We start from the raw sequence: 72,089 nt of genomic DNA, 5'->3' as shown, positions 1-72,089 counted from the left end.
GAGATATACTCTTAGGCACTGTCTCTGTTATTGGAAACTGGCTCCATCAAAGGGAAGGCATGGGGCTTCAGTATACACTGCCTGAAAACACCAGGGGAGACGGTGGATTAAGTGCAGACACTGGCTTGACTAATGAACTCGTCTCATGAAGATTTTAAAGAAAGGCAATCTCTATCTGAGATTTACCTTGAGATAGTGTGAGAAACTTTCTGCTATCCTTTAAGTTCCCCACCTAAGAACTAATTATTCTAATTTATCAACCCTCTGATATTATTAGCAGTCCCTTTTTCTAACTAATTGCTAAAGACATCTGTTTTCTTTTTTTTTTATATTTATTTATTTATTATGTATACAACATTCCTTCCATGCCTGCCTGCATGCCAGAAGAGGGCACCAGATCTCATTATAGATGGTTGTGAGTCACCATGTGGTTGCTGGGAATTGAACTCAGGACCTTTGGAAGAGCAGGCAATGCTCTTAACCTCTGAGCCATCTCTCCAGCCCAAGACATCTGTTTTCTTGAAATTAGTGACTTTCACTGTAGTCTCCTCTGAAACATTTCATGATAGCTGCCTAGTTACCTATTGATGTTAGAACCTACTCCCCACCTTAGTGTCTCCAGTGATCCACTGGTCAGGGCTAGATCACAAAAATTCCTTTGTTCAGACCTAATGCTTGGTGACCCTGCTATAAAAATATGGGTTCAGAAATCTGCCTTTTGCCACCTCCTAACAAACACCATCTCTGCCTCTGGCCTCAGCTGGCTGATAAGCTTCTGTGCCCTGTGGTTTTTTTTTAATGTTTGCTTCTGGTTTTCCTGGCATCTAGTTTCTGGAATAAAGTTTGCTTCAGGTCTGTCCCCATGTTTGCATGTCCCTGTGGACTCAACAATAATCATTCTTTGCGTAATAGCAGAACAAGTTTATACCCCATTGAGACTGTCTCCTGAGAAGGTAAAGAAAAGCAATTATATATCAGACTCAATAACCAGAATATTTAGAGGTAAATATTGAGTTTAGGGAGTCAGTCAGGGCTGCAGCCAGGACACACTGAGCATGGCTAACTTATAAATTTGGAAATAAGCAGTTAGTGGCCATGCTTATGCATTTAAAACAGACAAAACTTTTTTTTACTATTTCCAGCTGAATTTTAGGTGGGGGAGGGGCTGCAGGCCAGTTGCACTTTCCTGGTGGGTCTGCTCCTGTAGCTCCACTGCTCCGGTCTTTCCTGCTCTGCTGCTTTGGAACAGGTGTCATTTTGTGAGACCTAAACCAATTATCTTCCAGAAGTGACTGACAGTGGCCATCCTCGGCACCTGGCCTTGCAGTCATCTCTGCTTGCCTCTGTCCTCCTGGCTCCTCCTGGGTATTTGGTTCGAGACTGACCACAGTACCTGTGGGGGAGGGGCGGTCCTCTCCCTGGCTGCCAGAGGTGCAGGCACAGACAGGAGCCTGCTGTAGCCTGGACTCCTGAGGCAGAGAGGGGCAGGGAAGGCTGGCAAAATCTACTGCTAGATTCCTGAAATCCTAAAAGTGAGTGAATAGAATCTGACAGGGCCTGAAGCTCAGAGGAACCTCCAGCTATAGGGACTGATAATCCTTTAAGTCTCATTGTAAGGCTTTATCAGAGATGGTTGAGAAATTTTTGAATCCTTGTGGCAGGCAAGTCCAGGTGAGCTTACCACTGAAGCCCTGGTGTTATTCTTGTTTCTGCCTTTCTTGTCTGCGGGGGTTAGACAGACAAGAGTGGAGACCTTACGCGAGAAACACGGCGGTGTGGGGTTAGGAAGGAGACACAGACACACGGCGGTCCCACGTGGGTGCACTTTAATGGGGGAGGGGTAACAACACGTAGGGTATGGGTGTGCAGAGACTAAAGGAAGGGGGGGAGAGAGAGGGGGCTCGTGGCGACCCCCGTCTTTTAATGAGGGATGCAAGGGCATCTGGGAGAAGTGTCCTGTGCCTTTGCGGCTTCCAGTCCAGGGGAATGCTGGGAGCTGTAGTTTGCAAAAGGAACAACACCTGGTCTTGGTGATGTCACTCGAAAGCAAAAGGCAGCTGACTCTTGGATTCAAGAGTTAAACTGAAGAGGCATTTTTAAGATCTAGAACTGAATACACTTGAAGCTCCTGGGAGAGGGTGCTCAGGAGAGTGTAGGGGTTGGGAATTGTAACATGATTATCTTTAACCTGTTAATTAATCTTCCTAAGATTTTGCATGGGTTGAAAGTCACTGGTCCCTAGCTTTTTAACTGGCAGAAGCAGAGTGTTTTGTGGAGACTGGCAAGACATTAGGATTCCATGCTCCAGGAACTGAATGATATATTTAGTAATGCTCAACTTGGCCTCTGGGGTCATGGGGAACTGTCTCACCCTCATCTCTTGGGCATTGGCTTTTAAGGTGACTACAACTGGGGGCTCCTGAATCACTAGTCCAGGTGAATTAGTTTCCACACTCCTGGGATGGAGCACTAGAGTTTAGCCATTAGAGAAGAGGCCTCTAAAGTGAGTGCCTGTTAGAAGAGCCTGTATTCTTTCAGATCTAGAAATAAGGCACAGACTTCAGGCCATGGGGAGATCGTCACCCCTTTCCCAATGAAATAAATTTGGGCTTTCATTTTAGCCAATAAGTCTCTTTCCAGGAGGGGGTAAGGGCATTCAGGGGTAACTATAAAGGAATGCATGAATTTCTTTCTTCCTAATCCCATACCTTGAACCCACATTTTTTTGTCTGACAGAGGCCCCAATAGAGTTTTTAACACTGAATTGTGAGCAACTGTGTCCACTAGGAAATCAACAGATTAACCCTCCACTTTTAGGGTTACCCAAGGCTCAAGGGGAGGCTTCAAACCTTTCAGCTCTTTCAGGCTTCTGGATTTGGCAATTTTAGGACTTTTTGTCCCGTTTCTTCTTTGTGGGCATTATTGCCTGTTGGCTATTTGGGACAGTCTGTGTTCCCTCTGCCCATCGGGTCTCCTGCTCTTATCTGCCAGTAAGACTTTTGTCAGTCCCTGAACTTGTTTATCCTTAGGTGTTTTTCTGTTGTTATAAACCTTAGTGGCTAAAGCAATCAATTTAGTCTGAGTTTTACCTTCAAGTTTTTAAGTGGCTGAAGCTTCCTCTTACTATCTGGGACTGCTTGGTTGATGAAAGCCGGGTTGACTGCCATTTGGTTCTCAGGAGCCTTAGACAGATTGGTGGGCTGTCTACCAAGTGCTCTAAGATCACCTCCTTAATGAATGCCCCATCATTAGTGGTTCAACTATCTCATCTCATACTGGAACCTGCTTATAGCATTTTTGCTGAATTCTATCTCTTCTATTTAGGGAGCAATCCACCCCCACATCTGGGAATGTGTAAACAGGACAGTATCTAGGAGATATTTTATTTAGCACTTGGGGTTTCTCAGTAAAGGAAGGAGTCTGAAGTTTCCAGTTATACAGATCACTACTTGAAAGAGGACATAAAACAGGTGAGAGCTGCCATCCCCATCAGGAAGTCCCAAAGTGCAGAGAGAGAGAGAGAGAGAGAGAGAGAGAGAGAGAGAGAGAAAGAGAGCAGGAGATACCTTCTCCCTCCACCCACCACCCGTGGCTTCCCTAAACACAGGTGAAGTGGGCTCAGCACCTAAGTAGCAAGTTGGGGGCAGGAGGAGGGGAGGGAGTGTTTCTCTGCAAGAAAGTAAAAGGTTTTTCTTTAGTAGCTCCAGCTTCGCAGGGGCAACAGAGACTGCAGTGGCCTCCTTGAAATCCTGAAAATGAGAAAGGACAAGGTCCAGGGGAGCTTGAGGTTTGGAAGAAGCTTTTCCCATAATGAAAATTACTTCACACATGATCACAACGAGAAGACTGACAACAAATAGAATAACAAGAAAATAAAATGGGAAGACAAGAAGCCAGCAGACTCAGAAGAGGGAATGCTGCATGTTGGGCCATGTCATCCCGTTCCAGTTCTAACCAGAGGAGAAATGAAACCATCCCACATTTTCCTTCAGCTCTGAGGTTAAAAGCATGTCCACAGGGGCTGGAGAGATGGCTCAGAGGTTAAGAGCATTGCCTGCTCTTCCAAAAGTCCTGAGTTCAATTCCCAGCAACCACACGGTGGCTCACAACCATCTGTAATGGGGTCTGGTGCCCTCTTCTGGCCTGCAGGCATACACATAGACAGAATATTGTATACATAATTAATAAATAAATGTTTTTTCTAAAAAAGCATGTCCACTATATCTAATTGAGCATCCAGACTGTCCAGACACCAGTCACCAGACCCAGAAACTTACCAATGAGCAAAAACAGAATAATAAAGTTCGCCAAAAACCGGAAACTGGGATGTCCCCTTAGAAAGAGGTTTGAACATCCTCATACAAACCACCAAAATGTTGGGTCCAGGGGGGTCATGCAAATATGGGGACAGACCCCCAAAGTCTCATAAACCAGAAGCATAACTTATTCCAGAAACCAGATTCTAGGGAAATCAGACGCAAACTTAAAAATAAAAATTGAAAAAAAAAATTAACAAAAATTAAAAAAAAGATCATGGGGCACAAAAGCTTATCCATCTTGTCCCTTGATCCTAACCAGTGGGTGTGTTTCTCCCTGGAGGCCAGGGGGGAAGGGCTGGAACATCTGATACTCACCATTCTGCTCAGTCCCAGGGAGAACTGGGCAGGCCTGCCTCTGCTACTGCTCTTCCTGCCAGAGAACCTGGCAGTTCATGGTTGTGTGTGTGTGTAAGATAGAAGCCAACCTCTGGTGTCAGTTCTCCAAGTTTTATTTTATTTCTTTTGAGATAGAGTCTCTGATTGCTCTGTAACTTTTCAAAAACACTAGTCTAGCTAACTAACAAGACAAGGTACCCATTTGTCTACATGTCCCAGTCCCATTGCTTGTGACCATACCTTTTTTTCTTTTTCTTCTCAAAATGAATTTTGGGGCTCAAATTGAGATCCTTAAGCTCACAAGACTAGCTTACCTGTCTTCTTAGCCCTTCACAACTTCTGTTTTGTTGTTGTTGTCACTGTGTGGTTTTGGTTTAGTTTTTGACACAATTTTGTGTAATCTCAAGACTGGCCCACCAAGTGCTGTGTAGCATTTGTGTCTGAAGGCCAAATGTTGATATGAAAGGTCTTCCTCAATCTCTATTCCCTATTTATTTATTTGTCTAAATGAGACAATTCTCTGGCATATAATTTTGGTTCTGAGAAACTGTTATAAATGTCTAGTCATCAAAATGAACAAATTTTACTGTTGTAATATTTCTTCAAGTTGAAGTTGAGCACCAGTGAGATGGATCAGTGGAAAAAGACTGTTTTGTGCAAGACAATAAAACTAACCTAAATCCCTATAGAACATCAAACTTTGGTATTAGATACACAGTTGATGGCTGACTATCATACTTTACTACATCTATATCAGATAAATGAAAATATTTCTTTGAATACATACATGAGATATTTAATGTTTCTTATAATTTCTTTTATCAGTCTTTTTAACATTAACATTGTTAAATCTCTTGAAGAAACAGCACACATTGGGAGTTCATCACCTACCCTTGGATTTGTTGTACTCAAGAGGAAAACACATAAGCATCATGAGTTCAAATGTATACCTAAATCATTGCTGACATCCAAGCTAAGACAAATAACAAACAACAAATCTCAAGGAAATTTTTGAAAAGATGAGACTCAACTAGGAGCAACTAACCACCACCCTTACTTGAAAAGTATGATCAAACATGGTCTGACATTTCAATAACCAATGGGACAATTATATGATGGGGGCTCCATTATATACGTTACAGCAGAAAAATACCTATCACTAGGTACAGGCACAACAGAAGCTGAACAAAAGTCACAGAAGGAATATAAGGACTACAAAATAAACTTCACTAAATGGATTTGCCACAAACAGAGCACACTTTAGTGACTATCTCATGTTTCAAAATAGAAACCACACTGCCATGATCTCCTCCACCAGTCTGGAGTAAACATGGTACATAATTTGCTTACTTTAAGGCTATGAAGAGAAACAATTATTCTTGAATCTAAAGACAACTGTGAAATCTAAATTCATTAACAAACTGTTTTCATGAATAGGGATTTCTTCTTTATGAGTTTGTGCCTATTTCAGACTCCAAACTGATATAAATAGACTTTAAAATATTTCCAGCACTAGATTTTGAGCTCTGGGATTGGTTTTGTGTTCAGTTGGACAAGAGTAGAGTGTGTTTCTTTGACTCTGGTTTAAGATTCAAAGTATATTTCCTATTTTTAACATTTGGCTCTGTTTTGGGGGTGATGTTGTTTCTTTCTTTTTTTTTTTTTTTTTCCGAGACAGGGTTTCTCTGTGGCTTTGAAGCCTGTACTGGAACTAGCTCTGTAGACCAGGCTGGTCTGGAACTCACAGAGATCTGCCTGCCTCTGCCTCCCGAGTGCTGGGATTAAAGACATGCGCCACCATCACCTGGCATGATGTTTCTTTAACTAGCTCTAGATTCAGGGCCAAAGTATGTTTCCTTTCCTTTGTTTTTTTTTTTAGTTTTTCGAGACAGGGTTTCTCTGTAGCTTTGGAGCCTGTCCTGGCACGAGCTCTTGTAGACCAGACTGGCCTCGAACTCACAGAGATCTGCCTGCCTCTGCCTCCCGAGTGCTGGGATTAAAGGCGTGCGCCACCACAGCCCGGCAAAGTGTTTCCTTTGGATTTCATTTCAGGACCAGGGTATGTTTCTTTGAAAGGACCTTTCTCCTACCCATAAGACTTCATATATTCATAAATTAGGTTTTGGCCATCAGTTTGCTGGTGCAAAAAAAATAAGGAGGTATCATAATGCTTGAACAGATCATTGACACTATCAATTTTTCTCTACAGAATAAATGTTGATTAACTGACTTTAAGTGTATTGGCTTAATGTCTTAAAAAATAATTTAGAGGGCTGGAGAGATGGCTCAGAGGTTAAGAGCATTGCCTGCTCTTCCAAAGGTCCTGAGTTCAATTCCCAGCAACCACATGGTGGCTCACAACCATCTGTAATGGGGTCTGGTGCCCTCTTCTGGCCATACACACAGACAGAATATTGTATACATAATAAATAAATTTAAAAAAATAATTTAGAATAAACCCTCAATTTCTTCTTCAGGTACCCAAAGACTACTGTAATATGAAAAAGCATTATCAGACTGATTACCAAAAAGTTTTACTCCAGTATAAAGTAGAAAACTTTAGCACACTGAATTAATTTAAGAGTTTCACTACAATATGATTTTTCTCATGATTTTGAAAACTACACTCATTAAATTCATAGTTTCTCTCCAGAAGGGTTTATTTCATGTAGTTGGAGATTATTGTGACAAAGGATTTACCACACAAATTATACTCACAGTTTCTTTCCTGAATATGTACTTTTGTACATTTGAAGATGAATAAGACATGAAAAGGCTTTATCACACTGATTTCATTCGTACTGTTTCTCACCAGCATGTGTTTTTGTATGCCTGTAAATATTACTGTGATCTGCAAAGGTCTTAGCACACTGAATAAAATCAAAGGGTTTCTCTCTACTGTGTGTTATTTTATGCCTTTGAAAATGACAGTGATGTGCAAAGGCCTTACCACACTGATTATGATAATAGGGTTTCTCTCCAGTATGTTTTATGCACTTGATGAATACAATGGCCAGGAAAGGTCTTATCACTCTGATTACATTCATAGGGTTTCTACCTAGAGTGAGATCTTGTAAGCCTCTTAAGATTACTGTGAGCTGCAAAGACCTTACCACACTGATTACATTCATAGGGTTTCTTTCCAGTGTGATCTTTTATGCAATTGCAAAGCACTCTGCAAAGGCCTTACCACATTGATTATATTCATAAGGTTTCTCTCCAATATGTGTTTTTTTATGACTTTGAAGACCACTGTGCTGTGCAAAGGCCTTCCCACACTGATTACATTCATAGGGCTTCTCTCCAGTGTGTCTTCTTTGATGCAATTGAAGAGTACGGTGCACTGCAAAGGCCTTACCACACTCATTACATTCATAGGGCTTCTCTCCGGTATGTGTTCTTTTATGATTTTGTAGACCACTCAGCTCTGCAAAGGCCTTTCCACACTGATTACATCCATAAGGCTTCTCTCCAGTATGTGTTCTTTTATGACTTTGAAGACCACTGTGCTGTGCAAAGGCCTTCCCACACTGATTACATTCATAGGGTTTCTCTCCAGTATGTGTTCTTTGATGCAATTGAAGAGTACGGTGGACTGCAAAGGCCTTCCCACACTCATTACATTTATAGGGTTTCTCCCCAGTATGTGTCCTTTTATGACTTTGAAGATTACTGTGAGCTGCAAAGGCCTTCCCACACTCATTACATTTATAGGGTTTCTCTCCAGTATGTGTTCTTTGATGCTTTTGAAGACCACTTTGCTGTGCAAAGGCCTTTCCACACTGATTACATTCATAAGGTTTCTCTCCAGTGTGTGTTCTTTCATGCCTTTGAAGATCACTGTGACAATCAAAAGCCTTATCACACTGATAACATCCATAGGGTTTTTCTCTAGTACGTGTCCTTTTATGCTTTTGTAGATTACTGTGACCTGAAGAGACCTTACCACACTGATTACATTCATAGGGTTTCTCTCCAGTCTTTGTTCTTTCATTCCATTTAAGGTGACTGTCATATGTCAAGGGTTTACCACACTGAAGATATACTGAAAGTTTCTCTCCAGTTTGAATTCTTTTAATCCTGCAAGGATAATTGGCACATGTAAAAGCTTTACCACAGTCAACTAGTTGTGCCTAAACATTTGTATGAATTAATTTTATAATATGTTCCAATTGTAAAAAGGAATCAGATGCTAAGTTTTAAAAACTGTGTCTAAACTCATGTGTTAGTCTTTAATTAGGCACTGTTTTGCAACTTTGAAGATATCTCCAATGATAAATTCCTTTCTTTTATGGCTTACCTTTTCACCTTCGCAGAAACTTTTTTCTATATGATATTTTATACATATGTGAAGAGAACTGGATAAACTCAGAGCTTTAACATACATGAATTCTCCTATACTGTGAATCATAATGCATTTGCTATGTGAACGAGGACACCAGGAAGTATTTACACAGTGCTAGAACTCATAGGGATTTTTTGCAGTGTGCGTTTGTTCATGTATTAAAAATGATGGTGGAAAACTGATTACTTGCATAGTGGAATAAAATTCAACAAGTATACTCTGCATGGGGGCTATGTCTTATCATCTAATTGTTTTTAGAGAGAGGTATGCTACAACTCACTATATCCCTATGTTCATACGCTTGTATCTAGAGTAACATAGGGTATACTTAGTAAAGAAGAATAACAAATAGAAGATTTCCACATTGAATTCTCAGGGTTTGACTTGCTGTTCCTCACAGATTTGTGGTATAGATATCAAGGTTTCTCCACAACAACTTGACTCGACTCTAACTGTTCCTCTGACTAAACTTAGCACGGTCACAAGAAGTGTATGAGTAATACAAGATTTACTATGGGCTATTGGTTTTAGTAGGAAGTTTTGCAGATATACTTATTATCTCTTCAGTGTGTATACCTTTTGTATTATGAGTAGCAAGCTAGAAATGTATTTGCAGATCTACAACAAAGTTCTCATGTTGTTATGCTTCAAAAGGTGATATCTGTTTTAGGCATCGCTTTCTTGACTCCTTTCTTAAGAGAATGTCATTCAAATACAATTCACATATATGATATATGGATTCATGAAAAATTAATAACCATCAGTGCACTTAAAGTTGTGCTTATTTACACTGTTGCTCCTATTTAAAACTTACAGGACACATGACAATTTTATCAGAGGCACATTGTTATCAGATTTGCACATGAAAATTACCTTTCATGTCTTCTAGAACATTGACAATGTTCTTCACTATTATGGTCATCCCAAATGCATCCTAAAACATAATACCAGAAAATGTATATTATTGAAAATTGTGTAATATTTAAGCTGTTATCTTAAGAGAACCTTAGAACTATGACTGCTTTATTCAACTCATTCTTATTCTTTCTAAATCAATTTACAAAAGAACATGATTAACCAAGAAAAAGTTGTCCCCTTATTTTGAAACATGAAGGAAATTCATTTTTACCTATAGTAGTGAGGTTCCTGTAGGTCTCCAGCATCACATCTTTGTAGAGATTCTTCTGGGAAGGATCCAGCAAATCCCACTCTTCCTTAGTGAAGTTGATATGCACATCATCATAGGTCACTGTCCTCTAAAATATTTCATTCATGTGTTTAATAGGAAGTATGATGGTGACAACATTGTAAATGTATACTTCTTTGACAGTATAGTCATAAAATTCCCCACTCTTATTCCATGAGACAGTCACTTTAGAAGGAAATTGAATAGGAGAGTCACCTCTGTCATTTCTATACACTTTGAATGGGATACCACCTTACAAAAGAACTGTCTATTACTAGGGAGAGCTAAGGAAACAGATCAACAGGATATAGTATACATGAGAAAATTGTATGGAAAAATACTAATTACAAAAAAGAAAAATACAGTGGACAAACTGGCTATATTGACTCATGGCCTTTAAGCACAGGACTCAGAAAGCAGAGGTATGTATATTTGTCTCTGAGTTGAATGCCAGCCAAGTCTATGGAATCATGTCCAGGACAGGTGGAAGTACACATTAAGACCCTGTCTCCATTGCAAAAATCAGTGAATAAAAATCAGATATAAAGAATTTAGAGATGTTTACTGAAGCTCCTACAAAGAATTATGCATTCACTCCAGTTCTGTATTCATATTCCAGACATCAGAAGTGTCTTATTTTAATCTGTAATACCAATAACATTTTATGAAAAGGAGCTACATTTTTAAAATAATTACAAATGGACAGATGAAAACATTAGCAATATAAATATTGGACACAACTAATTAGCACAGGTCTGGAAATATGGTTGAGTACTACTGAGCTCTTCCTGGTCACAAACTCCAGTACTTATATGGGGATTGCAACTATTTATTATTTCAAATTCGGGATTCTGAGATGCTTTGATCATTCTGATGACCAGGTATCCATATGGTGCATATCCATGCAGACACATAAAATAGTCATATTAAGTAAAAAAATTAAAAGCAAGCATAACAAGCAGGAAAACATTCATGCACCTGCATTTCAATGACTCAGAATGCTCAGGCAGTATTAATGTCATGAATACATGGCATCCTGGGGATCGGAATGAAACCCTCTGTCAAATTGAAAATTCAAGATATGTATGAAGCTGAGCACAGCAACATATGCTTGACATGTAAAGAGCCTACATTCCAGGGTCATCACCCAATAACATCAAAACAAAAAGCCATGAATTGTTGTAGTTGGAGTGGCGGGCTGTGTCCCCGGCACCCAGCCGCCCCCACTGCTAGCTTTACTCAAAATAATTACAGGGAAACTGTATTCTTTTAAACACCACTTGGCCCATTATATCTAGCCTTTTCTCAGCTAACTCTCGCACCTGGACTAGCCCATTTCTTATAACCTGTGTAGCCCACGAGCTGGCTTACCAGGAATGATCTTAACCTGCATCTGTCTGGAGTGGGAGAATCATGGCGACTCCTGACTTAGCTTCTTTCTCCCAGCCTTCTGTTCTATTTACTCCGCCTACCTATGTTTTAACCTATGAGGGCCATCCAAGCAGTTTCTTTATTGCTTAACCAATGAAATCAAAAGATTGATATATGACACCCCCACATCACTTCCCCTTTTTCTGTTTAAACAAAAAGAAAGGCTTTAACTTTAACATAGTAAAATTACATATAGCAAAACAGTTATTAAGCAAGAATCACAGTTACAATATTTGTATCTATTTTATCTTCTATCATAACAATGGAAAATTATAACTACCTATCCATTCTTCAACTCCATCAAAGACTCCAGAAGGATATAATACTACCTAAGTAAACAAGAAATAAGAAAACTCTAGAAATGACAGAGATATCTCGCTGCCTGTACAGTCACCCAAAGTTCTTTTGTACTGTTGGGGCATCCATCTTCAGCCTTCAGGCCCATAGTATCCAGCAGACATTTTCATCAAGCAGGCAATTTCAAAGACAGTTAAGTCCCTATCTGCTGTGTCCTGCAGAATGTCTCGCAGACTCTTTTATGAGTCATGAACCCCAAAAGACCGTCTCACCTTTAGGCAAGTTCAGCAGTCCTCTCTCTGCGGGTTCTCTGTGTCCATTTTATGCAACAGTCCAGGCAAGAGCAGTTTCTTGCCCAAATGGCTATCAAACTCCATAAGGATCCTCTTCGATGCCCATCTTCCTCTCGAAGATTGGTGCCTCCAGGAGCAGATATGTCTCATTGTCATGAAAAGTCCTAAGTTACTAAAACATTAAATGCCATATTCTGCAGTCTTTGAAAGATATGAAGAATGTCTATCTAACTGAAATATATCTCTATATATCTAGAAAATCTAACTAACATGACTACAAGCTTGACTATTATTTATGATTATCTATCAACAACCTACATTTCTTAATTATACATTACATTTTTTAATGAACTACACAATCACAATACCTTAATCAAGATCAGAAATACATATACATATAACAAAATTGACTGTAAAATCCATACCAATGCAAATTATTCATACCTATATCAATGAATGAAGCCCCCCTCCCTTTACTTTCAGGAATTTGGAGCCACACAGCAAAGGTTACTCAGACAAGCAAACCAAACAACTAAAACTGCAGGCTATCAAATTCCTTAGCACTGAACAGCAACTGTTTCTTCTATATTTTATGTGATTTTACAGATCAGCCCTATAATGATGGTAAAAGCATTTCAGTATGAGTGGGAAGCTGACTGATTAATATCAACCACAACACAGTAGATATAAAGGTCAGAAAATTAGTTAAGGATATTGTTACTCATCACATACACTGAGGAATTTCATCTAGAAAGGCCTTTTCTACTAAATGTTCATAGGAAATTGAAAGAAAGGCCACCAAGGAGAGAAACTTGTTCAAGTACATGATCTTCTCTGGGAGGTTGTTCATTCAGTGAAGTACACTCTGACCCCGGTCACTATTGGTTCATAGTCAACAATGAAAAAGTGTATTCAGTCTCTGCAATGATTCTCATGCAATGATCCACATCTGCTACTATCTAAAAGTACAAAGACTCCTCTGGCACCGAAGACAATCTGTTGACAGTAACATTTTATAAATTCAGAGACTGTAACATCTTCTACATTCTGAGAGCAAGTTACATACTCCCAACATACAGTGGCACAAAATCCCATTAACATTCCAGGAGAGAAAGATGGAGACACAGTGAGGGAAGACTGGACCAAGGCAAGACTGAAGCTGAGCAGGATAAACATCAAATCCTGTAGCTCCCTTGTCAGATGCATGGCTTCAGTTTCAAATAGCTTAAACGGCCCTGTCCTTGCGACTTCTCATGCATTTCTCTCTTTGGTTACTTCCACTCACTATGAGCAGCTAGGTCTCCATGGAAGTAGTGTCATAACTTAGGTATCTTAACATGTTTGGGCTCAAAATGCAACCCAGTGTGTTGCAAAATAGCATTTTTAATTGTGTTATACTTGTTTATGCTGTAGAACTTTTGATTAAATGATGCAAAGAAGTGCTGTAGTCTTTTATGCTGCATTGGTTTAGCTCTGTGAAGTTGTGATATTTTGCCTATCTTAAATGAAAAAGAGTTGAATGACCAATAGAATGGCAAGAAAGCATAGGGAGGGCTGGCTGCCAAAAAAGAATAAATGGGAGGACAACTCTGGGAGGAAAAAGAGAAGAGGCAAGAAAAGGGGAGGACAACGAGAGACATTCACCTAGCTACACAGAAGCCATGGAGTAGAAATAAAGAAGAGAATACAGAATAGAGAAAGATGAAGGCCAGAGTGAAAAGATAGAGAGAACAATTGAGTTAAAAACAACCTGCCTTGAAGGCTGGAGAGATGGCTCAGAGGTTAGGAGCACTGCCTGTTCTTCTGAAGGTCCTGAGTTCAATTCCCAGCAACCACATGGTGGCTCACAACCATCTGTAATGAGATCTGGTGCAGAATATAGTATATATAATAAATAAATAAATCTTAAAAAAAAAAAAAAACCTGCCTTGAAAGAAGCCAAAGCAAGCCATGGTCAGATGTTTATAAAAAAAAAAAAAGCCTCCGTGTGTATGATTTATTTAATAACTGTGTTCAGGCCCTCAAAAGAGAAAAGAGTAAAAGAAACAACCAACAACGCCAGGCTTCAATCCTCAGAGCTCCATGCAATGAACTCTCACTGTCTCCTCACTGGGCTTCTGACTCTGCCTAACATAGATGCCTGCAACAATGATAAACTGTAACCATAAACTAAAAATTCGTGATCTTAAATTTTGATTCTTTCTTGTTTCCAAGAGCAACACATGGGGTGATGCTGAAAAGTGTGATTTCTTATTTGTGAAGGACACTAACAAGCTTGGACCACAGGTGCAGAAGGTTTTGAAAGAAGTAGCTTCCTGCCAGTCGGTGGTGGCGCATGCCTTTAATCCCAGCACTTGGGAGGCAGAGGAAGGCAGATCTCTGTGAGTTCGATACCAGCCTGGTTTACAAGAGCTAGTTCCAGGACAGGCTCCATAACCACAGAGAAACCCTGTCTCCAAAAACAAAAACAAACAAAAAAAAGAAGTAGCTTCCTGAGACTATGAATCACTTTGCTCACACCTTCCCTAAATTGAAGGTTTCTGTGGCCAGAGTCTTACTTATACTTAGGGCACCTTGATAAGCTTCCATTCCATAGCATGGACCTTCTCTATAATGGTGATAAACTCCTTAAAAATTCCTGCCTGTTTCAACACATGACTGCTGTCTGAAACTACCTTTTCATTTTCATTAATTTTTGTTCCACTTGTTTTTTTCCACTGTGCACCTGGATGAGCCATAAGTGATAGCCACTGAATAGATTCAATATGGCCTTTAAGATACTAGCCCATTATTTTTTAATTCTGTCTTACTAAATTTCCAGAGCATAGGCAGGAGAAGAAAGATTTGAGCCAAAATATCACACAAATGACCTCAGGATTAATTGCTTTTTTTCTGGAGCTTATCTATTTCCAACTGAAATCTTATGATCTCAGTACCCAATTTCTGCCATTACTCCTAACATATATTTCCATTTTCTTGGTCCTAGACTAACAGCTAATTATGTTCAGGATTCTATACTTATGTACCCTTTGAATAAGATATCACCTTATGAGAGAAATGTCTATTAACAGAGAGAGACAAGGAAGCAGAGCAGCAGTACATAGTAAACATAAGAAAATAGAATTAAGAAATACTAACTACTAAAAGGAAAAATAAGATAGAGAAACTGGGTGTATTGACTCATTGTATATTATGAAAGAAAAATAAATAAAAAAAACAAAGGAAGGAATATGAGCATAGTTAGGGAAGATTTGACCAAGGTAAGACTAAAACTAATCAGGGCAAACAAAAAAATCATGTAGGTCTGTCTCAGGCTGTTAGGACTTCATTCCCAAAGGGTCTACATAGTTCTATTCCTGTAAACTTTTATAGATGTCCCTCTTTTGCTGGTTGCCCTCCCTGTATGCAGCTCTCCAGGGCATATGTCTCACAGCTTGGTTATCTCAACATCCTATCATCTCAACATACAACTGTGGCTTCATCTTCACAGATTCATACAGTGAAATCTCACAGAATCTGCAACAAGTTTCTGACTCTGCAAAACAGATTGGTGCAACAGTGCTGAACTGAAACCACAGAAGATTCTTTGACTTATAGTTTTTGCATCTTTTTTGTTTCCACTACAAGCACACATGAGTTATCACCCCAAATTTGGCTTCTAACTTGTAATGGACACTACTACACTTGAACCAATGCTGATAGCAATGGCTTTATCAGACTTACAGCAGATGGCAATTATGGTTTGGAAGTCACCCACCAGGTGAATAATTCTCTGATGGAGGAACCTTGTTTCAAGGAAGGATTATGATGCCATAGACTCAACACACTGTTTGCTTCTCTCTGGAATTTACATGTGTAAAACATCTGTGGAATCTCCCCATTACCATGGATTTTTATATAAACTGCACATGTAATCTCAAGGTTACATCTCGATCATGTGGGCATTTACTCTATGAACAATCAAAAGATGAATCCTCACTAAATTATCTACTTTCCATCAATAGAAAATATACTGGATATGCTTCATAACTAGATCTAGTCTTCCACAAAGACTGCAATGCACCTAGGTCCTGATTTCTATCAATGACTCAGGATAACATAGGAGAATGGCGATGTCTACCAATTCCAGGCTGCTACAAACAATTCACATATTTTAGACCTCAATGCAAAATCACAGTAGACTAACTGTCACTACAATGAAATGTACAAGGACAAAACCCACAGGTGTGATTGTCAAGCCAAGACCCAGCATAAAGCAAGTTTGGTGCCAGGTCATCACTTGCAAAAAGTCAGGCTGATAACATAAAGACATAACTCCCCACACCAAGGCACCTACCTGCACAGCACCAGAGCCTGGCTCACAGCAGCGTGTTGCCATGGTTACTCACTCACAGTCTATCTGGCCATGCAGTGTAAATAAGAGCTTTCTGTTGGGAATATGTATAACTGTATGGAAAATGAGGACAGAGAGTTCATGATGCAGGAATGAGAAAGCTACCAATAGAACATGTGTGCTCCTTTCCTACCCAGCAGATAGAAATGTTTAGTTCTAACCAACATTCATGGATTTTAATAATAATAACTATTATTATTATTTTCAAACCCTAGTACAGTCTTGGAGCTTGTTCCCCAAAGACCACAATAGAACAGAATTACAGAAGGTTCTGTACGGAGTTGCTTCTTTGAATTAGGAATCAGGTTGCCTATGCCTACACAAATTGAAGGCTTAGATGGATGGAGTCTTACCCTTAGGATACCTTCCTAGGCTTCAAATGCTAAGAAAGGCCTTCTCTTTAATGGTGCTAAACTTCACGAAATGTTCTCCCTCTTCTTCATCACAGGACTGCCCTTTAAACTGCCTCATGCTGGTTTTCTCTATTAAACTGGATCTTCATTTCTTTCTGCCCCACTCGTTTCTTTTTTACTGCTTGCCTAAATGAGTCAACAGGGATAATCACCCAATATAATAAATCCTTTACCATGAAATCAGCCAATTATTTTTTAATTGTGCCTTACTCAAATTCTCAGAGAATAGAAAAAATAGGAATGATATGGTGACAAAATACTATACAAATGATCTCTAACTAATTTTTTCATGGATTCTATTCCCAACTTACATCCCATGAGCTCATTGCTTTCAATCCTCCCAGATTCCTACTCTTACAACAATAGCTAATGAAGCTCTGGCTGCACCTTCTATGGCTTTTGCCATCTAAAGTCCTAATATCGTTCACATTTCTCCAAAAGACAACGTTCCCATGTTCTACCCAGCAACAATAAACACTTGTATATCACCTGTTGTTCTGACTTGCCTGTTTCCTGCTGTTATTAAATTCTCTCTAACCAAAATCATCTCAGGTAATGAGCAGTTTTACTTTACTGATATTGAAAGGCCATAACCCACAATTGTGAGAGCTTAGGTTTGAAACTCAAGCTACCAATAGAAGTCAAAAACCACATAGAAACATCGTTTACTGACTTTTGCTCTTGCTTAGTCACCGGTCCTAAGCTAGACGGTTTTATTTTCTTTATTGGGGGGTTAAGTGTTTTATTTTCTTTGTGATTCTTTTTTTTTAAATTTTATTTCTGGATTAGTTGTTTATTTTTTTTTTTAAAGAAAACAGGATCTCTTTTTTCTATACATACCAATCCAAGTTTTTACTCCTTCCTCTGCTCCCATTGCCTCCATATAACCTCCTACCCCACCCCCATCCAATCCTCAGAGAAGGTGAGGTCAAAGGCCCTCTCTACTATATCTAGGCTGAGCAAGGTATCCATCCAAAGAGAAGAGTTTTCCAAAAAAACAGTACATGCAGTAGGGATAAAACCTGGTGCCACTGTCAGTGGCCCATCACTCTGCCCCACTCATACAACTGTCACCCACATTCAGAGGGACTAGTTTGGTCCTATGCTTGTTCCTTCCCAGTCCAGCTGGAGTTGGAGAGCTCCCATTAGCTCAGGTACACTGTTTCTGTGGGTGAACCCATCATGGTCTTAACCTCTTTGTTCACATTCTCACTCCTCCCACTCTTCAACTGGACTTTGGCAGCTCAATCCAGTGCTCCAATGTGCGTCTCTGCCTCTGTTTCCATCAGTTGCTGGATAAAGGTTCTTTTTTTCTTATCCTTCTCAGGCCCACTTGATTAGTGTAATCAGAGACTCTGTTTTCATTTCTCAACTGCCAAGACCCAATGAATCACACAGAAACGATATTAATTATATTACTCTATAACTAATGGCTCAGGCATATTCCTCATTAGCCCTTACATCTTATGTAAACCCATTTCTATTAATGTATGTATTGTCACAAGGCTGTGACTTACTGGTAATATTCTGGCCTCTTCTCCTTTAGTGGCTGTATGGTATCTCTTTGACTTCACCAATTTTCTCTATTACTGTTCAGATTTCCCACCTGACTTTAATTGCCTAAGCCATTGGCAAAAATAGTTTTATTCATCTCCCAATGAAGCAAGATACATACAGATGGCATCCACATCATCTCCCCTTTTCTGTCTAACTTAAAAGGAAGGTTTTAGTTTTAACATAGAAAATATTACAAATGCAAAACAGTTATCAAACCACAATTATAGTTACAATAGTCAATTTACATTTTGCAAAGTAAGGTAAATAATCCATCATCTTTCCTATCTTCATGAGTCTAAACTTTTATATCAAATATATATTACCATAACTAAGGAAGATTATAATTATAACTATTTAGTTCTCAACTCCATCAAAAAACCCAGAAGGATATATCATTAGCCTGGAATGTCTGTGAAAACAAAAGCAGAACCTGTTTCCGAAAGTAACATATTCTTAGACTCAAATTTTGAAGTCAACATACCTTTAAAATTTATATTGGGCTAGCATAGCAGCTTCCAGAATCAAATGTCTCTCTGCAGTCAAAAATTCAAAGAAAACAAAATAATATACACAACCCAGACTCTTTGTATATTTTCCATGTATTTAATGCTCCTTGATTGATTTATTCAATTTTTTTCTTTAAGAACCCCTGTGTAACATCCTTATATTATTTTTTAATCTATGACTCTGTCCGCTGGAAATGATGTGGAAGTTGAGAAGAATTCAGCATGGTGATGGAATGAGACAGGTATGACAGCAAAGACAGGAAATAAATTGAAAGTTTGTAAGCTTTCTTCAAATGTAGTACCAGTGCAGAAACTATCCCTGGTTTCTTGTGATTCATATAGAAGTTTTAGAGAACACACTAATTCTGATCCATGTAAAATTACATCTGAAAACTCAATCAGTAAAATCCACTGTCCTTTAATTCAGAATGAATTACTTTGAATCACTAGTACTACTTTGAGCCCATTTTTTTCCTGTAGGTAGGCAGCTGTAAATATGGTTTCTATGATAAGAAATCACAATAAAATATTTCCATTTTTAAAAAGAAGGATATAAAGAAATCAAATTCTTAAATTACAGTCTCTTTAAAAATTCTATCATTTAAAAAGTAAACAATGTCTAAAATGTGTATTACTTGTAAAAGATGAGTAAAAGTTCACTGCTTACAAAAAAAGGAAGAATAGGGGCATAGCAAATAATCAAAGGTATTTGAGGAAACCCAAACAGAAAGCTACGCTTCAGGTTTTTTTTAAATATTTATTTATTATGTATACAATATTCTGTCTGTGTGTATATCTGCAGGCCAGAAGAGGGCACCAGACCTCATTACACATGGTTGTGAGCCACCATGTGGTTGCTGGGAATTGAACTCAGAACCTTTGGAAGAGCAGGCAATGCTCTTAACCACTGAGCCATCTCTCCAGCTCCCTATGCTTCAGTTCTTAATGATATTCTGGACTCTCACAGCCTAGAGAAGTTCAATGTTTCAGGCTTTGCTATCCCTAGCACAACAACTTTTCTATCACAATAGTTGTATTCCGCACAGGGAACTGTCCTTGGCTATCCTATGGTTCTAGAATCTATCACACCTTCAGGTGTTCACTGTAATTAATGTCCTCTCTGCAGGTGTTTCAAGTCTGTTAAAAGGTCATAAGTGGTCATCAGCGCTCCATGAGCCCTTCAACCTTGGATTGTCCATGAAAACACCAAGGCAGAAGAATCCCCAGCAAACTCTCAAAAAGTGTGTGCTCTAACCAGATAGCAAGCAAGGGTAGTTTCTATTTCTTCAACATAGTTGTTGTTGATTCTACTATTAACATAATTAAGTGTATCCACAGTCAGGAGGCAGAGAATGATAAATCTTGGCCCTTATTATAAAATCCAGTACCACGACCATGTAATGCAATAGTGCTATCAATTCTGGAAGGGAGAAGGGACTTCTCATCTCAAGGAACTTAATATACAAGATATTCTCTCATAACAACACCACAGAGAATAACATGATCTAGGTAAGCCCTCAAAGGTTGGCCTGAAATAGTCTTCCTTTCCTGAATCTAGGTCTTATCTAGCTGAAAATCAATATCAACCATCAAACAAAATTAATAAAATTTTCTGTGCAGACAGAAAAAAAAAACTTGCTTTTTTAGTGATATATCAAATATCAATGAGCCATGTTTGAGGTCAAAGTATATAAAATGTTTAGAGTATGGGCTTACTCCTTTCCCTGATGTAAGCACCAGCACATGGAAAGAGGCAGGCATCTAAGATTAAAAAAAAAAAACAGTCTGTTTATAAAACTTTTCAAAAACCTAAAACTGAAACTAATGATGTAAGAAATTTTCTGAATATAATTGGTGAAGGTCCACAATTTTCAAGAAAATGAATCATAGCCGGGCGGTGGTGGCGCACGCCTTTAATCCCAGCACTCGGGAGGCAGAGGTAGGCAGATCTCTGTGAGTTCGAGACCAGCCTGGTCTACAAGAGCTAGTTCCAGGACAGGCTCCAAAGCCACAGAGAAACCCTGTCTCGAAAAACCAAAAAAAAAAAAAAAAGAAAGAAAATGAATCATATAATTAGATTACAGTAAAAATAGCATACAGATTCACATAACATGCTTTCTATATTTTCCACAAAGATCCATCAAGCAAGAATGTGTACAATGTTTGTGAAAAGAAAGGTGTTGAAGAAAAAAAGTCAAAAACAAAAGCAGGAATAGTCAACTTTTAATCAAAGACCACAGAAAACTTAGCAAGAGAAAATGTGATCTTGATCAAAGTTACCCAGCTACCTTTGATTATATGTGAACAGAAATTAAATAAACACAAACTGCACAACTTTCACAAAGTTATCTCAAAGCGATACTTAAAGTGTTGTTCCTGACCCCCAGTTACTGATAAATCTTCAAAGACAGAAGCCTCATGGTATAAATGTTCTCTTTGAAAATAGAGAAGATCTCTTTTGATGGATCTGCATCACCTTGTGCTTTCTTCTGGTTTCAGATAAATGTAGTCCCACAGATGCCCAATCCCAAAACAGCCTAGAAAAATGATTTAAACTCTGCTTCCTGCTACATGGATTATGGCAGAAGATGTGGACTGTGCCTTATCTACCTGTCTAACACATTGCACACCTGAGAAATCTCTGCACATCAGAAACTCCTTTTGTCCCCTGGAACTAAGCTTCACTGGATCCCACCATTGCAGCTAGTGGTAACACCATGTTAAAAGCACTCTACTCTACTATTGCTCTACCAGGTCCTAAACTATTTATAATCTTTATAACACAAACCTGAAATTGGAATGCAATATTCAGAACGTCTAGAAACTAAACCTTCAGTTTTCTAATCTCTCTTCCCACTGCACAACAAAAGCAGTGCCCATGTGTATACTCTGGACAGAGATACAACCAGCATCATTTCCTTCCATTCCATGGCTGCAGTATGCACATGGCCTCTATGCACAAAGAGGCTCCAAGAACAAGGGCCACTGCCACCATGAACCACATGGACCAACATAACTACAGTCTGTCTCATGGTCCATCCAAGTCACAGCAGAAATGTCAGCTCAACAGACCTGCTCTGAACACCCAACACTCACTATGGGATAGCTTGTGGTCTTCCTTCCCATTCCCTACTGCAGAAACAGAAGAAAATCATGGAAAGAACCAACACTACCTGCCACTAGTACTCCTGATTGCTAACCCTTCCCAGAATCCCTCATTGGCTAGGGCCTCCCAGTTGGGTCTCATAATATTAACAGCTCCTCTACTGGAGGATCAGAGATCAAATGACTCAGACAGCACAGTCCTCCAGTTCTGCCCTCACAGCCCAGCAGACAGGGCCCCAGTTTAGAAAGCTTGTATTTAGTACACATTATTCCACTCTCCTGGAGCACATCCTGTTCCTCATCCAAAGCACAGGGTCCTTTGTGTGCACATTCCATTACACACTCACTTTCTAGGGCATCCATCCCATTGCCTCAGAGGTGCAAAGTCCTGCAGACAAACACAAGACACATTTATAAAGTAACTACTGTTACTGTGTAATTGTGGTTACTTTGTAACTGTTGTTAAAGAAAAGCAGACCAGTGTTGGAGAGATGACTCAGAGGTTAAGAGCACTGACTGCTCTTCCAGAGGTCCTGAGTTCAATTCCCGTAAACACATGGTGGCTCACAGCCATCTGTAATGAGATCTGGTGCCCTCTTCTGGTCTGCAAGAATACATGGAAGGAATGTTGTATACTAAATAAATAAATCTTAAAAAAAATGACCATAATTAGAAAATAATTGGGATCATGTTAGGGCTTGGAGGCATCAAAAAGAATATAAATATGATGTAGTTTTCATCTCAAAAATCTTAGAAAAGTTGAAACAGACTTTTTACCATGTGCTCCATAGACTAGGTATCTGTATTAGAGCACATAAAAGATTTATCATATATTTCTCTAATAATAAACATCTTAATCCAGAAAAGTAACAGTCCTGTGAAGCAGGGCCACAGCATTTTACCCAGATCTTCTATACAGTTTGGATGAACTACTGTAAATATAGCAACTAGGTTGAAAGATAAGGTCAGTCCCTTACCCAGATTCTTGATAGCCGTGGTCTGTGTACTCAAACAATGATCATTCAGGACATTCACAGAGCATCTACAATTGACTACCTGATTCCACAGAGCTAACCTCAATGACTGTTGGAGGGAGAAAACTCTCACCCTCTGCCCAGCCTCTCCCTTTCTGCACTGTGTCTCCACCAGCTTCAAACTTGGTCAATGAGCTCAACTCTTGCTCAGGTCCCTCTTCTTTTAGTCCCCAATAAAACCCAGAAAGATCAGCAGACACTCATTAACTGTTCTACTTTTCTTTCTCATTGATAAGTCAAGGTCAAACCTGGAAGGAGTTGTAGGACTGTCTTCCCAGCACTGGGCAGCAGAGGCAGGATTAGGTGTTCAAAATGATTCTCAATTACACAGCATGAGGCAAGCCTAAACTATAGGAGACATTGCTCTACACAGAAATCAATAATCGACATCACTTGAGAGAAATGAAATGCAATTACTAATGGCTTAGTAACATTAGAGAACAGAAACAAATAGAGATAACAGCAGCAATACACTGAAAGTATTTGAAAATGACAGCAGTTAGTGATTTTTAAAATAATAAAAATACTGCACTTTTAAGATTAAATAAAACTTTTGATATTGACTTTGAAAAAGATAAGGCCCTTGTATAGGAGACAGGATGTCATTAATAAGATAGATTGATGTTGCCCACATACATATGTTGGCTGCTGAGATCTGTAACCGACACTAAGAGTTAGTCAATGGCCTGTTTCTCAAATCTCTGAGCTGACATAACTGTGTCAAGCAACATCAATCATATCTGCATAGGATAGTTGCCTAATTGCAAATTTTATGTTCCTGTCTCAAGATAACCTTCCCAATCTGTACACCTCCACATAATGGTCTGTGATCATTCACATGATGTTAATTAAAATAAAACATGCTGGGAAATTACAAATTCACTCCCACTACCACAATCAAGCCCTTTTTCATAATGGTGACTCCAACAGCTGATTGGTTGTCTATGCTGTTTCCCCTGCAGTGTACACGGTAAACTATTCCTCCTATTGTGGTCTGAAGACAGAAGGAATGCTCCATATGCAAATCCTTATCCTGCAACTGCAATGCATAGTCAACTACATGACTCAAATGCATAATTTAAAACTGTGAGGTGGTACAGTCATTTTTAAAAGAATTTTGAAAGTCTAATGTAGAGGACAGCAAGGTCATTGCCCTGGACAGCAAGGTCATTGCCCTGGACAGCAGCAGGTAAGGGCCAAGGCCACCTGAGTCAACATAAGAGGACTTGTCTGAAAAACAATTTTTCTATCAGGATGGAAATGCAGCTGTTCTAGAAGTAATATGCCTTTCCATTGAGAAACCATTTCCCACACCTAGGAGATTAATAAAGAAAATCCTCTTTAATGATGGTAGACATCAATCTCTGGCTAAAGCTCAAACAGGAGCCAGCTACACAGATTTTGCATTCCACATATGCTATTATTCTTGAGTGTCCTTTAGGTTCAGGCCCCAGGTTACACCTTGAACAATTGAAATAGAAACAGGCAATTTGCCAGGCTAGAAATTTAGGCAGATGGGAGAGTTAGAAAGCAAAGCTCTTCCCAGGATACGTTTTGAAGTGCACTGGTGACTTGAATCAGCAGATCATTCTTCAGGGACAGCCTTCTGAGATGAAGGTCACAGAGGGTGAGAAAGACAGGACAAGTAAAATGTAAAAAAGCTAAAATGTTAAGGTGGGTAGGTCCTGCAGATGCCTAGTAAGCTAAGGAAAATAGCATTTTGCCTGGTGATGGTGGTACAGGCCTTTAATCTCAGGATTTAGGAGTCTGGGCCCTGTGATCTCTGTGAGTTTGAGGACAGCCTGGTCTACAGAGTGAGTTCCAGGATAGTCACGACAGTCCTACAGATATAAAAGAGTTGCCAATGCCTCCTAGAGAAGTTTGTTAGAGGATTGTTGGCAACTTCTTTATATCGCTAATTCTACTCTTCTACTTTGCAGCTTAGAAGTGCAGTGCTACCCAATGGGTGAGCTGCCTTGATACCCTCCACATAGTTAAATATAAATGGAGATAGTATGTAAAGGTTAAATGCAAAGTGCTCAATATCGAGAAGATGCTAGAGTTACTATGCCTCTCTGAATGTGGCAAATTGTTTCCATGAATGCATCAAGCCTGTTGAAGTTGACAAGAAAGATGTTTGTACACACAACACCCTGCTCCCAATTCTCTAAGCAGATTAAGCCCACAGCACAGTTATTCAGAGGCCTGTCCCTAGGTCTATGAATTAACAAGGACCGCCTGAGACTTTAAAACACAGGGAATCTGGCGGCAGGTTCCCACACAGATCCAGGGAGGACGCACCATGCTGTCACCCGCCCCTCACCCTCTGCTCCTCCCCATCTGGAGACAGCATTCCCCCGCTCACCATGTTGTGGTTTTCCAGATTGCCAAAGCTCTCAGTTCATCATCTCCCAGCAGCAGCAACTTCATCGCAGCACACAAAAACACTGTCGCCAGCGCCTAGGCAAAGCCGAATCTGAAGGCGGCTGCCCGGAAGAGCTCGACTCCGGTTCTGACTGGCAGGTCAGAAGGACCTGATTGGCTAGTGCGGCCTGAGCGACAAGAACACCTCCTTTGGGGCAATAGTGTGCTTAAAGACACAGCACAGTAGTTCCTGCCAATTCCAGTCAAAGATCTTTTCTAGATCGGCCAAGATTTGCATTTCAATTGCACTCGCCCCTGGCTCCAAAAGCAGCCACTGCCATCTTCTTGCACTCCATAGGAACTTTCCGTTTTTCCTCCAGGACACACTGTGGCTAGCTAGCCTGTACTGTGCACTGTGCTAGGTGGGTGCAGGGATTTCCTGTCCCACAAGGGGAAAGATGCCCAGAATATTCACAGTTAAAGAGAGTTTTAAGGTCAAAAGGAGATGTTTGTTCTGTGGCCTCATGCTGAGGTCGGATAAATTGAAGGTACTTTTTACATGGTTTTCACAGGGATTTCACACAATAGAAAAGAGAAAAGCAGGAATGAGATCTTAAACAAAGTGACAGGTCTTTCCCCCATCAGAAAGCTGGATGATGGCTCCATTGCTTTGTGAGTTTTATTCCTGAAATTCAAAGCAAGCTCCAGGTAAATGTATAATAATCAAAAGAGTAGTGTTCATGGAAATTTGAATTTGTAGAGAATAATGGAGCTAGGAAGAATGTCTTCATGAGCACTATTGTTAGCCAGCACGTCTCCCTCCATGGTCAGGTGAATAAAATATACAACTGCAGTATTCAAGATTCTCTACATGGCCGGGTGGTGGTAGCGCATGCCTTTAATCCCAGCACTTGGGAGGCAGAGGCAGGTGGGGCTTTGTGAGTTTGAGGCCAGCCTGGTCTACAAGTGTTAGCTGCAGAGAAACCCTGTTTTGAAAAACCAAAAAAAAAAAAAAAAAAAAAAAGAAGAAGATTCACTACAAAAACAGAACAGGGAGAATGAATTTCACTATGTATGTAGAAAGTGGGCTTATTAGAATGTCTCACAAGTTGCGGTTCAGGTCATCTAAAAATAGTTGCCTACCAATGGCAATGAAGAATGCAGGAGATTGGTTCTCTGCCTTTTGTCTAAGATCAAGTGAAGAATCCAATAGTTGTTCAGCCCATGATGTACAATGTCTCAGCTGGTTTTAAGTATACACCAAAATTACAAGAAAGTAGGCTCTAAAGCTAGTAAAAAAAAAATGAGCTTGGTAGCCAGAGCTAGAGCAAGAAGGCAAAACCAGAGACTTTTCTTCTTCAATATACTTTATATGTGACTGCTGCTGCCAGGATGGGAGATGCTGGTTAAAGTTGGGTCATAGACTTTGTTTGAATCAAATTTTTTTTTGAGATTTCAAGACAGGATTTTTCTGTGTAGTTTTGAATCTCAATCTGTAGGCCAGACTAGTCTCAAACTCAGAAAATCCCACTGCCTCTGCCTCTTAAGTGATGGTGTTAAAAGTGTGCACTGACACCAAGCAGCTAAAGGTGGGTCCTATTATCTCAAATTATACAGATTAATGGAGAATTTTCCCACTTCAAAACCTTTAAGTAAAATCTCTATCAGGTATAATCAATTCTTTATGTATTAGTTAATCCCAGAGGTAATCAGTTTGACATATGAAAAATAGCCATTTCAACAGCCAAGACAGCAGAAATGAGAAAAAAATCTTGCCTGTAGGAGGCACAAAATGCATGGGAGTTATTTTCAAAACAGTGTTTTTCCTCAACAAAGGAAGCATGGGGATTTTACTTAGGAAGTCTGAACATAAAAGATAGAGAATACAAAACTAGAAAACTTCAAGGAAAAGTCACCTAACTGCCCTCTATACAGTGTTCCTGGATGAACAGTTATGATGGTCTCTATTACTCTCAGAGAAAGCAACTTTTGCTCTGAGCAGGGTGACTAGGCAGAAGGCCAGAGCTGCTTCCATGCAAGTCAAGGAGTCCATTTTAACTAGCCCTGGCTTGTTGTCTGTCTCAAGCTTGTAACATCACTGTAGAGAATTTCATTCTTTCTTTTTTCTAACAATTGCCCTATAGCTAATCACCAGGTGAGGCAGAGGGAGCACAGGAACAAGCAGGATGTTTTAGCTGGTTGGCCAGAAACTATCCTCAGAATGAACCACAGGATCAGGGGTAGACCCATGGGCCCTACATGGTTTATGAAATTTATTTACATATCACTATAGCACAAAGTCTAATTGATCTAAATTATAAAAAGACAGAGTCATATATTGAGGTAAATGCTAAAAGATTAGAGAAATAAAGGAGTCAAACATTATAAAGATATTTTATGTCTACTGAATACTTAGACCAAAGTGAGCAAGATCCTGTCTCCAGGAACACCCAGATTGAATGCCGTGGGTTCCTGTCCCCTCCCACAATATATTCCTCTCTATTCCAAGCCAATTTGAGGACTATAGGTGTTAACTCTTCTATAGAGTTCTAGTAGGATTCTGCTCTGGAATTGTCCACCGTGGGATTTTTTTTGGGGGGGAGGCCATGGAGTTAGGCTTTTGAGGTCTTCTTCAGTTTTCTTGAAGGTTATAGGTCTATTTAAATTGTTCACATGGTCTTGATTTAATTTTGATACGTGGCACCTATCCAGAAATCTGTCCATTTACTTTACATGTTCCAATTTTGTGGAGTATAGTTTTTTTGTAGTATGACCTAAAGTTTCTCTGGATTTCCTCAGTGTCTGTTGTTATGTCTGCCTTTTTTGTTTGTGCCTTTGTTAATTTGGATGTTCTCTCTCTGCCTTTTCATTAATTTGGATAAGGGTGTGTCTATCTTCTTGATTTTTTTTCAAAGAATCAGCTCTTTGTTACATTGATTTTTTTTTGTATTGTTTTCCTTCTTTCTATTTTATTGACTTCACCCCTACATTTGATTATTTCCTGTCATCTACTCATCCAGGGTGAGTCTGCTTCTTTTGTTGTGGAGCTTTCAGGTGTGCTGTTAACTCACTAGTGTGAGATTTCCCCACTTTCTTTATGCAGGCACTTAGTGCTATGAACTTTCTTCACAGCACTGCTTTCACAGTGTCCCGTATGTTTGGGTATGTTGTGCCTTCATTTTCATTGAATTCTAGAAAGTCTTTAAATTTTTTTCTTGATTTCTTCCTTGAAGCAGTTGTGATTCAATTGGGCACTGTTCACTTTCCAAGAGTTCGCAGACTTTCTAAGATTAGTATTGTTGTCAAATACTAACTTTAAAGTGTGGCGAGCTGGAAACCAGCGCAGGGCATGCTGGGAACTGTAGTTTCCACCCACCGCCCCAAGTCACGGGTGGCAGGAAAAGCTGCTAGGTCTGGCTCCATTTCTAGCACTTGACTAGTGGCGGTGGGGAGGCCCTTCGGTGGGATGAGGGCAGGGTCACCGCGACAGCCAGCAGCCCAGTACCCCCGGCCTCTCCCGACAAGTGCTGATCCTCAGCACCGTCCCGGCGCCGCGGCCACCTCGCGCTCCGGGTGTCACGGAGCTCGGGTTCCTCCCCCTCTGTCCCCTCCCTCTCGTCTCGCCGCCTCTGCCGCCGAAGGAGCAGCCGCCACTGGAGACTCTTGCAGCCGCGTTCCAGAGCCCCGGCTTGGAGAACCACCGCATCGAGAGCGTCAAAAGCAAAAGCCGCGATGTGGCGACAATGCAAAGACACAGAAATGAAGTGACAGTTGAACTGGGGAAGAACAAAAGAGATGAACACTTACTGAAAAAGAGAAATGTGTTCCCCAGGAAGAAAGCTTGGAACATTCAGATGTCGATGCTGATTTTAAAGCACAAAACGTAACGCCAAAAGCTATATTGCAGAATGCTACAAGTGATAACCCTGTAGTCCAGTCTAGCGCCGTCCAGGCAGCAAGGAAACTATTATCGCGTGACAGAAATCCACCAATTGATGCCCTAATAAAATCTGGAATTTTACAAATTCTAGTGAAATGTCTAGTTAGGGACATTACAGTTTGAAGCTGCTTGGGCACTAACTGACATAGCATCAGGAACCTCTGCACAGACTCAAGCTGCTGTACAATGTAATACAGTGCCCCTTTTTCCGAGACTCCTCCATTCCCCACATCAGAATGTCTGTGAACAAGCGATGTGGGCTTTGGGAAACATTTTAGGTGATGGTCTTCAATGTAGAGATTATGTCATGTCACTGGGAGCTGTGAAACCTCTTCTGTCCTTCATCAGTCCCTTCATTCCCATCACCTTCCTTCGGAACGTCACATGGGTCATTGTCAATCTCTGCAGGAATAAGGACCCCCCCACCGCCTATGGAGACAGGAGATTTTGCCAGTTTTATGTGTTCTCATATACCACACAGACATAAATATTATTGTAGACACTGGTTGGGCTCTGTCATACCTGACAGATGGAGGAAATGAGCAGATACAGATGGTCATTGATTCGGGCGTTGTACCATTCCTCGTGCCCCCTCTGAGCCATCGGGAAGTGATTCAAACAGCAGCAGTCAGAGCAACTGGGAACATGTTGACCGGCATAGACGAGCAGACCCAGGTGGTTTTAACTGCCACTTCCTGTCCTACTTCCCAAACCTCTTATCACACCCGAAAGAGAAAATAAATAAGGAAGCAGTGTCGTTCTTTTCCAATATAACAGCAGGCAATCAGCGGCAAGTTCAAGCAGTAATAGATTCCGGGTTAATCCCCATAATCATTCACCAGCTTGCTAAGGGGGACTTCGCAACACAAAAGGAAGGTGCTTGGGCAATTACCAACTTAACAATAAGTGGCAGAAAAGATGAAGTGGAGTACCTTGTACAACAGAATGTAATACCACCACAGTCAGTTCAAGACTCTCAGGGGGTTCAGGGGGTTCTGGATGGTCTTAAAGACATCCAGGTAATGGCTGGTGATGAAGCAAGCACAATAGCCGAAATAACAGAAGAAGGTGGAGGTTTGGAGAAAATTGAAGTTTTGCAGCAACATGAAAATGAAGACATATATAAATTAGCATTTAAAATCATAGATCAATATTTCTCTGGTGATGATATTGATGAAGAGTCCAGCCTCATTCTTGAAGCAACAGAAGGACATACTTACAACTTTGACCAACCTCCAAACAAAGGAATTGAGTTTCTAAGGTCCATGAAGCACAGCATCTCTCATTCAATACAAAACACCACCAGATGGCCACCAAGCGATAAGACAGCAAGCAACAGAAGGCTCGCAGCACTCTTGCCTTTGTTTTGATGCTTCTGAAGCAAGCCATGGCTCAGTCACTTTGCAGTTGCCAAAGGTCACTCTCACATGGACTGTAAATGCATATGCACGATTTCCTGAACTGTTTTAGAATCCTCCTTAACAATCTCAACTACCCTACTTTTCCATGTTCCCTGGTGCCACATGCTGGCAACTGCAGTTGCCAGTTAGAATACTCCATAGTGGTGGCGTATCAGCTGCCCGCTGGTACTCCTTTAGAAAACAGTGCACTGTGGATCAGGACACTTTGGTATGATGTATATTCGGGTTGGAAGATTACAGAGGTGCAGTGTGATCTGAGCCTCCATCATTGTCCTCCTCAAACATATTTTCATATGGAAGAATTAAAGTACAAGCCAAATGACTTTCACTGGTGGAACTTACACACAAAAGATAATAACATAAAATCAAGACACTTGGTTATTGATTTTAAAAGATGTTTTTTTTAAAACTGCACTTCAGCTACCATTAATTGATGTGTTTATTATCTGCCTCAGAAGCCAGAGTTGGAGCAAGAGCTTTAGATATCAGTGCTAATGCTTTCACCATTATACCTAATTTTTGAGGACAGAAAACCCTACTTGACCACTCACTCAGCCTGTTTTTTCCTGATGTTTTTAATAAGCAACTGATGTGCATGGTCTCTACCTGAGCTGCAGCCTCTTACAGACTTGAACTTCTGTGAAGTTGAAAACAAGAGTCCCTGACTATAAAAAACATATGTCAATAAGTAAATAAGTCAAAACAGGAATGGAAAAGGTCTAAATTACGCATTGGTAATGTTTGAAGATAGTCTTGCTTTCAGCTTCCAGGAGTTATTTTTCTTTTGGCTTTTATTTGATAATTGGATATGGTTGACTTTCATTGGGTTTAAACTGTGGAGCTTTCATGTTTACTGTAATTTAGACTGAAAACAGTTTTTACTCAGTAACCAGTACTTTTGATAAAGTGGTGGCAACCAACCAGCAACTCTTTAGAAGTGTTCCAAGACTTCATTCTTGAGTATTGGGGAGCTCATTCCCATCCCACTCAGAGCATCCGCACGCTAAAGAGAAAGCCAGGATCTGTGTAGAGGAATGATGTGCAGTTATTTTACTCAGCCTGATTTGCAGAAACATTTCATCTGTAAAATCTGGTTTACTATGTAAAGTCGTTGCTTTTGGAAAATTGTCTGACCCAGTTATTGATGCATGAATATGGATTTGCAGTTTTTTAAACTAAATAATTTGTGCTGTCACAGAAATGGTTTTGTTGCTCTTGTTCACTGGGTATAATTTCCCAATGCGCTGATGTGAAGGGATTGAAATCTAAACTAAGTTAGTTTTCAGATGGGGGCGTGTCTACTGTGACAAGAGGAGCCGGATGCCAACAGAGCTTTGTGAACCAGCCTGGGTGTTTTTGCTGAGAGACAGCACAGCAGGTGTGCTTCATTACAGAAGTGTGTATCTGCCAAGGTGGAGCCACTTTAAAGAGTGAGCTTTGTCTTGTATCTAAAATGGATACAAGCATATGTTTAAACTGCAAGATTTTTCCTTGCTAGAGAATCTGTTTTAATATAGTGGTTTGGCCTCTGATTATTTATAGATTTTATAAATTTTAGAATCACTTTCTCTTTAAGGTGGCTCAGATTTTTCAACTCTTGTGCACATAAAATTGAGTTGAAGTTAAAAAAAACCATAGTGATCTGATAAGACACCGATGATGATTCCAATTTTTTTGTGTCTGCTGAGGTTTGCTTTATTACCGTGTATGAGGTCAATCTTAGAGAAGGTCCATGAGGTGCTGAGAACATATATTCTTTTTTTTTTTTTTTGAATTTTCGAGACAGGGTTTCTCTGTAGCTTTTTTTGGTTCCTGTCCTGGAACTAGCTCTTCTAGACCAGGCTGGCCTCGAACTCACAGAGATCTGCCTGCTTCTGCCTCCCAAGTGCTGGGATTAAAGGCGTGCGCCACCACCGCCTGGCTCAAGAACATATATTCTTTTGTGTTTGGGAGTAATGTCTGTAGATGTCTGTCATGTCCATTTGAATCATGACATCTGTTAGTTGTCTTATTTCTCTGTTAAGTTCCTGTCTGGATGACTTGCCCATTGGGGGAGAGTGGCGAATTGAAATCTCCTAATATTTCTGTGTGATGTTTTATGACGGACACAGTACTGACTGTGACAGTCTTTTATGAGTGCATAAGTTTTGGCCATTGATAATTGTCTTCATTTATTTCCTGGCACAGTGGCCTCATGAGGCACACCACTTTTCATCTATAAGTGAACACTTAGGTTGTTTTTATATTTAGGCCACAATGAATATACCTGTCATAAGCATGAGAATCCAATACATCTTGATTCTAATTTCAATAATATGGAAACTATATTAAGGAGATTGCTGGGAAACTATAGGAATTTTATGTCATTTTATGAGTACTCCGTATATTGTGGACACACATAAACACGTGGATATAAAAAGAATACCTGGGCATGACAGTTTACTGTGTCCCCTGTGGTAATGGTTCTGTCCCATGTGTGTAATATATCCAAAATGCATCAGGATACATACACTAAATATGTGTGATTTTACATCAACTCTAACAATGCAACATGCTGTTATTTAATTGTAATTGACACCTGTGGGAAATCTCAAACTACTGCTATCAGTTTATTTCCTATGATACTACACAATCTTGTGCCACATTGAGATTCATTTTTAAATTCTGCATGTGCGTTATTTTCACTGTTTTCCCATTTAAATCATACCACATGTAGAAATTTTAGGTGAAAGTAACAATGTATTCTTTGTCACTACTATACTATACCATATACCATACCATACTATACTATACTGCAGTCTTCTTTCTATGTCTCTGTACATTATTTTCCAGATGTGCATTCAAAGATGTTTAGAGTCCTGGGTGCATGGCCTAGGTCAAAACATGAATGAACAGAACCACAGGCTGTCTCATGATCCATCAAACTCCCAGAAGCTCTGACAGCTCAGCCAACCTGCTCCTCCTTTTCAGAAGGCAATACACCTCCACTTACCATGGCATGGCTTTTGACTGCCCTCACATTTCCCCCAGAGCATCATAGGAGGAGAAAACAAGAAAAATTCCCAAATCTACCTCCCAATGGTGTCCCTTAGAACCACCCTGCTGGGCCTCAGGACAATAACAGCTCCTCTACTAGATGAGCAGAGATAAAAGGTTAGACTGCACAGGCCTTCCCAGCTATGGCCTTCCCGTCCTAGGGGAAGACAAGACTCTCATCAAAGAAATTCATATTTTAATTGAAACTCTTCCAGTCTTTCAAGGCACTTCCGGTTCCTCCTCCAAGATGCAGTGTCCCTTGTGTGCATATTCTATTACACACTCAATGTCCAGAGCAGCCAACCCTCTGCATCACAACTCATAAATTCTGCTGCCCAACAAAAGTCACAGTTAAACAGTAACTGCTGTTCAAGCAAAAGGAGGCCATGAATTAGAAAATGATGAAGAGTCATTGGAAAGGCTTAGAAAAAGAATAAAGAAGATGGAAATTAAGCAATTGTTATCCCCAAAAATTATTTTAAAAAGTTGAAATAGGTTTTATGGCTATATGCTCCAGAGTCGAAAGATTTATATTAGATCACAACAAGTTTTATTTGTTTTGTTTTTTGTTTTTCGAGACAGGGTTTCTCTGTGGTTTTGGAGCCTGTCCTGGAACTAGCTCTGTAGACCAGGCAGGTCTCGAACTCACAGAGATCCACCTGCCTCTGCCTCCCGAGTGCTGGGATTAAAGGCGTGAGCCACCACTGCCCGGCTCACACCAAGTTTTAGTCTGTCATTTTCTCTCAGGATATTCATCATAAACCTGTAAAATAATGGTTATTTTAGGCAGGGCCATACCATTTTGTCCTGTTATATTTTGGTATCTTCTGGAATTTGGCTCGATAATAAGTTCCATTCTTTATCCAGATTCTCGATTCCCTGGTCTGTGGATGCTAGAAATGACAAGTCAGAACATTTATCAATTGATATATGGTATTTTGTGTTTGTCCCAATGAGTAAAGCTTGCCTGGAGATTGGAGGCTGGGGGGTCTATTTTTCCTTCTCACTGCCCAGTTAAGGCCCAACCTTGAAGCAGTTGCAAGACTTTCTTTCCATCACTGGGCAGCTGAAGCAGGATTATGTGTTCAATGGAATTATCAACTGCATTGTTTAAGGCAAGCCTAATCTACAGGAGCCATTCCTTTAAAGAGAAATAAATAATCAACATAACTTGAGAAAAGAAGAATGAAAAATTTAATGACTTGGAAACAATGGGAAACAGATTAAGATGTTTGAGCTGGGATAAATTTAAAGGAATTCAAATTTAAAAATTGAAACTCATAATTTTTTTTTTTTTTTTTTTTTTTTTGGTTTTTCGAGACAGGGTTTCTCTGTGGTTTTGGAGCCTGTTCTGGAACTAGCTCTTGTAGACCAGGCTGGTCTCGAACTCACAGAGATCCGCCTGCCTCTGCCTCCCGAGTGCTGGGAATAAAGGCGTGCGCCACCACCGCCCGGCCCTCATAATTGTTTTTATAAAGAAAAGCAAGTATAACCGAAAAAAACACAAAGCTACACTGACTTTGCCAAAGGTAAAGTCATTCCCTGGCAGAGGGAATGGCATTAATAAGCTATTACTTCAGCCTGTGCTCATGTGTAACGTCAGCTGCTGAGACCTGTCAGCTGACACATGCAGTTACAGCGAATGGATGGAACAATGACAGCAAGGTTGAACACATCTGTATGAGAGTTCCTTCTTGCAAATTCCATATTCTTTGGCTCAATAAATCTTCTCACATTGTATACAGAAATCTGGTCTGACTTCATTGACATGCCGTGGATCAATACATGCTGGAAAATAACAAAATCACATATCCATCTACAATCATGTCTTATTTCATAATGTTGACTCCTCAACTGTTGTCTATAGTGTTTTCCCTATAGTCTACAGAGTAAACTATTCCACCTATTATGGTATGAAGGCAGAAACCTCACTCCACACATAAATCCTTTTTCTATTACTGAAATGGACAGTTGACTCAATGACTGAAATTTGTAATTTTATAACTGAGTGGTAATTGAGTTGCTTAACCTAATAATTTGTTTGGTTTAATCATGAGAACAAGGTTATTTCCCTGGGGAACAATGGAGTGGGATCAAGGCTGCATGATCCAACCTAAGAAATTTGGATTCAGAATCATTTTTCTACAAACTGAAGATACTGATGTTCTAGAATTATGCCTTCCTATGCATAAATCATTCCACAAACTTAAGTTTAATAAACAAAATCTCTGTAATAACACCATGCATCGGGGGTAGTTAATTTTCAAAAGAGGAATCAGCCTGGAAAAGATCTGCATTCCACATAAGCTGTCATCTTGAAGTCCCTTTTGGGTTTAGGCCCAAGGATATACTATGAACATTTTTTTAAAAAATGGGAGAACCCATGCAGTGGTGGTGCAAGTCTTTAATCCCAGAACTCAGGAGGCAGAGGCAGGGGGATCTCTGTGACTCCATGGCCAGGCTGGTCTACAAGAACTAGTCTCAGGACAGGATCCAAAACTACAGAGAAATCCTGTCATGAAAACCAAACCAAACCAAAACAAAACAAAACAAAAACTAGCAAACAAAAAAAATGGGACAGGAGAAGGCATGTCTAACCTCTTAGGCAGATGGAGATTTACAAAGCAAAACTATATTTTTGATCATGCATGATGTTCAGAAATTCTAAAAGAATCAAATCTAAGTTAGGTTCTGGTCCTATCTATCTTTTATTTCTTCTGGGTCATCAAGGCTGACCCAGATGAATTTATTATATCAGCCTTTCACACCTCACTATTATTAATGACGTTTTCATAAGGATGAATAGAAGACTGAGCACTTAGAACACTTAAGACTCATCCACAGGGCCTAACATTGATACCCAGCACCCACAACTGTCTGTATCTCCAGTCACAGGGGATTAGACACCATCTTCTGGTCACCACTGGTACCTGGGATACCCTTGGTATATCCACTGGTCAAATGTCAACATCTAAATGAAATTCACTGTGTGTGAAGATAACAGGCACAGGAAGAATACCTATTTAAAACATGGAGTCAAATACATACCTGTCTTTTCAACATTTGCATATCTGTTTTCCTAGAAGATCAGAAGAATGCACCAGATTTTCAGGGCCTTCAATGACAGGAAGTTCTGACTAATCATATGTGGTGCTATGAAACAAATTTGGGCACCCAAAAGGATCAGTCCTCCTGAGACAACTCTCCAGGTCCCACCTATGTCGTATAATGCTGAAGGTGAAGGTACCACACTATTTCTTCTGTCTCCTAGCACTTAAAGGATATAAATGTCCTCTAGATGGTGGTCCAAAGATTCAATGGACTGAACAGAAATGGAATTTCTATATTGCTTATTTTTCTTTCAACTTGAGGAGTTTATTTCTTCTTACAACTTCTAGTCCATTTATCAGTGAAATAAGGAAGAGAATTCAAGGCAGGAACTGATGCAAAGGCCATGAAAGAATGTTGCTGATTTGCTTACTCCTCAATGGCTTGTTTTTCTTTTTTTTTTTTTTTAATATTTATTTATTATGTATACAATATTCTGTCTGCATGTATACCTGAAAGCCAGAAGAGGGCACCAGACCTCATTACAGATGGTTGTGAGCCACCATGTGGTTGCTGGGAATTGAACTCAGGACCTTTGGAAGAGCAGGCGATGCTCTTAACCTCTGAGCCATCTCTCCAGCCCCCATTGGCTTGTTTTTCTAATTAAATTTATTGAACTCTACATTTCTCTCTGCTCCCCTCCCTGCCTCTCCCCTCCCCCTTTCAGACCTCCCCCAAGGTCTCCATGCTCCCAATTTACTCAGGAGACCCTGTCGTTCTCTACTTCCAATGTAGATCAGATCTATGTAAGTCTCTCGTAGTGTACTCATTGTTGTCTAAGTTTTCTGGAATTGTGATTTGTAGGCTGGTTTTCTTTCCTTTGTGTTAAAAACCACTTATGAGTGAGTACATGAGATAATTGTCTTTCTGGGTCTGGGTTAACCTCACTCAAAATAATTTTCTCTAGCTCCATCCATTTTCCTGCAAAGTTCAAGGTGTCATTATTTTTTTCTACTGAGTAGTATGACATTGTGTTAATGTACCATATTTTCCTTATCCATTCTTTGGTCAAGGAGCATTCTTAGAGGTGTAAGATGGAAATGCAGAGTTGTTTTGATTTACATTTCTCTGATGACTAAGGATGTTGAACATTTTCTTAAGGGTCTTTCAGATTCTGTTTAGGTCTGTACTCCATTTTTGTTGGATTATGTGATCTTTTGGTGTCCGATTTCTTGAGTTCTTTGTATATTTTGGAGATCAGACCTTCATCTGATGTGGGGTTAGTGAAGTTCTTTTACGATTCTGTAGGCTGTCGTTTTGTCTTATTGACTGTTTCCTTTGCTTTACAGAAGCTTCTCAGTTTCAAGAGGTCCCATTTATTGTTTTGCTCAGTGTCTTTGATACTGGGTTCTATTTAGAAAGTGGTCTCGTGCCAATGAGCTCAAGAGTACTTCCCACTTTCTCTTCTATAAGGTTCAGTGTGTTTGGCTTTAAGTTGAGGTCTTTGATCCATTTCGACTTGAGTTTTGTGCATGGTGATAGATATGGTTCTATTTCAATTCTTATACATGTTGATATCCAGGTATGCCAGCACCATTTGTTAAATATGCTTTCTTTTGTCCACTTGATATTTTTTGCTTCTTTGTCAAAAACCAGGTGTTCAAAAGTGTATGGATTAATATCTGAGTCTTCTATTCAGTTCCATTGGTCCTCTTGTTTATTCTTATGGCAATACCAGGCTGTTTTCACTACTGTAACTCTGTAGTAGAATTTGATGTCAGGGATTGTGATGCTTCTAGAAGTTCTTTTAGGTATAGGATTGTTTTTGGCTATACTGGGTTTTTTGCTTTTCCATATGAAGTTGATATCACAGTACTCTTTAGGTGAGTAAAGATAAAAATAGTTCATTGAATCAATCTGACTCCAGCCAGATTTTAATAGGAAAAGTTCCATAAATTGAGATAGACTTTTTCTTTTTGAATTTCTGACATGGGATATCTCCATATATCTATAGATGCCAGGAATTTATTATGGGGAACAAGCTGTTCTCACTGAGATTGGTCCCACCCACACTCCTGTGTGTTGTGAATATAGCCATGCACCTCTATGTCCAGCTAAATATGTTTTTAAAGGACTTATCATTGAATCAGAGAAAGAAAGAATAAAATAAGTTTTTTAAAGGAGCATCAATGTTTTGAAGAATAGAAATATTTCTTGAATTTTTATAATTAAAATGGCCAAATCATTTCATATGTTCTAAATAATGGGTTATTTTCTTTGTACTGTAAATTCCATTCATTTAAAAATTTATGAAGTGTGTCTGTGTGAATATGTTTGTGTGTTGCTTTCATTGGTAAATAAATAAACTGCCTTGGCCTAGTTGATAGGGTAGAATTTAGTAGGCAGAGAAAATGGAACTGAATTCTGGGAAGAAGAAAGCAAAGTCAGAGAACCACCATGGTGCTGCCAGAATCAGACATGCTGAATCTTTCCCGGTAAGACATGACCTCGTGCTGATAAACAGATTAATAGAAATGGGTTAAATCAAGTTGTGAGAGTTAGCCAATAAGGGGCTAGAGATAATGGGCCAGGCAGTGATTTAAGTAATACAATTTCTGTGTGGTTATTTTGGGTGTAAGCTAGCTGGGCGGCCGGGACAAAGGGTCACCCTCCTCGTGCAACATGAATATACCTGTGCCATGATGTGTATGCAGCATTGGTAGGAAATTAACAGGGGTCTATGATCTACTTCTGCTTTGTGAGATTTAGCGATTAAACAGTGATTCATTTGAAAGAAAATGACCTCAATGGCACTTTTTTAGATTTAAAAATTATTCATGAATAAGCTGTTGGAGGATTGTATATATGCAACTGCTGAAGTAAAGAAATAGGAGAAAACTTGTAGAAGCATTTTGCATAACCCAGAGATTGAACCCAGGTCATCAGATTTCGCAGCAATGAACTTTCCTACATGAGGCAATTCTATGCCATATTATTTTGGTTCTGAGAAAGCATTATAAATAAATGTCTAGTCCTCAAAATAAATAAATTTTACCTTTTTAATATTTTTCCAGTGAAATGTGAGCACCCGTGAATTGTCACGATGGGAAAGGACTGTTGTGTGCCAGACTACAAACCTAACCTCAATCCCTATAGAACACCAAGCTATGCTTTTACACACACAGTTAATGGCTGATTATCATACTTTGTTACATCTATATAAGATAAATAAAAATAAATGAAAATACTTTTTTGAATACACACATGAGGTATTTAATGTTTCTTATAATTTCTTTTATCAGTCATTTTAACTTTAACACTCTTAAATTCTCTTGAAAAAAAAAAACAGCACATATTGGGTGTTCATCATCTGTCCTTGGACTTGTACTCAAGAGCAAGACAAATGAGCATCATCAGTTCAAATGTTTCCCTGAATCATTACTAACATTCAATGGAAAATGAATAACAAACAACAAAATCGCAAGGGAATTGTGAAAAGGTGAAAATCAAAACCAGGAACAACAAACCACCACCCTTACATGAAAAGTATAATCAAACATGGCCTGATATTTCAATAACCAATGGGACAATTATACAATGGGGACAACATTCTATACATTACAGCAGATTAACACCTATCACTAGGTACAGGCACAATAGAAGATAAATAAAGGCCATAGAAGGAATATAAGGTCTACAAAATAAACATCATTAAATGGATTTGCCACACATATAGCACTTTACTGACTACCACAAATGTTTAAAAATAGAAATCAGAATGGAATGATCACCACCATCAGTCTGGAGTGAACATGGTATGTAATTTACTTCCTTCAAGGCTATCATGCAAAATATTTTTTCTTGAAACTAAAGACAACTGTGATATCTAAAGTCATTAACAAATTGTTCTCATGAACAGGGATTTCTTCTTTATGAGTTTACACATATTCCATACTTCCAGTGATATAAATAAAACTTAACATATTTACAGCAATAGAGTCATGGCTAGGTGACTAAAAATGTTCATTCCCAGGACTAAGATCAGATTTTTAACAGCTTCCTGTAATTCCTGCTACAAGATGATCCAAAGTGTTAATTTTCCCAGGATACAGAATGCAAATTCATATACCTACAGGCATACACACATACATCACATAATTACAATTAAAACAACTTTCATCATGAATTGGTTTGTGTAAAGAGAAGGAAAATTTAAGCTTGAAGTAAGAAAAAATAATCCTCCTAAATTGGTGGTATTATTTGGGAAGAATTAGGACATGCTGTCATGTGGAAAGAAATATGTCACTGAGAGTAAGCTATGAGAATTTACATCCAGACACCAACTCCAGTTCCCATCCTCGGCTCCATGTGGGAGGTTAAGGATATGAATTCTTAAGCTCCTGCTTTAGGTGCCATGTCTGACACTTGTTGTCATGACACTTTCATGTTGATCCTTTTATCCTATAGAACCAAGAGCCAAATAAATTGCATCTGTAATTTGAAATAGTCATTACATCACAGCAAAAAAGGAGCAAGTAGACATCCATGATTCATATCTGAATTACTTAAGCCATGCAATTGAAGAGAAGTATAAAATCTAAAATGATTACTTTATTTATATTCATAGTGCAAGAGTTACAGTTCTGGAGGGAAAGGTACCCTTACTGCATGAAGTCAGGCAACACCTACAGTTGTAAAGGAAAGATCAGTCCACTAGATGCAGCCATCCTATTCCTTTCTGAGAGAGAGCCATCACAGTTGGGATCTGCTCCATTCTAAGAGAGTTGCCCAGTAGAAACCTCTGTTGCTGAAAAAAGGTGTCCATTGTTTTGTCCTCTTTCTGGGCTAAACGTGTTTCTAAGGATAAGTATCAATTGTATCTCAGTTCAGCTCCACAAGGGAGTTTCTGATCCATCTCAGTGCAAGGTCTTCATACAAATCACAATCAAGAGATGTATTTGGGAAGGAAGAAACCAGGAGTGTGGTTGCCTCTGCCATGGCAGAAAGTGGCAGCTGCCTACTGAATGGCTCATATAAGGCTTCTTAGAACCAGAGGCCTAAGGATATTTGGAAGGGAGGTATTGGTTGGATTTCAATCCCTGAGCTTGAATAAGCTAAAAGATGGGCTGGATTTTGTGCTCAGTTGGACAAGGATGAAGTGTATTTCTTTGGCTCTGGTTTGAGAGCCAAAGTATGTTTCCTTCACTGGCCCTTTTTTTGCCTTTTTGGCTCTGTTTAAAGGGTTGTTTCTTTCACTAACTCTAGATTCAGGAAAAAAGTGTTTTCCTTTGGATCTCATTTCAGTACCAGGGTATAATTCTTTGACTAGCTCTTCTAACCATAGGATGTCATAAATTAAAAATTTAGGTTTTGTCCATCAGTTTTGCTAGTGTAAACAAAATAAAGAGGTATCCTAGTGCTTGAACAGATTGTTGAAACTGTCAATTTTTTTGAAGAGTAAATGTTGTTGGTTAAATGACTGTAAGTGTATTAGCTTTAAGAAGGAGCCCTCAGTTTCTTCTTCAGGTACCCAAGGACTATTATAATGTGGAAAAAAATTTATCAGATTGATCACACGCAAAAGTTTTACTCCTGTATAAATTGCAAAACATTATCACACCAAATTCCTTGATAGAGTTTCATTGCAGTATGGTATTTTTCATGCTTTTGAAGACTACACTCATTAAATTCATAGTTTATCTCCAGGATGGTTTATTTTATGTAGTTGGAGATTATTGTGACAAAGGATTGACCACATAGATTCCATTCATGGTTTCTCTTCAGTATACGTACTTTTATGCATTTGAAGATGAATAAGAAATGAAAAGGCTTTCCCACACTGATTCCATTCATACTTTTTCATGTTCTTTTATGCCTTTGAAGATGACTGTGCTGTGCAAAACCCTTACAACACTGATTTCATTCATTGGGTTTTTCTCCAGTATGCATGCTTTCATGCACTTGAAGAGTACAGTGGTCTGCAAAGTTCTTGTTACACAGATTACATTTGTAGGGTTTCTATCAAAAGTGAGATGTTTTATGACTTTTAGGATTCCTGGGAGTTGTAAAGGCCATACAACACTGATTACATTCATAGGGTTTTTCTCCAGTATGTGTTCTTTTATTTAATTGAAGATGACTGCAATATGCAAAGGCTTTACCACACTAATTACATTTATATGGTTTCTTTCCAGTATGTGTTTTTTTATGCTTTTGAAGATTACTGTGAGCTGCAAAGGCCTTACCACACTGATTACATTCATAGGGTTTCTCTCCAGTATGTGTTCTTTTATGCACTTGAAGAGAACTCTGCTCTGCAAAGTCCTTACCACACTGATTACATACATAGGGTTTCTCTCCACTATGTGTTCTTTTATGACTTTGAAGATTACTGTGAGCTGCAAAGGTCTTACCACACTGATTACATTCATAGGGTTTCTCTCCAGTATGTGTTCTTTTATGCCTTTGAAGAGGACTAGGTTGTGCAAAGGCCTTACCACACTGATTACATTCATAGGGTTTCTCTCCAGTATGTGTTCTTTTATGCAATTGAAGATGACTATGACGTGCAAAGGTCTTACCACACTGATTACATTCATAGGGTTTCTCTCCAGTATGTGTTCTTTTATGGTTTTGAAGATTACTGTGAGCTGCAAAGGCCTTACCACACTGATTACATTCATAGGGCTTCTCCCCAGTATGTGTTCTTCTATGGTACTGAAGAGCACTGTACTGTGCAAAGGCCTTACCACAGTAATTGCAACCATAGGGTTTTTCTCCAGTATGTGTTCTTTTATGTTTTTGAAGAGCACTGTACTGTGCAAAGGCTTTAGCACACAGATTACATTCATAAGGCTTCTCTCCACTATGTGTTCTTTCATGACTTTGAAGATGACTGAGTTGAGCAAAGGCTTTACCACACTGATTACATTTATAAGGTTTCTCTCCAGTATGTGTTCTTTTATGCTTTTGAAGATTACTGTGACGTGCAAAGGTCTTACCACATTGATTACATTCATAGGCTTTCTCTCCAGTATGTATTCTTTTATGACTTTGAAGAGTTTTGTAAAGAGCAAAGGCTTTATCACATTGATTGCATTCATAGGGTTTCTTTCCAGTGTGTCTTCTTTTATACATTTGAACATAACTGTGATAAGAAATGGCTTTACTACATTGACTAGTTTCATAGGTTTTCTCTCCAGTATGGGTTCCTTCATTCCATTTAAGGTAAGTATCATATGTCAAGGGTTTACCACATTGAATATATACTGAAAGTTTCTCTTGAGTTTGAATTCTTTCAATCCTGCAAGGATAATTGGCACATATAAAAGTTTTACCACATTCAGCACATACTGTTCATACACATTTGAATGAATTTATGCTACAATATGTACTAATTATAAAGAGAAATCAGATCATGAGTTTTTATAACTGTGTCTAAACTCGTTTTTCTCTTTAATTAGGGGTTGTCTTGCAACTCTGAAAATACCTTTGATGGTAAATTCTTTTCTTTCTTGGCTTACCTTTTCCTCTTTACAGATTTTTTTCTATATGGTATTTTACACATATTGGAAGAGAACAGGATAAACTCAGAGCTTTACCAACTTTATTGCAATCATAAATTCTCCTATACTGTGAATGTGATTACATTTGCTATGTGAACTAGGGCACCCAGAAGTATTTGCACAGTTCCAGAACTCTAGGGATTTTTTTGCAGTGTGAGTTTGTTCATGTATGAACAATGATGGTAGAAAACCAATTACTTGTATACTTGAATCAAATTCAACAATTATAATCTACATGGGGACTACTGCTTGTGTTCTAATTGTTCTTAGAGAGTGGTATGCTATATTTCACTATCTCTATGCTCATACACTTGTATCAAGAGTAACATATGGTACACATAGTATAGAATAACAAATAAAAGATTTCCACATTGAATTCTCAGGATTTACTTGCTGTCCCTCATAGACTTGTGGTATAGGTATAGGTATTAAGGTTTCTCCACAACAATAGCCCCTTGACTCTTGACTCTGCCTCTCTCTCACTAAACTTAGCACAGTCACAAGAAGTATATGAGTAAGACAAAATTTACAATGGAATATTGGTTTAGTAGAAAGTTTTGCAGATATACAAATTATTATTTATACAAATACACATATATGTACATACAAATATATATATATAAGTACAAAAATATCATCTCTTCAATGTATATGCCTTTTCATTAGAGTAGCAAGAAATAAATGGATTCAAAGATCTACAATAAAGCTCTCATGGTGCTGTGCCTCAAATGGTGATATCTATTTAGCCATTGCTTTCTTGACTTCCTTTTAAAAAGAATGTCATTCAAATGCAATTCACATACGTGAAATATGGATTTGTGAGAATTTAATAACCATTAATGCACTTAGAGCTGTGCTTCTTTACACTGCTGCTTTTGTTTAAAGCTTTCAGGACACATCACAGTTTCACCAGAGGCGTTGTTATCAGCTTTCATGTGAAAATTACCTTTTATATCTTCTAGAACATTGACAATATTCTTCACTATTATGGTCTTCCCAAATGTATCCTAAAATATAATATCAGAAAATATCTGTTATGTTATCAAATACTGTGCAATAATGTTACTATCTTAAGAGAACCTTAGAACTATGACTGCTTTTTTCACCTCATTATTCTTCTTTCTAAATCAAATTACAGAAGAACATTATTAACCAAGGAAAAGTTGTCCCCTTATTTTGAAACATGAAGGAAATTCATTTTTACCTATACTAGCGAGGTTCCTGTAGGTCTCCAGCATCACATCTTTGTAGAGATTCTTCTGGGAACGATCCAGCAAATTCCACTCTTCCCAAGTGAAGTTGATATGCACATCATCATAGGTCACTGCCCTCTAAAATATTTCATTCATGTGTATAAGAGAAGCATGATGGTGACAACATTGTAAATGTATACTTCTTTGACAGTATAGTCATATAATTCTGGTGTTCCCCACTCTTATTTCATGACACAGACATTCACTTTAGAAGGAAATTGAATAGGAGAGGCAAGTCTGTCATTTCTGTACCCTTTGAATGGGATATCACCTTACAAGGAACTGTCTATTAACAAAGAGAGACAAGGAAACAGATCATCAGGACATAGTAGACATGAAAAAAAATTGTACGAAGAAATACTAATTACAAAGCAGAAAAATACAATGGACAAACTGGGTGTATTGACTCATGCCTTTAAGTGCAGCGCTCAGAAAGCAGAGGTGTGTATATTTGTCTCTGAGTTGAATGCCAGCCAAGTCTATGGAATCGTATCCAAGACAGGTGGAAGTACACATTAAGATCCTGTCTCGATTGCAAAAATCAGTGAAACAAACAAATCAAATAGAAGAATTCAGAGGTTTTTACTGAAGTTCCTACAAAGAGTGATGCATTCGCTTCAGTTCTGTATTCAACTTCCAGAGACATCTGAAGTGCCCTAATTTAAACTGCAATGCCAGTAACATTTTATGAAAGGAAATTTCATATTTAAAACAGTTACAAATGGACAGTTGAAAATATTAGCAATAAATGTTGGGCATAAATAATGAACACAGGTCTGGAGAGATGGCTGAGTAGTACTGAGCTCTTGTTGGTCTTGTATAGAGGTGGGCACAACTGCCAGTACTTACATGGGGATCACAACTATACATTATTCTAAGTTCAGGATTTCTGAGACGCTTTGATCACTCTGAGGACTAGGTACCCATATGGTGCATAGCCATGCAGACACATAAAATAATCACATTGAGTAAACAATTCAAAGCAAGCATAACAAGCGATTCACTGACTCTGAATGCTCAGGCAGTATTAATGTCATGACTACATGGCATCCTGGGAATGAGAATGATATGCTCTCTCAACTTTTCAAATTCAAAATATGCATGAAGCTGAGCACAGCAGCATACATTTGACATGTAAAAAACCTACATTCCAGGGCCATCACTCAATGACATAAAAACAAATAGAGCCCGGAATGATGTCCCCCTTTACTTTCAGGAATTTGTAGCCACACTACAAGGGTTACTCAGATAAGCAAACAAAACAATTAAAACTGCAGGTTACCAAACTCCTGAGCACTAAATAGCAACTGTTTCTGCTCTATCCAATGCGATTTAGTGGTCAAGCTTATAATGATGGTAAAAGCATTTCAGTATGACTAGGAAGTTAGCTGATTAATTTCAACCACAACACAGTAGATAAAAAGGTCAGGAAATTAGTTGACAGTATTGAGACTCATCACATAAAATGAGGAATTTCATCCAGAGAGGCTTATCCTAATAAAGGTTCACAGGAAATTGAACAAAAGCCACCAAGGAGAGAAACTTGTTCAAGTACATGATCTTCTCTGGGAGGCTGTTCATTCAATGAAGGACACTCTGACCCAGTCACTAGTGGTTCATAGTCAACCATGTAAAATGAGTGAACTCCATGAGAGCAGGGGCAGATCCAGACCAGCATCATTTGCAGAGGCAGGACTGGGTTAGGGACAAAGGCCAGAGCAGGCCAGAGGTGGTGAGCTCCATGGAAGCGAAACTGAACTAGCTAGCTAGGCTAGAATTATACCTGACTTTTCATTAGAGACAATGAAAGCCAGAAGGTCGTGTTCAAGCATTATGCAGACATTAAGAGACCATGGATGCAAGCACAGATGATGATACCCAGCAAAACTTTTACCACCATAGAAGGACAAAGCAAGATATTCCATGACAAAACCACATTTAACCAATATCCAGCCTCAAACCCAGTCCTACACAAAATACTAGAAGGAAAACTCCAACCCAAGGAAGCTGACAATATTAAAAGAACCACAGAAAATTGATAATCTCATAGAAGCAAATCCCAAAGAAGGGGAAAATGCACAAATTAACCTCACCAACAATGAAAACTAAATTAACAGGAGCTAGCAATCACTGGTCATTAATATCCCTTAATATAAATGGACTCAACTCACCTATAAAAAGGCACAGGCTAATAGATTGAATACAAAACCAGAATCTATCCTTCTTCTGCATACAAGAAACACAACCTTAAAGACAGATATCATCTAAGAGTAAAGGGTTGGGAAAAATATACCAATCAAATGAACTTAAGAATAAAGTGGGTGTAGCCATCCTAATATCTAACAAAATAGACTTCAAACGAAAATAAATCAAAAGAGACAAAGAAGGACATTTTATATTAGTCACAGGAAAAATCCATCATGAGGAAATTTTAATACTGAATATCTATGCCCCACATACAAGGGCACCCTCATATGTAAAAGAAATACTTCTAGCCAGGCGGTGGTGGTGCACGCTTTAATCCCAGCACTTGGGAGGCAGAGGCAGGTGGATCTCTGTGAGTTTGAGACCAGCCTGGTCTACAAGAGCTAGTTCCAGGACAGGCTCCAAAACCACAGAGAAACCCTGCCTCGAGAAACCAAAAAAAAAGAAAAAAAAGAAAAGAAATAAGTGTAAGCCAGGCTGTGGTGGCAACCACCTTTAATTCCAGTACTTAGAAGGCAGAGGCAGGCTGATCTATGTGAGTTCTAGACCAACCTGGTCTACAAGAGCTAGTTTCAGGACAGGCTCCAAAGCTACCAAGAAACCCCGCTTGTCTCAAAAAACCAAAAAAAAAAAAAAACCAAAAAAAAAAAAGCCAAGAAAACCCCAAAGAAAAAGGTTGTCCACTCTCTTCATATCTATTCAATATAGTTCTTGACATGCTAGCTAGAGTAATAAGACATGGAAAGGAGATCAAGGGGATACACATCAGAAAAGGCGAAGGCAAACTCTCACTATTTGCTGATAATATGACAGTGTCCTTAAGCAATCCCAAAAACAATACTAAGGAACTTGTACAACTCACAAACACTTGTAGTAACGTAGCATGATTAATGATTAACTCACACACACACAAAAAAAAATCAGTAGCCCTGCTGTACACAGATGATAAAAGGGCTGAGAAAGAAATCAGAGAAACGTCACCTTTCATGATAGCCACAAATAGCATAAAATATCTCAGAGTAACTATAACCAAATAAGTGGAAAACTTGTAGGACAAAAACTATAAATCTTCAAAGAAAGAAATTGAAGAAGACACCAGATCTTTCATGCTCTTGGGTAGGTAGAATTAGGATAGTAGAAATGGTAATCATTTTTTTTTAATTTAAAATATTTATTTATTATGTATACAATGGTCTGCCTGCATGTATCCCTGCAGACAGAAGTTGGTACCAGATCTTATTACCAGTGGTTGTGAGCCACATATGGTTGCTGGGAATTAACTCAGGACCTCTGGAAGAGCAGTCAATGCTCTTAACCAGTGAACCATCTCTCCAGCCCCCTAGAAATGGCAATCTTATCAAAAGAAATCTACAGATTCATTGCAATGTCCATCAAAATCCTAGCAAAATTCTCCCAGACCTCAAAAGAATGGTAGTCATCTTCATAGGGAAAGGCAAAAACCCAGGATAGCCGAAACAATCCTGTACAATAAGAAATTCTGTAGGTATCACAATCCCTGACATCAAACGAGGAAGAGAAGACTAGGCCCTGGCTGATGGCTCTATACATCATCCTGTAACCACCCAGAGTTGGACAACTGCAGGATTACAACCGCTTTCTGGGACAACCCTGAAAAGTACTTGTGAAGGGAAATCTTCACAGTGGGCAGAACTTCAAACAGTATACATTTTCATACCATTTATTTGGAAGGAGAAATGACCTAATGTGCACCTAAGAATTTACTTACTGATGGACGTTATCCAGTGGTTTGACTGGAGGATCAGGGATTAGTAAAACACATGATTAGAAAATTGGTGAGAGAAGACATCTAAGGAAGAGGAATGTGGATAATCTCTGCAAATGGGAAAAGGGCCTAAAGATCCTTTTATTCCACATAAATACTGATCAAAAGGTGAATTCAGCTGAGGAGGAGTTCAGTACTCAAGTAGACAGAATGACTCTCCCATGGCATATCTTCAGTAACTTTATGAATAGGGGATGGATTGTTTTTAAAATCACCATGCCACTTTTTTTTCTTCACAGTACTTCTAAAGGGGACAGGGTAACCACCAGTCAGGGGTTAGCTAACGGCTGCTGATCTGATCAGCACCAGACACTGCAATTTCCATGGGCCTAGGTCTGAGTTTACACGTATTGTTCTAATAGTGAAAACAAAGAGGAGACCCAGGCCTCTAGATAATCAGTTCTGGAGTATGCTGCTATCAACCATTCTGAGAGTGGGCACTGTGGGTCTGTGACACCAGCAGGCGATCTTTCTCAGGATTTCAGTTAATTGTCTCTGCAGCTGTCCTTGATAGTAAAACACAAGCAGTATGTTTCCTGAACTAAAGTCATCAGTAAACTGAGGTGAAGGTAAGAGTAAGGAGGTAGAAATGTTTTGATGAAGATATTCCCATAAGTGAGGTAAAACCAGGACAAGCTTATACTTCTATCTGAGCATCTGTGAGTCGCCACCTTTGGGCAAACAGTACTTCTATGTCCTTGGATAGCTGCGAATATCTTAAATGAGTTGCATTTGGCTATACCCTAAACACTGACCAAATGGCTCCTGCTAAAGATAATTGCAGGAAGGGAGAGCTTGGCATTTATCTAGGAAAGAGAAATAATGCCCTGGCAGTGGGAAATTGTTTCTCCCATAGCTAGGGCAAAGCGATCAATAAGTCCCAAAAGAATAGGCAACCATCTGAGTTGTTGGAATTAATTCACAAACGTGTAACAGAAAGTGAGCTTCCTTTAGGAAATCTACAGATAAATCAGCCACTTGGTTCACAAAACAATAATGCAAAAAATCCTTGCCTTTTGTTTTAACCCTCACCAAAGCCCTTGGTTCTAATAAGTCACTCGTGAAAGAATGGCTGAGCGATTACTTTAAAATGTTGCAGCTTGCCGTAAGTCTCCTGCCTTCATAGAACAACACACAAAACCACTGAATCCTACTATGCTACAAAGTCAGCTTTGCATCCTCACCCCAGCAAAGCAAAAGCCCTGTACCACTTCGGACTGGCAGGCCTGAATGAAGGACCTGACTAGCTTGTGGTGACTGAGGGACAAGAGCAGGTCCCTTGAAGATACGGTGTGCTTAAAAACACAGCACAGTGATTCCTGGCACTGCATCCCCCTCCAGACCCAGATTCCAAATCTACAGAGAAAAGCATTTCAGTAACACTTGCTTTGACTCTTAAAGCTGACCCAGCAACCATCCTGCACTCCACAGACTCTTTCCATTCTTCTGCCTGGACACAATGTGACTAGCCCATTACAAAATGCTTCCCCATTTTCCCAGGTGGAAGGGTGCCCAAAATTAAGAGAGATTTTAGGGGAGGAAAAGGAAATGATCTGTGGCTTCACACTGAGATTGGGTGAACTGAAGGTATCTGGATGTAGCAGGGACTTTAGACAACTAGGAGAGAAAAGCAGAAATGAGAAATAAAATCCAAGATATTAGGTCTTTCTCCCATCAGAAGACTGGATGATGGCGCCATGGCATTAGGGGTTTTTCAATTAAATCCATTTCAATCTCCTGACAACTTAAGAAAATAAAAAGTGTAGTCTTTAGAATATACTGAACACTTAGAGAGACGTGGAGCAAGGAAGAATGGCTGTATGAGCTCTATATTAGCTACCACATTTACTCAGTGGGAAAATGAAATCATGGCAGTATTGTCAAGGTTCTGTGCTTGACTGGAACTGACAGAACAAACGCTATGTATGTATTTCAAAAGTGGATTTATTAGGCTGTGGGCCAGCTAGTCCAACCTTGACTGTCTACCAATAGAAAGTTGAAGAATTCAATAGCTATTCAACCAGTGTTCTCAGATGATCTTCAGGATATACCAAAATTCCTAAGAACTGGACTCTAAAGAGTAAAAGAATGACCTTCCCAACCACAGGCAGAGAAATCACACAAAGAGAAAAAGCTTCCTTCTTCAATATTCTTTACATATGTAGACTGCCACCAGAAGGTCTCACCCGGATTAAAGGCAGTTTTAGTTAGCTCAAATGATTCAGATTAATATAAAGTTTTGCCACTTAAAAACCTTGAGGTAAAGTGTCTCACAGATGTACCCAATTCATTGTGCATTTGTGTCTTCCACAAGTAATCAGTTTGGCTACCAAGAAAAACCATCACAACAGCCAAAAGAGAAGGAATGAAAAAATTTCTTGCTTCCAAAATGCAAGAACATGGGAAAATATTTCTTAACAATGATTTTCTTAAAAATGAAAGCATGGGGACTTTATTTAGGGATTCTGGCCATGTTAAGGTAGAGTTCTCTCTTTCTTTTTTGTTTTAAATTAATTGGTTAATTAATTAATTAATTTATTATATATACAATATTCTGTCTGTGTGTATGCCTAAAGGCCAGAACAGGGCACCAGACCTCATTCCAGATGGTTGTGAGCTACCATGTGGTTGCTGGGAATTGAACTCAGGACCTTTGGAAGAGCAGGCAATGCTCTTAACCAATGAGCCATCTCTCCTCTAAACATACTCAGTTACCAAATCCACTTCTGAACATTATCACAATTTAAAAGCTGAGATATTTAGGGACATTCTCACCTCAAAGTCATGCAGGAACTTATAAAAATTATAAAAATGATGGATAAGTAATACTGGCATGTTCATCTTGTATCTTAAAGTCTTAGCTGCAAAATCAAGAAAACGGCACCATGATATTCAAGTGCTTTGGGTCCTATGCAACATTTTAATGATATTTCATCTAAGAGACATGTATCGATATCACAATACTCACAAACACAACAGACACAGAACACAAATACATGAAACAGGAAATAAAAGTCACCTATTGTACAGTGGTCAGTGCTTTTAGTTGGATGTCTTTACTGAGTTATTTTTCAATCAGAACAAGGCTGCTTTTGCCTCTGTGCAGACTGACTCAGAAGAAGACCAGTTTCTTCCAGGAAGGAGGAGAGAGAGAGTTAATTTTAACTATCCTTGGCTGTTGTCTGTCTCAGCTATGTGATATCACTGGGAGAATTTTATTCTTTTGTCATTTAACCTGTTTTTAATTTGACTTGTGCCTGTGCTTTGCCTCCATATCGCTGCACAGTGCATGCTGAAGTTGACAAGAAAGATGTTTGTAAACAGATCACCATGCTCCCAATTCTCTAAGCAGATTAATGTCACAGCACAAAGTTATTCAGAGTTCTGTCCCTAGGTCGAGAAATTAACAAGGATCACATGGGACTTCACAGCACAGGGAATCTGGCGGCAGGTTACCACACGGATCCCGGGAGGACGCAGCACACTGTCTTCCGCCCCTCACCCACTGCCCCTCCCCATCTGGAGACAGCATTCCCCCGCTCACCATGTTGTGGTTCCCCAGCTCGCCAAAGCTCTCAGTTCACCATCCGCCAGCAGCAGCAACTTTGCCTCAGCACAGGAAAGCACAGTCGCCAGTGCCTCCGTGAAGCTGAGTCTGAAAACGGGTGCCCGGAAGAGCCCTGCAATGCTTCAGACTGGCAGGTCACCTGGAGGACCTGATTGGCTAGTGAGATCTGAGTGACAAGAACACCTCCTTTGGGGTTATAGTGTGCTTAAAGACACAGCACAGTGGCTCCTGCCCATTCCAATCAAAGATCTTTTCTAGATCGGCCAAGATTTGCATTTCAATTGCACTCGCCCCTGGCTCCAAAAGCAGACCCGGCCATCTTCTTGCACTCCATAGGAACTTTCCGTTTTCCCTCCAGGACACACTGTGGCTAGCTAGCCTGTACTGTGCACTGTGCTAGGTGGGGGCAGTGATTTCCTGTCCCACACGGGGAAGGATGCCCAGAATATTAACAGTTAAACAGAGTTTTAAGGTCAAAAGGAGATGTTTGTTCTGTGCCTTGAGTCATGCTGAGGTCGGATAAATTGAAGATACTTTATACACAGTTTTTACAGGGATTTCACACAACAGAAAAAAGAAAAGCAGGAGCCACATCTTAAACAAAATGACAGGTCTTTCCCCCATCAGAAAGCTGGATGATGGCTCCATTGTTGTGTGAGTTTTATTCCTGAAGTTCAAAGCAAGCTCCAGACAAATGTATAAAAATCAAAAGAGTAGTGTTCATGGAAATTTGAATACATAGAGAATAATTGAGCTCGGAAGAATGTCTTCATGAGCACTATTGTTAGCCAACACGTCTCCCTCCATGGTCAGGTGAATAAAATATACAACTGCAATATTCAAGATTCTCTACATGAACAGGACAGGTAGAATGAATCTCACCATTATGTAAAAAGTGAGCTTATTAAAATGTCTCACAAACTGTGGTTCAGGCCATCTAAAAATGGTTGCCTACCAATGAAAATTGAAGAATGCAGGAGATTGGTTCTCAGCCTTTCGTCTAAGATCAAGTGAAATATCCAGTAGTTGTTCAGCCATGAGGCATGATGTCTCAGTTAGTTTTAAGTATTCGCCAAGATTAAAAAGAAATGGGCTCTAACGCTAGTAAAGGAATAAGCTTGGTAGCCAGAGCTAAGGCAAAGAGGTAAAAACAAACCTTTTCTTCTTCAGTATACTTTCTATGTGACAGCTGTTACCAGAACATGAGATGCTGTTAAAGTTGGGTCAAAGTCTTTGTTTGAATCGGATTTTTTTTTGAGATTTCAAGACAGAAATTTATCTGTGTAGTTATGGAACTCATTCTGTAGGCCAGACTGATGCCCAGATTTGTTTTTTAGCAAAGGTAGAGCATGCTGCCTTTTTGCTCAGTGCCTGTTTTCTATACAAATTTCTATGTGGTCTATGAGTTGGTAACTTTGTGGGGTTGACTCTGTGTAAATTTGAGTGTTAGAACAAAGAAAGAATGTTGTCACTCTGAGGCCTCCTGGTGTGGGGGAATGGAACAAGGTCTCTCCATTGTCCTGCAGAAGTCGCAATGCTGAGGTATTTGGGAACAAATCCTATTTCTAAGGGAAGAATCATGGCTTCACAAGGTTTCCACAGATATGAGAGTGACTTTTCCAAAAGACAAGTGTTCCCACAGCTCTGCAAAATGGGATGCTCCATGTGGACAAAGACATATACATGTCCCTTGCATCTGCCTATTGGTCTGTTAGCTGTGGATTCACTGTATAGTCTTGTGGGTTCCAACATCTTTCTGTGTTCCCTCAGCTTGTCACCACAGGTATTACTTTATTGTCATTGAAGTCTACTTCTTTAGGATTCTAGTATATATACAAAACCGTTGAGACGCCAATCTGGTGGGTCTGAGCAACATCTAGATTCTTGAACTTCCCATTCCCTGACAGCCATTGTTGGACTTTACTCTGTAAATTATTCCAATAAATTCTCATATACACACTGATAGGAAGAGAGAGATAGAGAGAGGAGAGAGAGAGAGACAGATTTAGTCCATAAATTCTGAGACTCAATAGAATCCTATTATACTGTGATTTTTAGCCAATTAAAGTTTTAAACTTTTAGTTGGTAATTTTTCTACTTATACTCTAATTACACATCTGAAACGCTTTTTAGCAAATACTTTAGTATCATGTTATATACATTTTAAAACAATAACCTTTCATACTGTAATGAGATAAGCAATATGGGAAAGTGTGAAGCAAAGGGTTAAGCGCTACTTCTGACAGAAAATAATTTATAAAAGAGAATGAGCCATTAGGTTCATGACAAGATTTGCTTATTTTTTTTGATAAAGTTGCTAGATACTTGCTAGTGGAAAGGTATTTATTGGTTTAGTCTTGTAGTCATTTGTTCCTTAAGTCTATTAAAATTTAAAACTAAGTAAATTGATGCTTAAAAGGGAAATACCACCATCAAAGCTCTGACCTCCAAAGAATGGGAAAGTAAACTCTGTCTCCAGTTCTAAAGTCACATTTAGAATTTTAATTGAATGATGGGGCTGGAGAGATGGGATTTTCTGAGTTCTAAACCAGTCTGGCCTACAGAATGAGTTCCACATCTACACAGAAAAATCCTGTCTTGAAATCACCAAAAAATAAATTCGAATCAAACAAAGACTATGATCCAATTTTAGTCAGCATCTTACATTCTGGTAGCAGCAGTCACAAATAAAGTATTTTTTTTTTTAAAGCTTTTTGAGACAGGCTTTGTCTGTAGCTTTGGAGCCTGTCCTGGAACTAGCTCTTGTAGACCTGGCTGGCCTAGAACTCGCAGAGATCTGCCTGCCTCTGCCTCCGAGTGCTGGGATTAAAGGCGAGCGCCACCACTGCCCGGCTCATATAAAGTATATAGAAGGAGAAAAGTCTCTTTTTTGCCTCAGTGCTCTAGCTCTGGCTACCAAGTTCATTCCTTTACTAGCATTAGAGCCTACTTCATTGTAAATTTGGTGAATACTTAAACCAGCTGAGACATTGAGCACTGTGGGCAGAACAACTACTAGATTCTTCGCTTGATCTTAGACAAAAGGCTGAGAAGCAATCTATTGGATTCTTCAATTGCCATTGGTAAGCAGCTGTTCTTAAGTTACCTGGACCACAGCTTGTGATACATTCTAATAAGCTCGCTTTTTACATAATGGTGAGAATCATTCTACCTGACCTGTTCATGTAGAGAATCTTGAATACTGCAGTTGTATATTTTATTCACCTGACCATGGAGGGAGATGTGCTGGCTGACAATAGTGCTCATGAAGTCATTCTTCCTAGCTCCATTATTCTCTACATATTCAAATTTCCCCGAACACTACTCTTTTTATTATTATTCCTTTGCCTGATGTTTGCTTCCAATTTAAGGAATAAAACCCATAAGCAATGGAGTCATTATCCAGCTTTCTGATGGGGGAAAGCCCAATCATCTTGATTGAGATCTGGTTCCTGCTTTTCTCTTTCCTGTTGTTTAAAATCCCTGTGAAAACCATGGAAAAAGTACCTTCAGTTCATCTGACCTCAGAGTGAAGCCACAGAACAAATATTTCATTTTGTAACTTTAAACCTTTTTTAGTTGTTAGTATCCTAGGTATCCTTACCCCTGTAGGACAGGACATTGCTCGGCCCACCTAGCACAGTGCACTGTACAAGCTAGCTAGTTATGTTGCATCCAGCAGGAAATAGGCAAAGTTCCTTTGGAGTGGAAGAAGATGACATTGATTGCTTTTGTAGCCAGGGGCCAGTGCTATTGAAATACATACATTCTCAGATCTGGAAAAGTTCTCTGTTGGGGTGAATGGAATGGACAGGAACCAGTATTCTGTCCCTTTAAGCACACTGTAGCCCTATGGGAGGTGCTCTAGCCACTCAGGACTCACTAGCCAATCACGGACTCCAGGTGACCTGCCAGTCAGAAGCAGTGCAGGTCTCTTCCAGGAAGCTGCCTTCAGTCTTGGCTTTGAAGAGGAGCTGGCGCCAGTGGATTATTGTTCTCTGGTGCAGTTGCTGTTGCAGGGAGACGATGAGCTGAGAACTTTGGCAAAATGGAGAACCACAGCATGGTGAGTGAGGGGATTTTGTCTCCTGATAGGGAAGAGCAGAGGGTGAGGTGGGGGAAAACACTATGGTGCAGCCTCCCTGTATCTGGGTGGGAACCTGCCGCCATATTCCCTGTGTTGTGAAGTCCGACATGGTCCCTGCTAACTCATGGGCCTATGGGCCGACCTCTGAATAACTTTGCTCTATGGCTTAATCTGCTTAAAGAGTATTGGGAGCAGCAGGTGTTGGGCCCTAAAGCCCCACCAAGGAGGAGGTCGCCCCAAGAGACACTCACAACACGGTTGATGCAATAGCAAAAGGAATTTTTATTCTGCCACGGCAGACGTCCCCCAGCCTCGAGAGGAGAAGGATGACTACTTTGTCTATTACAAGCTCTTTTAAAGGAAAAAACCACAAAATCAGGGAGGGGGGGAGTACAAAATCAAAGGGAAAGCCCCCAAATCATTTGTCTACTATTTTGACTAGTTCATTTAACGGTCAGCTAACTCTACTTAATCAATGTTGTAACAGTTACAAGGAGGAGCCTTGATCAATGTCATGGTTACAAGGAGGAGCCTTGATCAATGTTATGATGGTTACAAGGTCTCACCCCAGTTCCAGGGTCCGGGTCTATACAATGGAGATGGAAAGTCCTCAAAGCTCTCGTGCACGTGTTGTTGGTCACCAGGGTGAAGTAATAAGGGCGGCGGGGCCGCTCCCCCAGCACCCCAGCCGCCCGCTCAGCTAGCTTATGCCCGAAATAACAACACACAAACTGTATTCATTTAATCACTGCTTGGCCCTTCTGCCCTAGCCCTTACTGGCTAATTCTGATATCCCGATCAACCCATCTCTAATAATCGGTGAGCACCGGTCTTACCGGGAAAGGTTCAGCATGTCTAACCTGGCGGCTTGCTTCATGGCGTGTGTCTGCCCAGGAGCCGGGAGCATGGTGTCTCTCTCAGGGGTCTGCTCCCAGGAGGAGAGCAGAGCTGTGGAGTCTCTGACCTCACTTCCTCTTCCTCCCAGCGTTCTGATCTGTTTACTCCACCTACCTATGTCCTAACCAATAAAATGGGCCAGGGCAGTGCCTTTATTAGCCAATGACCTTCCTCCATCATTTCCCCTTTTTCGGTTTAAACAAAAATAAGGCTTTAACATAGCAAAATTACATATAACAAAACAGTTATCAAGTAAAAGTTACAATAATCTTTATCATAACTAAGGAAAACTATAACTATAACTAACTATTCTTAACTCCATCAAAGACTCCAGAAAGATATATTACCTAAGTAAACAAGAACTAAGAAACTTCAAACTCTAGAAATGACAAAGACATCTCGCTGCCTGGACAGTCACCCAAAGTTCTTTTGTACCGTTGGGGCATCCATCTTCAGCCTTTAGGCCCATGGTATCCAGCAGACATTTCCATAAAGCAGGAAAATTCAAAGTCAGTTCAGTCACTATCTGTTGTGTCCTGCAGAATGTCTCGCAGACTCTTTCATGAATCAGGAACCCCGAAAGATCATCTCACCTTAGGCAAGTTCAGTAGTCCTCTCTCTGCGGGTTCTCTGTGTCCAGTTTATGCAATAGTCCAGGCAAGAGCAGTTTCTTGCCCAAATGGCTATCAAACTCCATAAGGTGCCTCTTTGATGCCCATCTTCCTCTTGAAGTAGATTGGTGCTGCCAGGAGCAGAGTGTCTCATTGTCATGAAAAGTCCTAAGTTATTAAAACATTAAATGTCCTATTCTGTAATCTTTGAAAGACACGAAGAATGTCTATCTAAAATATATCTCTATATATCTAGAAAATCTAACTAACATGACTACAAGCTTTACTATTATTGATGATTATCCATTAACAACCTATATTTCTCAATTATACAGTACATATTTAAATGAACTACACAATCACAATACCTTAATCAAAATCAGAAACACTTATACATATAACAAAATTGACCTTAAATTTCTATCAATAAAGCAAAATCTATACTAATGTAAATTATTCATATCTATATCATATCCCCCTTTAAATGTAAAAGGACGTTTATAAACCATATTTGGGAACATGGGCGCAGTTTTTTCTCTCCAAACTGCTTCCTGCTGAATGGGGGCGTCGTTAATTAGGTCTTTCATGGTATAACCTGTGTGCTAGTTTCATCTCAGTTGGCAGTTGAGCGAAGCAATTTTCTGAAGATGTTCACTGCAACCCTTCAGGAGGGCGTGGTCCATCATACCAAATCGGAATAGAAGAAATGAACAGCGTCTCATCCTCTGTGAAAACAAAATAAGAAACTCCTTTCCAAAGTATCATGTCCTTAGATCCAAATTTCAAATTCAAGGCATTTTCAAAATATCTATGTTGGATTAGTTCAGCAGCATTTATAAATAAATATCTTTTAGCATCTGTTGCTCCTTCCTCAGCGTTTAAATAATTTAAAGAGAGCATAATAGCATACAGTATCAAGATTCTCTGTGTATTTTCCATCTTTGTGCAGCTTTGTTTTAACCTCTATTTTGTTTATTTTTACTTTTAACTCTTTGCTTTTTGAGACAGGTTCTCTGTATCTTTGACCTGAAGTAACTCTGTAGACCAGGTTGTCTTTGAACTCTCAGAGATCCACCTGTCTCTGCCTCCCAGGCATTCGGGATTAAAGGTGTACACTACTACACCTGAACTCACAGAGATCTGTTTGCCTCTGCCTTCTAGGTACTGGGATTAAAGGCGTGTGCTTCCTTTTTTTGTTTTTTACTTTAAGAACTTCAACTTTTAGTCTGCATATATTTTTAACACACTGTAAACCATTTAAAAATTTTCTTTGTCTTTGAATCTCTCTTTACTGTATATCTCTCTTTTTCTGACCACACCAGCCTTTAAATTACTGAGCAATATGGGTAGGATTAAAGGCGTGGCTTTGCCAGCTAGATCCAGTCCATTCCTTAGCTTTCCAGCCTCATGGCTGAGGTACTGGCTGTAGCCAGCAAGCGAGCTTCAGCAGCCTGTGTTTGCAAACCGCAGGGACCGCCTGCGTAAAAGAGTCAGAGTTTGTCCTGGCAGGACAGCCCAGAAAGCTGGCATTTTTAAACGGCGCAACTTTTTTCCTGCTACGGCTGAAAATCGAAAAGCATGCGTTCAGCTTTTCGTCAACACCATTTAAGTGTTTCGTGGCAGGACCTCTTAATGAGCTGCAGGCTTTGCAGCTAAAGCTGAGTCAGGAAGCCTCTCTTAGATGAGGCGCTTGCTTGCCTCTAGCAAGCAGAGTAGGACCGAGAAATTGCTGCTACCAAGAAACCAGGCACAATGCTTTCATTTTGTTCTAGAATTACTTCCCAAGCTGTCTCAGGCTTTATGTGGAAGCAGTTGTCCACGTGGGCGCCATATGAAGTAATAAGGGCGGCGGGGCCGCTCCACCAGCACCCCAGCCGCCCGCTCAGCTAGCTTATGCCCGAAATAACAACACACAAACTGTATTCATTTAATCACTGCTTGGCCCTTCTGCCCTAGCCCTTACTGGCTAATTCTGATATCCCGATCAACCCATCTCTAATAATCGGTGAGCACCGGTCTTACCGGGAAAGGTTCAGCATGTCTAACCTGGCGGCTTGCTTCATGGCGTGTGTCTGCCCAGGAGCCGGGAGCATGGTGTCTCTCTCAGGGGTCTGCTCCCAGGAGGAGAGCAGAGCTGTGGAGTCTCTGACCTCACTTCCTCTTCCTCCCAGCGTTCTGATCTGTTTACTCCACCTACCTATGTCCTAACCAATAAAATGGGCCAGGGCAGTGCCTTTATTAGCCAATGACCTTCCTCCATCACCAGGGCCCTGGTTCCCAGGAAGGGGGGTGCAGTAGTGCTAAGGTGCCTTCTAATGCTAAAGGCCTGGCTCCCAGGAAGGGGGGTGCAGTCGTGCTAAGGTGCCTCTAAGTCTTTCATTTCCTCCCTTTGTTTTGTTCGAATCTCAATCTTGAGATTCTCAGGGGTTATCCCTAAGGACATGATATTGCTGGGTCAACACCATAGCTTGAGTAATGCGAAGTCGCTCGCGAATGAACATCAGGAGTTGATTAAGGATACAGGGCCCAAAGGTCAGGATAAGCAATAGGATGATCAAGGGACCAGTGATGGTGGAAATGAGTGTCGTGAACCAGGGGGAGCGGTTAAACCAGCCTTCAAACCAACCTTGTTGTGCCTCCCTGTCTCTCTGTCTTTTGTCTGACCTGTCTCTGAGCTTAGCCATCGAATCTTTAATTACCCCAGAGTGGTCTACGTAGAAACAACATTGTTCCTTTAGGGCAGCACAAAGTCCTCCTTCTTGAAGAAATAGCAAGTCTAACCCGTGCCTATTTTGTAACACTACCTCAGAAAGAGAAATTATTGAATCTGCAAGCTTGGTTATAGATGGTTCTAGGGCCCTTAAGTCCTGGTCAATAGCTGCTCTTAATTGCTCAAAATGTTGGGGAATTTTGGAACTCTGTACTAGAGCAGTAGTACCGGTGCCAACACCGGCTGCCACCCCAAGGCCCAAGATCACTGCTAGAGTCATGGAGATGGACTCTCGCCAATAATGGCTCGGGTGCCTTCAAATTCATCTTCAAATGTTTTAGCAGGATAATAAAAGACCCTTGGAACTAGTCGAACAAGCACACAATAATCTTTGGTACCATCAAAAACCAATGTCGCCACACAAGGCATCAGGCCTGTATTACAAGCCCACCATTTGTCTGAATCAGGGATCAGGTATCCAGTTTTAGAAGTTTTAGGGCTCTTAAGGGTCTCATTACATAAATGTTTGTGAGAAGCCGGTGGATTTCCCAAGCATGTCCCTGCACCAGTGACCTCTGTAAGAGTTAGTCTGTGACTACCTCCCCAAGCACAGCCATCCTGGCTAGTTGTGTTATTGAAACCCCCAGATATTGCAATCCCTTCATAATATGGGGGTCCTGCTGACAGGCATAGCCAGCAAGATTGTGTCATATTGGGGTCCGTACTATTCTGCAAAGAAAAAGCTCCCACTATTAGATTAAACAGTCGCTGGCCTGTATTAGAAAGTGCCAGCGGTGAAGCAGGGGTAGCTGAAGAATTTTTAGGACTTGAAGGGGGACCTAGGACCCTGGCGAAGGGGGTGGCCACCTCAGCCAGTGCTAGCTGTCCCTGGTCAGGCAATACCGGGTTGGGCCCTAGTGCTATGGTCCTGGGAGGTGTTATAATAATTTGTAGGGTTAACAGAATCCCTATGTCTTCCCCTCCTGGGTTATACAACCGTAAACCCCAAATATTGCCTGTTAATCAATTAGCCTTTTTTCCCTTCTCCATGAAGGTGATTGTGATTTCAGATTCCCCTGGTGTGGTACTAGTGAAAGAGACTAAGTCTTCTTTGCTAGCCCCCAACCAGGAGGTACTGACACTGGTTTCACATCCCCAGGCAGCACAATAAAACACTTCGCCCCCAACCCCCCCACCCCGCATTGCCAAGTTCGTCTTCCCCCAGGACAAACATACCATTCAGAATATCTGCATGTAGGATAAGAATTCCCGGGAGTTCGTTCAGTATCCCCCCAAGAGTCTTTTGCGAAAACACATAGGTCAAATTCTAGCTGGGGGAACCAGGTACCCAGGGGGTGAACTCCAGTGGCTAGCCTTAAGATTTGCCCAGTTTCAAAGTTAGAGTCCAAGTTAAGTCCTGAGGTGTATGAGGGTTCTTAGCACTGTGTGTGGAGGGAAACACCAGGGCAAAGAACAGCAAGCCTGGTAGGATCAGGCTTCCTTGACTAGTCTCACTCAGTTTTAGAGGATTTTGGGTACACTGAAGCTTCCTTTTGGAAAGTTCTGGGTCATCCTATGGAGGTGCCGGCTTGAGGTGAGACGCGTGGATCCAGGCTGCAATACTGTCCACTTTGAGGGCAGTAGGTGTCATAAGAAGCACGGTGTAGGGTCCCTTCCAGCGAGGTTCAAGGTTCTGGGACCGATGTCTCCGCACGTACACAGAATTGCCAACCTGGATGCCCAGGCTGGTAGGCAGCAGCTAGGGGTCTCCACACTTGGGCCTGGATGATCTGAAGTGCTTTTAGCCATGCCTGCAAATCAGGTTTGTGAGTAGCAGGGTCAGGAGGGGCCCTAAAGGAGGCCAATGGGGGAAGCCCCCCATATAGGATCTCATAGGGAGTAAGTCCAAGCCGAGAAGGGGTGTTCTGCACATGGAACAGGGCTAGGGGAAGGAGCTGTACCCAGTCTCTAATGCCAGATTCCAAAGCTAATTTGGATAAAGTCTCCTTTATGGTTCTATTCATCCTTTCTACCTGTCCTGAACTCTGGGGTCTGTATGCACAATGTAATTTCTAATTAATACCCAGTGTCTTGGCCACACCCTGACTTACCTGGGACACAAAGGCTGGGCCATTGTCAGACCCGATTACCTTGGCCAGGCCAAACCGAGGAAAAATATCTTCTAGTATCTTCTTCACCACCATTTGAGCCGTTTCTCGTTTGGTGGGAAAAGCTTCAGTCCAACCGGAGAAGGTGTCTATAAAAACTAGGAGATACTTATTACCATATTTTCCTGGCCTTATTTCAGTAAAGTCCACTTCCCAATGAGTACCAGGTCGGTCTCCCCTTATTCTTATGCTCTCCGGGGCACTTTGCCGTTTTGCAATTACCTTGGCGCAGGGGACACAAGTTGATGTCACTTGCTGTATGAGTGAGTTAAGACCTGGAATATAAAAATCTGTGTTTTCCATAAGATATTTAATCTTTTTATGTCCTAAATGAGTCCATCGATGCATTTGAGTGACCAGCTCAAAAGCATCTTTCTTGGGCAACACAGTTTTGCCCTGATATTTCCAATCTTCTTGTTGTTCATCAAAGTCTGCATTAAGTTTCTGAATAGTCTCTAGATCCTGGGTTGAATATTGGAAATGATCTTCTATGGAGGAGGGTGCCTCTGCCAATGATAATATTTCTGAGTTAAGCGCGGCCTTTTTAGCCATCTCAACTGCCATCTGATTTCCTTTGGCAATTGGATCATCGCCCTTCTGATGTCCTGGGCAATGAATAATGCTCACCTTCTTGGGTGGGAAGAGAGCCTTTAATAGTCCCAGGATTTTAGTCTTATTTTTAATTTCTTTTCCAGCAGAGGTTAGGATAAAATCGATAAATCGATAAATTTCCCAATGGACAGGGGCCGTTGCAAATGCATAACGGCTGTCTGTATATATGTTTACTTTTTGTCCTTTTGCTAGCTCTAAAGCCTTAGTTAGGGCTATTAATTCTGCCTTTTGGGCAGAGGTTCCTGGGGGCAATGCCCGTGCCCATATGGTATTTTGTCCATCCACCACCGCCGCCCCCGCCTTTCGCTCACCTTCTGTGAAGAAGCTGCTGCCATCTGTGAACCAGGTATAATCTGCATCAGGAAGCCGGCAATCAGTCAAATCCTCCCTGGTTCCGTGGTATTCTGCCAATATATGGTGACAGTCATGAGGTACCCAAACAGTGGGTTCCGAATTGGGAAGCAAGGTGGCGGGGTTCAGCAACGTCGCATTTCCAAATGTGATGTGTTCAGGGTTGAGCAACAGCGACTGGTAGTGGGTTATGCGGGCATTCGAGAGCCATCTATCAGGGGGTTGACGAATTACAGTCTCTAAAGCATGAGGTGCTATTATAGTCAGTGGTTGGCCCAGAGTCAATTTATCTGCATCTTTGACCAGGGTAGCTAGAGCTGATACCATGCAGAGGCAAGGGGGCCATCCTGTCACCACATTGTCCATCTTTTTGGAGATGTAGGCCACTGGCTTTTTCCAGGGTCCCAGTTTCTGAGTCAGCACCCCTTTTGCTACCCCCTTGTTCTCATCTACGTATAAGGTGAATGGTTTGGTGACATCAGGGAGACTCAAAGGAGGGGCCGAAAGGAGGGCCCTTTTTATTTTATCAAAAGCCCGTTGTTGGTCCTCTCCCCAGGAGAAAGGGACCTTGGCTATGGTAAGCGAATACAGTGGGGCGGCCATTTCAGCGAAACCCGGTATCCATAACCTACAGAAACCAGCAGTTCCCAGAAACTCTCGGACCTCTCGTGCCCCTTTGGGAGGGGGAATTTGTGCCACGGCCTGCTTCCGACTGTCTGTTAGCCATCTCTGTCCACCCTCCAAGAGGTACCCCAGGTAGGCTACTTGCTTCTTGCAGATCTGTGCCTTTTTAGCAGATGCCCTGTAGCCCAGTTCACCTAATCTGGTGAGTAGGGCTCGAGTCCCTCTGAGGCATCCCTGCTCAGTCTCTGCAGCCAGCAGGAGGTCATCTACATATTGGAGTAAGATTACCTCTGGATTGGTGGCGCGAAAACTGGCCAGATCCTGGTGTAGGGCCTCATCGAATAGAGTTGGAGAATTTTTGAATCCCTGGGGTAGTCTCTTCCAGGTGAGCTGCCCAGAAACTCCTGAATCGGGATCTTTCCATTCAAAGGCAAACAATGGCTGGCTCTGTCTTAGACAGAAAAAAGCATCTTTTAAATCAAGTACTAAGTACCATACATGGGTCGGAGGCAGGGTACTTAAGAGATTATAAGGATTAGGCACCATAGGATGAATGTCTAGAGTGCAGTATTGGTGGTGTCTGGGTCTGGGACTTCCGTTTTGGTCGCTCCTGCACGGGGAAGAGAGAGGACAACGGGTCCAGGGGAGGAGCAGTTGGGGTTGATGCCGTCCTCGGGAGTCAAAGGGGTGGTGGAGGGCCAGGGAACTGGTCCTGGGTTTCCGGCTCCTGCAGGCAGGACAAATGGTTTGACCCAGGGCGGAGGGTCTCTGGACAAGCTCTCCCAAGTTACGACGTAAGGAAGTTGATCAGGATGGCCCTGCGGGCCAGGCCGAAAGACTCTTGTCTTAACCTGCAAAATAGCATTCAGATTAAATGTTCCGTCCTGTGGCCAGCCCACTCCGAAAGTGGGCCACTCCACAGAACAGAACGCTTGCCAGCATTTCTTTCGGATTACCATAGACTGGTTGCAAGCTCTGTCCTCAACCTCTTTCCAGTGGTCTAAAGTCAAAGTTAAGGGGGTAGTTATTTGTTGTCCCATTGCACTAGATTCCAACTCAAAAACGAACACAAAGACAAAAACAACAATACAAAATGACAGACACAGACTCAAAACCGAGAGCTGCGCTGCAACAAACTGATATGAACCTGGAAGGGAGTGGGCGATAAGAGCCACACTCCCTAGAAACTAAGATGACCTGGTCACTCCTAGTTTCACAAATTGCCAGTGAAGCGTCCTCCATGGCTGGGCCAGGGAGTGTTCCCTGACACGTCTGTCCCACTGCCTGGTCCCCTTCAAATACTAGCCCTGCGCAGGTGCAATATTCCTTCAAATTTCATAAACATAAAGCACAATAACAGAAATAGACAAACATAAAACATTCAGACGAGCGCTCTTACCTCCAACCGGGTCAGGAATGGGTCTGAGGGCTACCATCACTTCCCGGCCCATGCAACAAATGTTGGGCTCTAAATCCCCACCAAGGAGGAGGTCGCTCCAAAAGACACTCACAACACTGTTGATGCAATAGCAAGAGGAATTTTTATTCTGCCACGGCAGAGGTCCCCCAGCCTCGAGAGGAGAAGGATGACTACTTTGTCTATTACAAGCTCTTTTAAAGGAAAAAAAACCACAAAATCTGGGAGGGGGGAGTACAAAATCAAAGGGAAAGCCCAAAAATCATTTGTCTACTATTTTGACTAGTTCATTTAACGGTCAGCTAGCTCTACTTAATCAATGCTGTAACAGTTACAAGGAGGAGCCTTGATCAATGTCATGGTTACAAGGAGGAACCTTGATCAATATTATGGTTACAAGGAGGAGCCTTGATCAATGTTATGGTTACAAGGAGGAGCCTTGGTCAATGTTATGATGGTTACAAGGTCGTCTCACCCCAGTTCCAGGGTCCGGGTCTATACAATGGAGATGGAAAGTCCTCAAAGCTCTCTGTACAGGTGTTGTTGTTTACCAGGGCCCTGGTTCCCCGGAAGGAGGGTGCAGTCATGCTAAGGTGTCTTCTAATGCTAAAGGCTTGGTTCCCAGGAAGGGGGGTGCAGTAGTGCTAAGGTGCCTCTAAGTCTTTCACAGGAAGCTGGGTGTACAAACACTTTTCTAGTCAACTTCAACAGGGTCGATGCATTCATAGAATCAAGTTGCCAAACTCAGAGAGGCCTACATTTTCCAATATCTTCTCAATATTGAGCACTTTGCATTTAAGCTTTAAATATAATCTCCATTTATATTTAAATTTGTGGAGTTTATCAAAGGCATCTCACATTCTGGCTAGCACTCCACCACTATACCATAATGTAGAAGAGTAGAATTGTTGATATGATGGGATAATAGATTTAAAATTGTGAGTTACTGCTTTTAGACAAATATATTGGTATCGATTCTTGTATATTGATACAAAGTTAAATTATATTGACTATTGTATGCATGCATGTTTCTATCTCTCTTTAAAACATTTTTTATGTATTGACATATATTTATTGATATATATATATATTGTATATATTTACCATATTGCAGTGTACATTTCTACCTCTGATTAAGATACTTATATGTTTGTGTATTGATATATATTTACCATATTGCAATGTATATTTGTACAGTGTTTATATTTGGAGGTCATTATCCTCATTTGTTACACAGTTGTTTATTGTCTTAGTCTTTAAGTTAGATAGATATTGAGAATTATATAGATAAATAGTCATCTAAGTTTGTCATTTATAATCAGACTAATCAGGTTCTTTAGATATATAGAAATTATACTCAGTATAGATAGATAATCTTCAACTTCTTCAAAGAGCTGTAGAAAATGGCCTTTAATCTAACTCAGAGTTTCGTGATAGTGAGACACAATTGCTCCTGGCAACACCGCTCTATTCCCGAGAGAATGTTGAGCACCAAAGACACTCCATCTGGAGCCTTTCTATTTGGCAGAACTGGCCTTTGGGCAAAGAAATGCCCATACCTCAACCACTGACAGAGATACAGAGCGTGCATCAATGGATAAAACAGGACTGTCATATCCTGCCAAGACAGGGTAAGATAGTTTTGAAAAGTTCCTTGCCTTTAATAATGGTATGTCAGTTATGTTAGGCCTTAGCCAAAATTGGTTGACTCAACATTGCAAACGAGACTTTGGGTGATTGCCCAGGTAGTCAGTTGTCTCTGTCAATTGTTGCACATTTTGGATATATCTCATTTGTTGAGTAGTGTTTATTCCCTTCTCAGATCTTTGACCGAGTTGAAGATTATATAATTGTAGTTACTCTTTACATTATTTGGACTCCTTGAGATAGAATGTTTAGCAAAGCTTTTGTTCTCAATATTGTTTGTTATATTTATTATTTGTTGTTATTGTATGTAGTTGTATTTGGTTTAGTTCTGTCTTATTTAGACAAAAAGGGGAGATGTAGGGATAAGTCCCGCCCCTTAGGAGGTGTGTTCGCCTCGGGCTAATGTCTGCCTATAAATTTGGCAAGCGTGCTCTGAGCTGTCTCTTCTGCTTTCCTGGTCTCCGTGGGAACGGTGGTTCTGTAAGTCTATTTCTACATTAAAACTATATATATTTTTACAATCTGTCTGCATTCGTTTACGCCACTACATTGATACAAAGAATTTACCAATGCTTAGAAAATAATTAAGTCTCATAAAGTAGAATTTAGCAGAGGGAGTACTGTGCCTAAAATACCCAAAAGCTAAGTATATGCTAATCAGAGCTGGTAGAGGTTAGAATGCTTGGGTATGCATTGTTCACCTGGATTGTGCAAATATTTGACTCCAAAGCATTTCAAAGAAGCCATTACTGATTTGAAAAAAACAAAACAAAACAGTAGGCCCATCAAAATATCAAAGAACAGGCCTCTTACCCGGCTGCTCTAGAAGGCATTACAAGGTCACAACCAAAGGCCTGGTTTGCCTTAAAGTTCCTGTTTTCCTTTTGAGAAAAGCATAGTTCTACCAGATGGGCAATATGATACCAGGTGACACATATTTGAAATGTAAAACACTGTTGTGTGAAGGACTGGGCTGATCAATCAAGTCTTTCATTTAGGACCTCAGGCAGAGAGGTGGGATATTCTTGGGAGACCTAGTAACAGCCTGGGGCCTAAGCCTTGTGAGTTTCTCTAAGGACCTGATGTTTTGATAATAAAAACAGAGCCCCTTCTCTAAAAACAGGAAAGCCCAAAAAGGTCTGGTGCCAAGGCCTTTGTGGAGGGGTTGCTTCAGATCTTGACAACCCAACCTTTCCCACTCTGTGGAGCTATGGTTACCAATACCAAGGTTGCTCTGGGCTTAGGAAGGATATCAAGATGCGCTATGCCGTGTACCCCTTGTATAGAATTGTTAGACTAGGCTCCTCCTAAATTTGTCTCATTGTATGATAGTTTCTGCTGACTTCATATAATTCTTCCATCCCCCCCCCCCCCAGGAATTAGTATACAAAATGCTAGCTGTCATCTTGTCTTGTTTTGTTTTTGTCTGTTTGTTTATTTTTTGTTGTTGATACAAGTGTTTCTCTGGGATAGCACTGAGTGTCCTGGAACTCACTCTGTAGACCAGGCTGGCCTTGTACTCACAGAGAACCACGTGGCTCTTTACCCTGTGTCTTGGGATTAAAGGTGTGTTACACCACTACCTGACAGGATGCTATTTTTCTTCAGAAGCTTACTGTGCCTGGGATGTATCTTCTGCAACACCTCCCCACCCTATCTTTTTTTTACCTTTTACTTGTCCAGTCTGTCTCATCCCTTGTTACCTTCACCTTAGAACCCCATCAGTGAAGAATGGCCTGCTGTAACAAGTCACTGGTGTACTTATTCTGGGAATATTTTTGCCTAAATATCTAGACTTACAAGTTGCTTGTTTCTATTTCATTTGTTCAAAGTATTATCTGAACCATGATCCTAAAAGATACTTAAGGATAACAGCATATATGGAATGCAAAATCTTCCTATCCTAGCTCCCCTTTGAGCATTGGACAGAGATTGATGCATACCTTCATTAAAGCGACTTTTTTTTAAATTAAATTCCTAAATGTGCAAGGTGATTTCTCAGTGGAAAAGGCATATTAATTCTAGAAGAGCTGCGTTTCCATCCTGATAGAAATATTGTTTCTGAGACAATTTCTGTTATGTTGAATCAGGTTGCTTTCCAGGGCAGTGACCTTGAGTGTCCTCTATTTTATACCTTCAAAGCTCTTACTTGACTGTATCAATTCACACTTTTAAAATTATGCATATGCTGGGTCATTGTGGCAGGTGGATATCTGTGAGTTTGAGGCTAGCCTGGTCTACAAAAGTTAGTTCCAGGACAGGCACCAAAGCTACTGAGAAACCCTTTCTCTAAAAAGAAAAAAAAATGAAATGAATGCATTTGAGCCATGTAGCTGACTGTCCAATGCAGGTGGCTCAGCACATATTTTTTTGTGTGTGGATCACCTGAGTTCAAACCTACACTCAAGTTGGGAAGTAACTAAATCTCTACTAATACCAATCCAGGGGACCTGACAACCTCTGTTTTTGTTTATCAAATGTACACATATTTAAGGCTTTTGCTCTCATGCACAACCATTCTCAAAATATGGCAATATTTTGTTTTCAAAAGTATGACTTATAAAGCAGTTGGAGTAAAGCAAGTTACTTTACATGTACACTGATTCTTTAAAATTCGCTTTTCTTGAAATTTCTTTTAAAAAGTTTTCACTTCCTCTGAAGCAGACTTAGAGGCAATCACCAATTTTAGGAAACAAAATGGTGTCTAAGTGATCCTAACAGATATAATTTTCTTTATCATAAGAGAATGAGATGCTTTCAGCAATCAAAACTATTTTCTGTATAGTAAAAACATCAGAGGGCTTCAAGTGAATATTGCAAATTTTAGTGAAACAGCCCTCCCACCCAACCCATTTTCTGTTATTGGTAAAGGAGAGAACTGGAGTGTACAGGATGTGTGATGGCCAGTGATTTCCTGTAATTTGATTTTTATTAGAATCTTGTAGTTCAGGCTGGAGAGATGGCACAGCGGTTAAGAGCATTGCCTGCTCTTCCAAAGGTCCTGAGTTCAATTCCCAGCAACCACATGGTGGCTCACAACCATCTGTAATGAGGTCTGGTGCCCTCTTCTGGCCTTCAGTCATACATGCATGAAGAATATTGTATACATAATAAATAAATAGATAAATATTAAAAAAAAAATCTTGTAGTTCCAAGCCAGGCGGTGGTGGCGCGCTCCTTTAATCCCAGCACTCGGGAGGCAGAGACAGGCCGATCTCTGTGAGTTCGAGGACAGCCTGTTCTACAAGAGCTAGTTCCAGGACAGGAACCAAAAGCTACGGAGAAACCATGTCTTGAAAAAATCAAAAAAAAAAAATCTTGTAGTTCTTACTTAAGGAACCATAATTTGTATTTGTAGATTTGAGTTTGTGTGTCTTGTTTTGTTTATGGTGCCATCTCTTTTGTTGATTTCATGAATTATAATCTAATTGTATCATTTGTTTTTTAAAAATGATGGAGCTTCACCAATTTGTACTCAGAATATTTTTTATACTCTTTGGTGATAAACAGTTTTAGTTTTCTCTTCTTGATCTTAGAAGCTTTATT

At 40.2% G+C, this 72,089-nt stretch overlaps 2 protein-coding genes, 1 long non-coding RNA gene and 1 pseudogene across 3 annotated transcripts; 1 reads left to right on the top strand and 3 right to left on the bottom strand.

The window, feature by feature from the left end:
• Window positions 1–6,559: 6,559 nt before the first annotated feature.
• Window positions 6,560–10,180, bottom strand: LOC121442794 (zinc finger protein 120-like). Its single transcript, XM_041644406.1, has 3 exons — window positions 10,130–10,180; window positions 9,874–9,934; window positions 6,560–8,735 (listed from the first exon to the last, which is right to left on the bottom strand). Exons 1-3 carry the CDS (start codon window positions 10,161–10,163, stop codon window positions 7,811–7,813), a joined length of 1,020 nt encoding a protein of 339 aa, XP_041500340.1. The 5' UTR covers window positions 10,164–10,180; the 3' UTR covers window positions 6,560–7,810.
• Window positions 10,181–16,543: 6,363 nt separating this feature from the next.
• Window positions 16,544–25,670, bottom strand: LOC121442793. The gene is made up of 3 exons (XR_005973594.1): window positions 25,581–25,670; window positions 19,052–19,103; window positions 16,544–16,653 (listed from the first exon to the last, which is right to left on the bottom strand). It is a non-coding gene; the product is annotated as an uncharacterized LOC121442793 (long non-coding RNA).
• Window positions 25,671–27,129: 1,459 nt separating this feature from the next.
• On the top strand, window positions 27,130–30,779 carry LOC121442774 (annotated as a pseudogene).
• A 9,577-nt stretch (window positions 30,780–40,356) lies between these two features.
• Window positions 40,357–53,517, bottom strand: LOC121442753 (zinc finger protein 431-like). The gene is made up of 4 exons (XM_041644344.1): window positions 53,396–53,517; window positions 45,794–45,920; window positions 45,536–45,596; window positions 40,357–44,327 (listed from the first exon to the last, which is right to left on the bottom strand). The coding sequence occupies exons 1-4, from the start codon at window positions 53,396–53,398 to the stop codon at window positions 43,190–43,192; spliced, it is 1,329 nt and encodes a 442-aa protein (XP_041500278.1). The 5' UTR covers window positions 53,399–53,517; the 3' UTR covers window positions 40,357–43,189.
• Between the last annotated feature and the right edge of the window lie 18,572 nt (window positions 53,518–72,089).

The sequence above is a fragment of the Microtus oregoni genome, unplaced genomic scaffold, assembly GCF_018167655.1.
Source record: "Microtus oregoni isolate MIOR12 unplaced genomic scaffold, Mior012 000095F_ref0000231, whole genome shotgun sequence".
Classification (NCBI taxonomy): domain Eukaryota; kingdom Metazoa; phylum Chordata; class Mammalia; order Rodentia; family Cricetidae; genus Microtus; species Microtus oregoni.
This window is presented reverse-complemented; position numbering and strand designations above follow the sequence as displayed.

Coding starts and splice junctions, on each gene's coding strand:
- LOC121442753 (XM_041644344.1), bottom strand. Junction 45,597..45,793: donor CAGGAACCTCGCTAGTATAG/GTAAAAATGAAT, acceptor ATTATATTTTAG/GATACATTTGGGAAGACCAT. Junction 44,328..45,535: donor TGTTCTAGAAGATATAAAAG/GTAATTTTCACA, acceptor TTATCCTTGCAG/GATTGAAAGAATTCAAACTC.
- LOC121442794 (XM_041644406.1), bottom strand. CDS start 10,163: ATGCTGGAGACCTACAGGAACCTCACTACTATAG. Junction 9,935..10,129: donor CAGGAACCTCACTACTATAG/GTAAAAATGAAT, acceptor ATTATGTTTTAG/GATGCATTTGGGATGACCAT. Junction 8,736..9,873: donor TGTTCTAGAAGACATGAAAG/GTAATTTTCATG, acceptor TTATCCTTGCAG/GATTAAAAGAATTCAAACTG.